Source organism: Gymnodraco acuticeps, unplaced genomic scaffold (genome assembly GCF_902827175.1).
Source record: "Gymnodraco acuticeps unplaced genomic scaffold, fGymAcu1.1, whole genome shotgun sequence".
NCBI classification, from domain to species: Eukaryota; Metazoa; Chordata; class Actinopteri; order Perciformes; family Bathydraconidae; genus Gymnodraco; species Gymnodraco acuticeps.
The window spans coordinates 481,560-553,648 of record NW_022990299.1 but is presented as its reverse complement, the minus strand read 5'-3'; the positions used below and the strand labels follow the sequence as shown (position 1 = coordinate 553,648).

The window sequence follows — 72,089 nt, the reverse complement described above, 5'->3', positions numbered from 1 at the left end:
ATGTTGAAACATTAAACACCCTCCAAACGCTGAAGGGCCAGTGAACGCAACGTTTCATTAACCAATGTTCCGACCGAGATGAACGTCTCCCGTGCTTATTCTGGACTCCCAGCCTCCTTCCAATAATAAAAATGTTTCCAACACTGTCTTCAAGATGCAATAAAAAAGACACTCGAGCCGGCGCTCTTCCTTGCACTGGGAAGGGAGACCATTAGATGTTATACTAGAATAACTTTTCATGCTCAATAGACTTCAAGCGGCTTATGAAGGGGCTGGGACAGGGGCCTTATGCTAGAGTACTTATTTTTCTGATCCCCTCTTCCAGTATCGTGTTTCTCGTTAACTAAGACCATCCCACATCCTTTTGTCTCGAGCCCAGCGCTGTGGCACTCCAGGGGGAAGGCGGCATCTAGTACATGTGGCTCCGCCGGAGGGGAGGCGAGGTGAGACGAGGCGAGGCGTGGGACGGCTCGCTAATGAGGACTGGAGGAAAGATGGCTGTCAATGGGGTGGGAGAAAAGACATGGGATGGGATGGCACGCCTGCTCAGATGACACCCAAATAGATTAAAAAAAGGGGGAGCCAAACCAGCTCTCTCACCCGTGGCCTGTCTGAACTGTACGCACCGTCGATCAGACAGCATGCAGGCACGGCGAGGGATTTGAACAATGATGGAGAGATGGCACTGTCATATTAATACAAACTTTAAAGAAATAATTTACAATGTTTACATGGAAAAAAGGGGCTGTTTTGCTAAAACATGACAGATTTAGTTGCAACACCTGGTGCCAGGTTGGTGTTTCCAGGGGAAAATGCACAGGAAGTGATGCGTTCTCCATTGCTGGCAGCGGTGGATTGATTGGACCAAACAGTGGAAGAAATGGGCAGTTTTTAGGTTCCATGAACACATAGGCAGGGAGAAGAGGCCTCTGGGGGCTGCAGCTAATAATACAAAAAAAAATGGAAAGATTTGTTGAATCAAATCAATTGTTTACTTAAAAAAATATTGAAAAAAAATGAAAACACCCAGTACATTAAGATCATGTCTTTATATTCATAGTTTTTTTTGTCACCATAAGTCTATAACCTATATTCCATTTATATGTCATTTATGATTGCATATTCAATATTCTTACCATTCTCATGTTGGAGAAACAGGATTAAAAGCATTTTGTTTAATAACTTACAGTATGTGATGAATAACATTTTAGATATCACTTTTCTGTCGATCAACTATTCAATAAATTGACCAAATAATCTCAGCAAACTACTGTAACCACATCAGTAAAAAATCGAAGTGTCAAATAATGTCAAATGTAAGAAATTCCAAACAAACATACGCACAGAAAAAGAAGAACCCCCACGTTGGAAAATGCGTTGAAAATCATTCACCTGCCTGTCATCGGGCTCATCCCCCGACCTTTGACACGGCTGCTGGTATTTGGGTGTCAGCTTTAAACGTGTGCGTGTGTTCGCTGCACAGCATCCCGGTGTCCAATACAAAGCATTCCTCTGCACTCTGCTCGCCCTCACCAAAACAAACAGCTCCATCAGGCTCCCCCAAAATGAGAACCAGATTAAGCATTGTGGCCGGCGGCCCGAAAAGCCGCCGCAGACTTTGTGAGGCCGTATCAGTGACCTTGTCAGCCAGATGATACTGTACACACACAGCTGCAAGCGCCAGACACCAAACACACTCATACACACCGGCTTTTCCTCTCAGTGGTCAGTTGCTAAAGTCTGGTAGTCCACTGTACTCTTGTATTATCAGTAGAGGGTGCAATAGCATATGAGAAACATACAGTAATAATACAACAGTATTACTACATCGAGACCTGGGGATCCTAAGCAGCAGGTTGGGGCTATCAATGGGCTCAAGGATAAATAGGAGATAACCCAAAGAGGACTGAAGATACAAATATTCTGTATTTTTTCCTACTATGTTTATATTATACATTCCTCACCTGTTCATGCCAATAAAATGTACGATGCAATAAATAAAACCACTTTTTTTGGATGATTGACAAGACTAATAAAAAGGAGGTCTCATAAATCGAAAAGATTGGACACCTCCGACTTATATAACTTCAAACATTAGACACTTTGTCACATTTGAGTGAAATTAAAAAGAATTTTCCAAATGTAGCTCTTGGAAGAAAGTAGAAATAAGGTCATTGCATACTGTAAAATAAACAGCCCACTACTCACGCCTCCTTATTACAAATGCAAGTCAAAATCCAAATTTCAGACCCAATTAGACCCAAACTCCACCACATAAATCAAAGTTCACTTTTTCCCCCTCACTGATCACACGCCTGGCTGCATTCTATTTTGTCTTTATTTGCTACATGACTAGTATGATAAGAAGCAGAAAGGAGACTCACCTGAACCAGGGTCATTTGCGAGCCGAGGGCCAGCAGGATTTTCTCCGTCTTGGTGGGGTAGGGGTTGTCTCGGTGCTTGTAGAGCCACTGCTTGAGCGGCCGCGCCATATCCTGCAGGGCCTGACGCTTGTGTCGCACTTTCCCGCCGCCGGGACGACCCCTTTGGAGGAGCAGGTAGAAAAAAAAGGTCAACCAAATACCACACTTAATAATGAGGTATATGTACATCTAGAAATATAACCTATAAGCCGTGCATATCTGAATTTTGGAAAGCATTTTGGGTTTGAAATCTAAATCTGGACACTTCTTTTTTTGTCCATGCACAATTATTATAATTTTTGTATAATGTTACTTTAATTTAATTTAGAATCTGCCAACAAATAATGCTGGATTTTGTCTTGCTTCAAGATGGAGGACTTGACATTCTGCATTTATTAGAAACATCATGTGTTCATTATATCAGATACAATGTTGGAGAAAAGCCTAGATTTGTATTTATCAATTCAAAAATGTGAGTTGTATCTGGTTTTAAGTAATATAAACAAACAGGATTATGTTTTTTTTACTATGTTGTGAAGCTTAAAGTGGAGTCCTGCATGTTAGTCATGACACATATGCGAACAACACTCTATAAAGTATGCAATTCTCTCACCCAAAGCACTGCAATTAAAGTAAGAAAGGTTGGATTACAAGTAAGAAAGACATAGCAAAAGACAGAAGGAGGCAGAAGCAGAAAGAGAGAGGTACACACAGACAATCACAGTTTATTTTTCTTTGCGTGTCCCACAAACCACCAGCACATTGCTATAAAACAAACAAAAACGTTTTGCTCCGACGCATACGTTTTTTTGCCAGATTAACATTTCACACCCAAGGAGACCAAGAACAATGTAGCCGGGTCACATTCACAGCCGGGTCACATTCACAGCCAAGCCACCAAGAAATTGAAATTATACTTCTGGTTTTCTTTTACGAAAAAAGGGCTATGACACATGTCCTGAGGATGCTATAAAAACATCACAGCAGGAATATATATGTTGGAAAAATAACTCATTTTCAGTGCAAACAGTTCTCCTATCCAAACCTTTTTTTTACTTTTAGAAATATATAAGTTCAAAATCAGTCACTCTGAGTAAAGCCAATAAAATGCACTTTAAAGAATATTGTAGTGATAGTATACAAGATTTTTAAAAAAAGATCAGTGTGAATGTCTTATTTAGCAACACTGATTGGATAATTTCTTAAAGGATATTAACATTGTTTTCGTCTTAAGCAGCCTGATGGTCCTGGTGTGTGAAGGCTCACCTTCTCCCAGGTTTTATGAACCTGTAGATGTCAGTATGGTGCTGTGCTCCGCTTCTCCCTTTATCTCACCAAAAAGCTCCACTGACTGCAGATGTAACATATTTTAGTCCAACCTCAAGTCTGCCTCATGTTCTACAAATATTTTCCTTGTAATCTAGATCAGTAAGAACATCCGTAAGGACATTTCGCTCCGTGTTCTGAACTAAACAGTAAAACACACACACACACACACACACACACACACACACACACACACACACACACACACACACACACACACACACACACACACACACACACACACACACACACACACACACACACACACACACACACACACACACACACACACACACACACACACACACACACACACACACACCTCTGTTTAATAATTTAATGTTCTTCGTTAACACTGATGCTTCCCTAGAGGTGACGTCTCACAATCACATCAGCTCATAACATTCTTTCTTATTATTGAAGGTTAGTCCTTGAGGAGGATTATGAAGCTGTCCTTCTCTCTATGACACATTGACCCAATACACATGCATATAATAGGCAACTAATAACAGAGTGACGTGATATTTTCTTACACCTGCTCCCAGTCACTATAGAGGGAAAATAAAATATATGATTTAAAGAAAAAACACTTGACTCATGTGTGATTGACTAGACCACACAGAGAGTTAAAGGGCACATTTATTTATTGGAAACAGATGTATACTATGAGACCCACTACTGAACACGGCTGACCTATTTATTCATTTCCAGATTAGCTGTGAACATCAACACCTAAATGAGGACCAGATTGGAAAAACGGTAAATATGAATTCCCTGAGCCATCAGATCCTGTTGCACTAAACCACAAATAAAAAACATCCGGACTCTATAATTAAATTGGAGTTTCAAATTTGAGATGCAGATAAATTAGTGGTTGCAGTTGTAGATCATAAAAAAGAACGTGGTATTTTATAGGCGCTAATTTGTATGCGTAAATGCGCAATTTAGAGTTATTTTATTAATCCGACATTGAATAAATAGAAACTGAAGGAGTATTATCCACAGAGCACCAATGTAATTCTTAAGACTTTTTACCAAACACGTTTTTGAGCTTGATCTTTTTTACCCGTCTTAATTATGCATAACGTTAGAACCTCACAGAACTTTTATAACGAAAATCATATGTGTACGCCACTTATGTGCTGTAACTGATACTGCTATGCTGAGTGGAATACCCGAGGTATTCTTCATCAGTAAGCCCGGACATGTCAACAAAGTCTCACATTAAACGCAGCAGAATGCTCCACATACCCGTTCCGCCTGTGTCTGATGGCCTGGTTGTCTCTGATGCCGTGGTTGCTGGAGAGGAGGTCCGGATGTTGCCCCTCGATCACTTCTAGATAATTTCTGCTGCTCATTTCCACCTCTTTCGCCTTCTCCTCAAACAGGACCTGGCTGCTCAGCTTGTTAAACACAATGGTGTTCATCTTTGGCCAGATATGTCCACGATTTCTTCAAAAATTAAAAAAGGAAAACAAAAATCTCCCCTGGTTTGTCACAGTGTCCCCGTGTCTCTCCTGTGGAACAAGAGTGGATATTTTACAAATGAAGTGTAAACCTAACAGCCGTGATGCAATCGTAAACTAAAATAGAACTTTTGCTCGCTGAAAAACAAAAAAGAAGTATATTTCTCCTGGAAAACACACATTTCTCTGATACATTCTGAGCCTTCTCTGGTGTGTGGTAAAGTTGACCTCCACTATGCGTCTGCTAATACAAACACACTGAATGAAGCAGCCTGCAGACCGTCTTAAACTGAGGCGGGCCGTGCGTAACGGCGCTGTTGTGATGCGTCATTATAAGGTCGCTCTTTGTAAACATTTGCGACTGCAAGTGCCATGCATAAAAAGCTTCTTGTAACGCATACACAATCGAAATAATTGCACGTAGTTGGGTGTGCACTAAATGTTACAAATAGATTTGAAAAAGAGCAATTCAAAAAGGGAATATAAGTGTTATCAGTGCAGACAGCTGCTCCATACATTTGGCTAATGAGTGCGAAAAATGCCTATTAAAACGCCTTTTCAATCTTCAACTCAGATTGAAACCTGAAGTAACACAATTCTATTTTGCATATTTTCAACAAACATCTTGTGAGAACATATAATTTACTTCAGTGAAACTACAGTAGCCTTCAGACTGGGTGGTTAGGCTTGTCAAATCTTGATTTGGGTTTTTAAAAAATGTGTTTTTGAACTCCAAGCATGTTGAATATTGCTGCCATGTCTCCTCTGCTCTGCGGTCGCATGTCACTACAAATCCTGCATGATTTATTTGTGGTCGGTGCTCTCACTTTTAAATGCAAAACAAACAAGTCTGCAGAAATGTGAAATTGTGTTTTCCTCTTCACTTTCAATTTGGAATTCCTCTGTGCAAGTTGAATATTGAATGTGTCACCGGGATAGATGCGGTGCCATCAATAGCAGCCAATATAGAGTGATACAAAAACATAACACTGGCAGTGACATTTTAATAAATGTTTAAATTATGTTTTAAATAGGCTTTATTTCAAACTATATGTCATAATAAAACAGCAATTCCATTCAAAGTTGGTCAAGTTTAGGTGCGCTTATCCCTCCATCATGGTTCCAAATCTTGATATATATTCCTAAAACAGTGTGTGTACGTGTATCTGTGTGAGTTACCTGTCCCGGGCCCTCCTGCGTCTCTCTGCTGTGTAGAACAATAATCCTGTTTCCAGTCGCCCATTCCCTGCTCACATGTTCCCGTCCTGAGATCCTGAGCTCAAACCACACGGACCGCCGTCTCCTGCTCTGCTTTATCCAGCGACCTGCTCCATACCACCCCGGACTCTGAATATCTCACCCTGCTCATGTTTCCTAGTACACAGCCCGAGCCTGCGAACATACTGTGGATGCTTTACGCCGATTCTGGGGCCGGGGCCAGCGCAGGGAGAGAGAGGGAGGGAGAGAGAGGGAGGCATCACGCTGCAAAAAGTAGCTGTCTAAAATCACTGCATCCCTGGTGGAGTCTGAAAGTGTCACTTTTCTTGAAGCAAATGTATCCAACTGACATGGGAAAACATCTTCTTCTCCCAATGCTAATGCAGTCTTCGGGAAAAATAAGTACATTTCCATCATCATATATTTTGTCTCCTGTTTTGGAAACACTTAATAACTAATTGCTTTATCAATGGTTAATATAACAATTAACCTCAGAATTATATGAATGTAAGAAATGCTAGCATCGAGCTAGCTTAGTTTAGCATAACAAAATCCACCAACCAGCACTTCTGCAGCTTACTTATTAACACGTTATATTTTTATTGGGAGTCTGTATACAAATAGTCAAAAAACAAAACTTCCATTTGTGTAAAAATGACAATTTAAAAGTTGTGTTACCAAGCAACCAGTAGACACCTGGATAATTTACCATAAAAAGGCAAATATCCAAATAAGTAAATGTGCAATTTATCAAATGTCAAGAAACCTATTGACATGCAGTAAATTAACTTTTGGAGCCACTTTGTGTCTTTGATTTGATTGCTTTCCCAACTTTCTTATTGAGCCTTGGGGCTGAATTGCCAAAAAATGCCATAAAGTTAAACATCATTGGAACAAATTACTATGGAATTTGGGACTCTGCATACAGAGGAAAGTCTTCAGATTTTGTAACCGAGCCACTTGGTAAAAGCGACATTTTTTACAGCCCCTACACTGTGCATGGAGTTAAACCTATTACCAACTGTCTGCTGCAGGCATACTTTACAGTGCAGTAAACCTGTTTTGGATGCTTGTAAAGACTGTATAACATTTCTCTACTGAAGATCACACCTTGGTCCTAAATGATCCCAGTGCCCAAAACGATGGGTGCAGGATCAAAGAAATATCCAGCAGTTAAAAAAGATACATTTGGCACACAAATAGCTCCAATTGGAAGGATTTAAATAGTTGAGTTCTCCCATTAGTTTTTAGAAGACCTTATGAGTAACCTTTTTTTAGAAGAATTTCTCAAAGCTTCCTTAGGCAATATCAGTGCTTTTGCTGCAACGATAATTATTCCACCAGATTCCAACAAAAACCAATCCCAGCTGCTTTTAGTAACTTTTGGCAAAAAAGAGAGATTCTTACTGTATATAGCCATGCCACTGCCGATTACTCCTGATGCACCCTCTCATTGACTTCCATTATAAAAGCTGTCACATTATGGGCCCATGACTCATGGCTTCTGAGGCCCTCAGCTGTGTGTTCCCTTGGGGTTTATCCAAAGTAGTGATTCGAAGGACGTGACTAAGCAGCAAGAGCCATATGAAGGGTTAGGGATCCATGTAATTATTGTTTATTTGTGCTTATTTTCATTTAATGGGGAAAGTTTACTTTTACTAACAGCTTGTGCAAACATGAAATGAATGACCCAGTCATGTAATCACTTTAATTAAGTCTGGGGAAAGTTTATTTTCTCAGGTTCGACACCATATGTATGTTTTTCTTGTCGCCAGAAGGGACCTTCTGTTACCTCCTGTGACCCTGTCGCTGTTTTCTAAACCTGTTGATAAGAATGACCGTCTCTTGGGATGGGGAAATATGGACTTGTCACAAGCATCTCTTTTATCTTAATTCACCATCTATGTAGCCTCTGCTTTGGCTCACTATATCTCTGTTTCAGACTCCTGTCTTTTGTCCAGTGTGGGCGTACAAAACGATTCAACAGGTAGGAGCACGACATTAATCATGATGTCCTGCTTGGGAGGGGTTGGTGGCAGGAACTCTGCAGGCGTCTCTTGTACACAGCTCTGTTTCATCTCAAGCTAGAGTTCCTGAATTACACTGGCATCTGCTTTCTTTGTCATCTAATCTTTGTCACTTTACTAGCCACTTGGATTTGACCAATAATGTTTTTGAAAGACTGGCACCAAATCCAATAGACCAATATTTGTAGTCTGAAGTTTCAGACAGCTGAAACATTGTGCAGATATTGGCTATTTGTGCTCATATGATACAGGAGCTCAGAAAAGCATTCCTGTAATGGTTAAAAATAGACTTTCATGTGAAACCTGACTGTTTCTATTACCTGTTACATGGTGCATGGAACACGTCACCCCTCTAAAGTTAAATCCATAAATATTCCATGTTATGTTGCACAATGTTTTTAACATTTATCGTAAGGAGTAGCTACAATTCAGCCTGTGAAAACAGTTACAAAATGTTGTTCGTGGCCCTGAAGGAGCTTTGTCAAGTCAATCGTGATGATGTCATATTGATGTCATTGGGTTTGTCCTGTCTTGGAATTGAATTTATAACAGAAAGCCAGTCAGTCAGCAAGTTTGAAAGCTTGGTTGCAAACAGGGAAAAGTCTATTCAAGGGACACAGTTGTCCTATCGATTCCTATCTCATTGCATTAAAACCATAACTTTTTGCGGTCTCTCTGGCTCTCTTTTCCCTCAAAGGTCAGGACTGTCAACGCCGGTTGCTATTGGTCAACATTGCCAATTTATGTTGTACTGGGGATAACTATGCGGAGGTAGAAACAATGGGTGTACAGGACAGTCGGTGGCAAGCTTGAAGCATGGCCAATCCAATGCTTACAACGCAGGTGTTTTGGATGTGTACAGGAAAATCCAGGTATGCACTCTGGAGGATCCCCAAGGTCTACATCAGTGAGGTTCTGACCTGAAATCGCCCACCAACTGCATCATGAAGAATGCAAGACTGCAGATCTTCTTTATCACCAGCAGGGTAAGTAGGTTACAACTCTATGGTTACAACCCGTTACAACATGGACTCCGGGATAACTTCTGCAGGTGTACCACTCAGAGTGACTGGCTGCATCAAGGTCTGGTTTGTGCCATAAGGCTGTACAGGGGGGGGTGAAAACATCCCAGCACATCACCAGGATGGACCTACCATCAATGGAGGACCATTACATGCAGCAATGTTGGAAGAAAGCCAAAGGGATTATCAAAGACCCCAATTACCCCGGCCACAAACTAGTCTGCCTGCTGCCGTCTGGCAGATGTTACTGCAGCAACCGGTCCTTCACAACCAAATTCAGGGATAGCTTTGACCCACATGCCATAGGACTTCTGAACTCTGAGCTCACCACTGTTGTTACTGTGCCTATAAACCTTCACATTGCCCTTGTATACTTTACACCTCTATATATATTTATTTAATAACTTCTCATTATGCAAATACATACACTATGTTTGCTCTAATTTGATGTATGCCTGAAACGTTCCACACTTTGTATAACTTTTATTAATATCTATTGACGTTAACATTTACTTTGTTTGTTCCTTGTTTATTAAGCATTGTTGGCAGTACCTAAAGTCTAAAATTGCATTGCCAACAACTGCTTCTCTTTCTCTGTTATTGTTAAACACATGAAAACAATAAAGAACTTGACATTTTAAATGCTGGTTTTGACTGGGCCATCACTTAAGTCAGGATAGTTTGGCCCATTTTTCTATCTTTTGTCATTTGCTGTCTCCCAATACAATAAATACAAAGCCATTTTCCAATATATCCATATACTGATTAATATCAGATATCTTACACTCGGTATGCCAACATATGGAGCTTTGTTTACATACAAAACAGGAACGGAATCCTGAGTTTAACGTTACCCTACCTCCTTAAACCAAAATGTCTTAATGTAAATGCTGTACGCAAGTGTATTTTTGGGGACTGGTTCTACAGTAAAGCTCCGTTCTTACATCCAACCTCTGTACATGTTTTATGTACGTATGCCATTGAGTCTTGTATTGTTTTATATCACATCTACTGGAGTTTGTTTGTATGTGGGCTTGGTCTGGCTTGCCAGAGTGTGGTTGGAGTGAAAGTTTTATTTCCTTGCACTCGTAACTTTTTGTTTTCTCCCTTAAATTCCAATTTAACTCTGATCCCTTCAGAAGACACACCGCGTACTGAGCAAATCAAATGTTCCTGCTTTTAAAAAAAACACAGTATTGTAAACAGGCATTAGAAGAGCCACATCGTACTGCCACAAATGGAAATCACTGAATGCTAAATTGAAAAGCAGACATTCATTATACATCATGGATCTAGCAGAGAACACGTGTTATTGCCTTGGGGTACTCCATCATTCAACGTGTATTAAAGGATCTGGCTATGAAAGGTGGCTATTACTTGAAATCAGCCTTAGCTCAATGTCAACACCTTACGCCATTACAATCCAAATGATTTTTTAAAACCCGTCTCTGCACCCACAATCTTCCCCTCATTTAAGACGATGTTTTCACTCCAGACTTGGACTTAATTTCGCCGTGTAAACCAAGTTGAAATTACATGCTTTAGCACACGGACTACTTGCAAAGCCACAGACATATTTGTTCCACAGTTTGCCAACTTTGGTGGAAAATGTGACCGAAGAGAAAATTAGCAGGTTGTCTAAAATGACCTAATTACTGTTTTCAGGGGGGTTTTAAAAATGTTGGACACTAATAAGCAATCTGTGCTGTCTGTCTGTCCATGTCTACTAAAAGTAATCAAGTGATAAAACCAAGTGTCATTAGAAGTCACTCAAATTACTCCCTGAAATTACAGTGCAAAATAATTACAACTTGGAACACCCAATGCTCTTTTAACCGTCCCGTCCTCTGTTGTCTCTCTAAAAATGGCTATCCAAGAATACACAAATGGCTACTATGGAGGCACATACTACTTCATAGGGAGGAGATGCCAATTCAGTATGCAGTGTGCATGAAGGCGATGGATACATCTGTCAGAAAACAAGCTTTCATCGTGGACCGGACTCTCTGATTTTGTTGCACCAGTGATCCAAGTAGAATTAAATCAGACAAAGCTTACATTTGTGTGCGCCCAAGCCTTGCCAGAACTACTCACTCTGTAGGAATAACAAAGAGTCATATTTGACTTACTTGTTTATAATGCCAGTGAGAAAACTTCAGTGAAATGTTTCTGTTATTCGACTTTCATCGGCTCTATAATTCCAGTCGTGCTATCTTTGGTTGTGTCCAGGTATTTGTCTTTGTGAGCAGACAGTTGCAAAGCTCTGAAGTATTTGGGAATGCTCGGGCAATCTGACAGACAGCAAGTGAGCTAGACTGGAACAGGGTGTTATTTATGCATCGCGCGGAGGGAAAGGACATTTATTAATGTCAGTGAGAGCAGGACTTAAAAATACATTTAGAGCTGACGAGTCTGATGGAAGAGAATGCCACATGAAAAGGAAACAACACCAAACCGAAGCAGAAAAATGCATTTTGAACATTTGCCTAATTCACCACTTTTACAAACCTAACTCTTAATTCTGTGAAGAAAATTAACCCGGCAGCGCCTAGCAGTATTGCACTGTGTGCTCATGTCTTGAAGTGCGCAATCAGTTACAGATTTTAAATAGGATGTTCTATAATGCCTCTTTGATGATTTGTTGATTTGGTGCTATTCCCCTCAGTTGCATGTCTTCCCCTCAGGTCCAGAGTTGTGATCGCTTGATGAAAAGATTGTGATGAAAACTCTGGGATAATATCATTTTTGGTTGGGTGCCATACAGAGCTCTCAGGTTGGTTCAGGATCCAGCTAGGGAAACCTGGCCCGGCTTATGGTGCACAGCTGTGCAGCTAGGAGCGTGTGCCAACTCATCACTGTCTGCTGTGCGAGGAGCTTTTTTATCTTTATAAGACATTATCCTTTGTCTGCATGAATGTGACTGCCTGTTGGCTATCAGTATCCTCTCCTTTCAAGTTTGATGTAACGGCGAGAAGTAAAAGGTCCAGAAAGGCTGCAGGTCATGCAAAAAATGCTGTGAACACAAAGCTGAAAAGTACTCGGAACGTCATCACATGTCAGAGTACAAATAAAGTTGCAGAGTGAAAAAGACAGCATACAATACAATACATGTTGTTTCTTAAAAAAAGATGCAGTAACCGTTTGAAGCCAATCAGCGTGATTTTATAAAAGCTTGAGTCAAACCTTCCAAGTTTCCTCAAATCAGCAATGGTGTCTACGATTTCACAATTTCCTCAATTTCAAGGTCAGGTACAGAAAAAAGAAAGCTATGATCTGTTAATGTGGTTGACAGGCATATCCTAAACCGCGGCCCCCCCTCCTTCCAACTTTACATTGACTGCAACAGAGAGACATGAAGTCCGGGGAGTAAAGAGTGTTTCATTAGAAATGCTTAGATGTTGGATAGCGTAGCAGTTCAGGATGAGCTGAGAGGACTAATCTGACAGAAGTCCTGCACAGTCTCCTCCAATCTACTCTGCCTCACGTATTCATGTAAATATAGTCAATGGTTTAATAAAGTTGCATGTGCTGCAATTCAAGGCTCACATTTCTTAAGGCATTGACTCTAACCATAAAGTTGCACAGCATAAGTAAGCCCCCTGTCTTGGTGTTTATGTAGAGCTAACCGCTAACATGCTAGCTGGCCAGTGCTTGTCAGTCACAATACTGAAGCTCTCCAAGCTTTTTGTTCCCAGGTTTACACGCAATTTCTATCAAATGAGAAACCTAAGGGTAGAAACTTCCTCCGAACTCGAGAAACAGCCAGCAAGCGTTGACTTGGATGTAAATTGAACAATGAGTTCTAAAAAATGTATTCCAAAATACAAATGTGTAGCATGAATCAGTGGCGTAGCCACCATAGGGCCAGGGTGGGCCCAGGCCCACCCAGTTTACTCATTGGCCCACTCTGAGAAAGCTTTGGTGTCATTTTAATTATTTTATTATTATTATAAAAAAATGTATTCACCCATTGAGAATATCCAATCATTCAAAGTGAAATTCAAGTGAACAAATATCGAGTTTAATTAATGTTGTATGTGTGTTATCCTCTGAACCAAACTCATTTACGGTAAAAAACTGATTGTTGGTTCCGGCGCGCGCCATAATAACGTGAGAGAGGCAGAGAGCTGCCTGCAAAATAAATGATGGCTCAAAGTTCACTAATGAACTTTAGTTTTTTTTTAAAAGCCAGACTCCAAGAAGAGCCCCCACTGCCCTCATCTAGCAGCGATCTATACGATCATTTTCTGATAACGATGAAATAGCCCCGCCTCCCTCTCCCCACCTCTCCTGCTGCTGGGCTGTCAGAAGAAAAACAATTTTAACGGAAACTCTGCCGCACTGTTCCCTCGTCCCTTGGAAGAGGCGGAGAGATGGGTATTTTTCATCTGTGTCTGTGAGGCCCCGCCCCCGCACGCAGATGAGAGAGAGAGATCTCTCTTTTAAAATATATTGAAAGTTAGAAACGGAGATGGTTAGATAAAATGTGAACGTGTATGTAGAATTTCTTTATTGTCGAAATTATGACATTTATAACAGGATAAAATCAAAGTGAATGCTGAATGCTGAATGCTGCTGAATGCATGGGGCAAGTGACTGGAAAAAGTTTTAAAAGTTATTACATCGTTTCAGATAATAAATAATAATCCATCCATCCATCCATCTTCTCCCGCTTATCCGTGGTCGGGTCGCGGGGGTAGCAGTTCCAGCAGAGAGCCCCAAACTTTCTTTTCCCTGGCGACATCAACCAGCTCTGACTGGGGGATCCCAAGGCGCTCCCAGGCCAGCGAAGAGATATAATCCCTCCACCTGGTCCTAGGTCTACCCCTTGGTCTCTTCCCAGCTGGACGTGCCTGGAACACCTCCCTAGGGAGGCGCCCAGGTGGCATCCTAACTAGGTGCCCGAACCACCTCAACTGGCTCCTTTCGACGCGAAGGAGGAGCGGCTCAACTCCGAGTCCCTCCCTGATGACCGAACTTCTCACCTTATCCCTAAGGGAGACACCAGCCACCCTGCGGAGAAAACCCATCTCGGCCGCTTGTATCCGCGATCTCGTTCTTTCGGTCATGACCCATCCTTCATGACCATAGGTGAGGGTAGGAACGAAAATGGCCCGGAAGACAGAGAGCTTTGCCTTCTGGCTCAGCTCCCTTTTCGTCACAACGGTGCGGTAAAGCGACTGCAGTACCGCTCCCGCTGCTCCGATTCTCCGGCCCATCTCACGCTCCATTGTTCCCTCACTCGAGAACAAGACCCCGAGATACTTGAACTCCTTCACTTGGGGTAAGGACTCATTCCCTACCTGGAGTGGACAGTCCATCGGTTTCCTGCTGAGAACCATGGCCTCAGATTTGGAGGTGCTGATCCTCATCCCAGCCGCTTCACACTCGGTTGCGAACCGATCCAGTGAGTGCTGAAGGTCGCAGACCGATGAAGCCATTAGAACCACATCATCTGCAAAAAGCAGTGGTGCAATCCTTAGTCCACCGAACTGCAGACCCCCTCCCCCATGACTACGCCTCGAAATCCGATCCATGTATATTACAAACAGGATTGGTGACAAAGCGCAGCCCTGGCGGAGGCCAACCCTCACCGGAAATGGGTCCGACTTACTGCCGAGGACCCGGACACAGCTCTCGCTTTGGGAGTACAGAGATTGGATGGCCCTGAGTAGAGACCCCCTCACCCCATACTCCCGCAGCACCTCCCACAGTAACTCCCTGGGAACTCGGTCATACGCCTTCTCCAAGTCTACAAAACACATGTAGACCGGATAAGCGTACTCCCAGGCCCCCTCCAGGATCCTTGCGAGAGTAAAAAGCTGATCCGTCGTTCCACGACCAGGACGGAATCCGCATTGTTCCTCCTCAATCTGAGGTTCGACAATCGGCCTGACCCTCCTTTCGAGTACCTTAGAGTAAACTTTCCCGGGGAGGCTGAGTAGTGTGATGCCTCTGTAATTGGCACACACCCTCTGATCCCCCTTTTTAAATAGGGGAACCACCACCCCGGTCTGCCACTCCTTCGGTACTGTTTCCGACTTCCACGCAACGTTGATGAGACGTGTCAACCATGACAGTCCCTCAACACCCAGAGCCTTCAGCATTTCCGGGCGGATCTCATCCACCCCCGGGGCTTTGCCACTGTGGAGTTGTTTGACGACCTCAGTGACCTCCCCCCGGGAGATTGGTGTTGATCCCCCGTCATACTCCAGCTCTGCCTCTAACATAGAGGGCGGAGTTGTCGGGTTCAGGAGTTCCTCAAAGTGCTCCTTCCAACGCCCTAACACTCCATCAGTTGAGGTCAACAACGTCCCATCCTTACTGTACACAGCTTGGATGGTTCCCTGCTTCCCCCTCCTGAGGTGTCGGACAGTTTTCCAGAACAACTTTGGTGCCGCCCGAAAGTCCTTCTCCATGTCTTCTCCGAACTTCTCCCACACCCGCTGCTTTGCCTCGGCCACGGATGAGGCTGCTGCCCTTCGGGCCTGTCGGTACCTTGCAACTGCCTCGGGAGTCCCCCGGGATAACAAATCCCTGAAGGCCTCCTTCTTCAGTCGGACGGCTTCCCTGACCACCGGTGTCCACCAGGAGGTTCGAGGGTTACCGCCCCTTGAGGCACCTAGGACCTTGAGACCACAGCTCCCCGCCGCGGCTTCGGCAATAGAGGCTTTGAACACCGACCACTCTGGTTCAATGTCCCCAACCTCCACAGGAATGCCCGAAAAGCTCCGCCGGAGGTGTGAGTTGAAGGCCTCCTGAACTTGGGCCTCCTCCAGACGTTCCCAGTTCACCCGAACTACACGTTTGGGCTTACCAGGTCTATCCAGAGGCTTCCCCCGCCACTCGACCCAACTCACCACCAGATGGTGATCAGTTGACAACTCCGCCCCTCTCTTTACCCGAGTGTCCAAAACATACGGCCTCAGGTCCGATGATACGATAACGAAATCGATCATGGACCTTCTGCCTAGGGTGCTCTGGTACCACGTACACTTATGAGCATCCTTATGTTCGAACATGGTGTTTGTTATGGCCAATCCATGACTAGCACAGAAGTCCAGTAACAAACCACCACTCCGGTTCAGATCAGGGGGGCCGTTCCTCCCAATCACGCCCCTCCAAGTGTCTCCATCATTGCCCACATGTGCGTTGAAGTCTCCCAGCAAGATTAAAGAGTCCCCTTCAGGAGCCCCATACAGGACTCTTTCCAGGGTCTCCAAGAAGGCCGTATACTCTGAACTGCTGTTGGGTGCATAAGCACACACAACAGTCAGAGTTTTCCCCCCCATAACCCGCAGGCGTAGGGAGGCGACCCTCTCGTCCACTGGGGTAAACTCCAACAAAGAAGCACCTAACCGGGGACTTGTGAGTATCCCCACACCCGCCCGGCGCCTCACACCTTGAGCAACTCCGGAGAAGAATAGAGTCCAACCCCTATCCAGAAGTAAGGTTCCAGAGCCGACGCTGTGCGTAGAGGTGAGCCCAACCAGATCCAACTGGTAACGCTCCACCTCCCGCACAAGCTCCGGCTCCTTCCCCCCCAGAGAGGTGACGTTCCACGTCCCCAAAGCCAGCTTCTGTCGCCCGGGTCTGGTCCGTCGAGACCCTCCGCTTTCACTGCCACCCTTCTGGCAGCGCACCCGACCCCATTGATGTTTCCCGTAGGTGGTGGGCCCGCGGGACGGAGAAGCGGAGGTGTTGCCCACGTTGCCTTTTCGGGCTGGGCCCGGCCGGGCTCCGTGGCAAGCCCGGCCACCAGACGCTCGCCGACGAGTCCTCCTTCTGGGCCTGGCTCCAGAAGGGGACCCCGGGCTTCCTCCGGGCCGGGTATCCTCACTTTTTGTATCGTCTTTCATGAGGTCTTTTGAACCAATCTTAGTCTGGCCCCTTGCCTGAGACCAATTTGCCATGGGAAACCCTACCAGGAACACAAGGTTCCAGACAACACAGCCCCCAGGTTCATCAGGGCACACAAACCTCTCTACCACGGTAAGGTGCTGGTTCTTCATAAATAATAATGATAATTCATTCTATTTAGGGGCGCCTTTCAAACCACCCAAGGACACCTTACAATTCATAACATATTCTTAGGAAAGGTTTTAAGACAGTACAAAGAATGCAGTCCGGGTGATGTTTTTTTATGTGTGGTGCAGATGAGAGAGCTGTCCAGAATGACACCAAGATGTTGTGTTTGAGTTCTTGATAATCCATTAAAACAGTAAAATACGTGTCTCCTGTTCACCAAAATATACCCATCTGTTATGGAAAAAGAAAGTATTCCAAATGTATTCTAAAAGTAATCTGCCACCGGTACCAGCGGGGATTGTTGTTAGCTTCTGATGCGCAGAAGAAAGATCTGGCCCACCCTATTTTTTACAGGCCCACCCTAAAGTACATTTCTGCCTACGCTACTGGCATGAATACTATCTTGTAGTCAAAAAGCATGCGTTCTTTGAGTACAGTACTCTGACAGAACATACAAATGGATTGCGATTGGAATTATTTGTTGCCAATATATATATATATATATTAATAAGTAGATAAAACATTAGACAAATCAATTCTGTGCTCAATACATTAATTTGTGTGTGTATGATTACACACAAAAAGCACACTAATAAACCACAGATGGGATTTGTGATCAAAAGAAATTATTTGTTGTATAATAGTTAGGATTGTGATGAAAATCTGGGATAACATAATGTAATGTTTAAAAAAGTAATTACAATCCTCATCCTTGTTATGTCCAAAGCCACATCTGACTTGACCAAACATTGGATTATTAATATATTTGAGACCTTTTTTGGAGACATTACTCTTGCACCCAGACACTGTGGTATTTGCCTACACATTTTCGCTGTTTATTTGTTGTCATTCCAGGTTGTTATTTGCACTTTACGGAAGGGAATGTCAGGATTATGGAGAAGAGACCTTGTGATGAGGATGCAGACCCAGTGGCGTGAGCATACTGTAATGATATAAAAGCTAATTTACAGATTGAGAACAGGAGCTGTGTTCACCCCCTCGTCCTCAGCTACCAGAGAGCGCTGCTCTCTGTTTGGATGGAGCTCTGAGAGGCCGCTTTGTATGTGCATGTTATTAATGGCAACATCGCAAGCAAATCCCGCTGCTGCTGCCACTGCTGTGCAACAGTTTGTGATTTTATATTAAAAAACGATCCTTAAACACTGAAGGGTAGAGAAAGCCACTTCTAATATTTGGAAAGGAATTTTACTGTTCATTAGTTTCTTTTATGAACATTTGCTGCTGGACGCTGGAGGAGATGAATCTTTAAAAAACTTCAAAAGAGCTGTTCCATTTTTAAACAATTGAGCTATAGTAGCTATAGTACTGCCTGACTGTAAAAATAAGCGATATATATATTTATGACTCTGTCCACCCAAAATGTGGACAGACTGTTTTCACCACTGCAGAACGGATTTCCACACATAAGTCTTGTGTGATGCATAATGAAAGTCCTTGACTGTGGTTGCATCCATCACTCTGACCTATGGGAAACCCCTTCAGGAGTCAGGACAGGGTGAAGAACAGGTCAACGGGGAGAACTGTTGAGGTACAGGGGTGTGGCAGATGCCAAGGCCCACCTCAAAACAAGAGCAACAACATCAGGGATATCCCTGCACTATTTCTATCCCTTCAGTGAAGCGATGAGAAGTATCAGATCTTAAACGGTGACCAGAAAGCCGGACGTAATTGCTGCCTCTGCCGAGGCGTGGAGGCATAACCTCTCATTTCTCGTGAATAATGTCCCTGTGTCGGACGTGCCAGTCAAAACAAGTGGCAGTTTCTGTTCTCAGAGGGTTTGTGGATCGGCTAATACACTCAACTGTGGCTTTATGACCGATGGGCCTGAGGGCCAGGCTCCTGAAACCAACTTCCTCTCGGCGTGTCCCCAGTGCTATGCTGGGTTTAATATCAGGTTCAGAAAGGATATTAAAGAACCGTTTCTTTAGAAAAAGTGTTGAACATTTGGCAAACCAACCATACCGAGTTCTAAGGCATGATGGGATGCCAATTTGCAGTTATTCTGCAAAAGGTTTCTTGTTTGCTTTGACATCAGGTTACTACAGAAAGCCAACAGTTACCCTATATGACTACAACACAGTAGAATTGAACGTCCAAATTATTCAACATGCAGGATTAGTGAGAGGATGAGTTTAACATTTTGTCAAATGTATTTATACGCTCTTCGTCCAAGAGAGAGATGATAAACTCAAGATCATATTTGTGTCATATCTCTGAAGCCCATTATTTTTGTTTTGTCCATATACAAAAATATATTTAAAAAAGACCAATAATTGATGTACAAATATGAGATAAATATTGTATTTTATATTATATATTATTAAATTAATCCAACTTTTGGAAGCAAAGCAGATAATCTGTTCCAAAAAATGTTGATATATTCCTTTAAACTCTTCAAGAAACTAGAAACAGGCTTAATTTCATGAGAAATTAGATAAATATACAAGCATGAAGAAAAAAAACATCTGCATGAGAAAAGGAAACTTTGTGCAGCGCTCAAAGAAGAAAACAATGTCTCCCTCTTTGTTTGTTTGAATTGACTAAATCCTTTCCCTTTAAACAGTATCACATTTGACACTGGGTATGTCGCAGAGGTTATAAAGCTAGCTGCATGGAATTAAAGAGCCATTAATCATTGTGAGTTTATTTGCTCTGAATGATTCGTAGACAGTGGCTTCCTTCAGCTCCTAGTTACGTTTTTTTCTCAGGGAAGTTGCTTCTTCAGAGTTCTCCGCCATACGCGCTCTTCCACTGACCCCTGCTTACAGCTGGTTGTGTTTAAACTTCAAAGAGTGATGAAGATTTTCAACCACATATTTTCAATGTTTTGCTAATTTTCTATCTTAGCACGTGGCTGATATTAATGATGAACGTCCCATGGGAGTTTGTGGCAGCCTCTGTGGTTGGGTGCTGAGCATCTGAGCTAACCGGGACCAGGACAATGGGATCAGAGAGACAAAGAGGCTGACAGACACGCGAGAGGGCAGCGGCGGCCAAAAGTATTTGACTGAAACCTGCTGTGCAGAACGCTGTCAAGCCTGACATGGCCTGTTTATAATAAACAAGAATAGAAGACAAAATAATCAGATGAAACCGGATCAGCTGCAATGACGTACGCACACAGACATCATTACTGTGGCATTGTCTAAATATGTGCAGTGTAGAATAGCCTTTAAAAAAGATATTTAGCAACACAAATAATTACTTTTTGGAAAAAGCACAGCAATTTTCTGCATTTTCCAAAGTAAATCCTTCATTACATAGTTGTATTGTCGATGCATGCAAGTGCTTTGCTAGCGAGATGATCACAACTGGCAAAATATATCCAACATTTTAGTTTTTACTGACAAAATAATAAGCTAGTTTAAAATAAATACCCTAAAAGAATGTCAAATTAGATTAAATAAATTGCAAGTAATGTGGAAAATCCTGATTCATTCCTCTAGTCTACATAATATATTTTGTTGAGACAGGACAGAGTTTTATATTCCTAATTGTTATAGTTGTGTTTTTACCATTTATCATTTAATTAAAGTGTTCTTATTTTGTTCATGTGGTTTTTGTACAGAACATTTGTGCAGTATTCCGAGCTGGTGAGTAACTGTGTTTTAATGTCTCACTGCAAGGACAGAAGTCTACAGACTGCATTAGATGCAGATGTGGATCTTGTTTAGATATTGAGGTCTTGTGTGGATTACTTACGGAATGTGACTGCAGAAAACGTGAGAGTTTCACGCTGAACAACGTACGGGGTATTTGGCGTGAGATCAAACATTAACAAGAAGTGTTTATTTTTATTATCACAGTCAGAGAGCGAGGTTTATACGTAATTTATATCAAATGAAATTGATAGAAATGTATTTGTTTTAGGAAGAAACATTTCTTCCTAAAATGTTTGTATGAACTCGTGATGAGGTAGTTGAAGTAAACACGGAGCTCTGGATAAAAATGTGCCCGCTAGAACGGAAGCAGGCACGCAAATAAATACACACACATCAGTCAAGACGGAACATTTTATTTGAAACCTTTGTCACATACAACATATTCAGAACACTTGTGGTAGTTGTTATACATTTTGAAGGTAAGTGTAAAATAAGGTACAACCAGACAGATTCTTAGGTAGGTTTTTGAGCAGTCCCTGTTAGATTTCCAGGGATGCTGTGATCATCGACTGTCAATTAAATAACACAGCCTTCCTATTAGCCTGGGCCAGGAGTCGGATGTTGCGCACGCAGCCAGCAGCAGCCTCCTGGAGCATATCTTCATCAGAGCCCATGATGTGGATGAGTGGCTGCAGGGGTACAAAGGACAGAGTTTACAGTTGGCAGCAGGAACAGAGGACCCGGTTGGATGTTACCAGCCTATTAAATAGGCGATGTCAGTGGGTATAGATAGATATTATGGGTTAAAGGGGCATTGTACACATACTAGCTGGTTTTATCACAAGGAAAGATGGAACAAAACAAGACAACAAAGTGTTTTTTATGACACGATAAAAGGCACAAGTCAGGTAACATGGTATACATAGCAAGATACTCAATAAAGGGTGGAGTTTGGGGTTAGTCAAAAGATGGAAAACCAAACGCAGGATTCACGCCCATGAGGCTTCTCTTGGTGTTACGTAGGACGCCAACAAAGTGTTTAACTTCATTTTACAAGTTATTTTAACCCAAACCCAAATCCTTTCGTAAATCTAGTATTTGCGTTGCCTAAACATAGATAAGTTGTTATGTTCTTTTTTGTGTTCAAAACATAACATTTCATTCAGTTTTACAACTGTGGTGCGGTTCTTTTTAATTTTAAGTTTCAATCGGCAACGGTACGTGCAGTGTGGCCCATCTGAAGCATTAGAATAGTAGTGATAAACATTGATAGCGCATATTTAAAAGGCTGATATTATTGGAAATGGATGCACCAACAATCCAAAAGAATCATCATTTTCCAACAGTGTCCTAATTCACCTTGAATCCTAAATAAAGTAGCTTTCTGCACATGTTTTGTTAGCGGACGTCCCTGCACACTACCACTAGCATATCCTTCAAAGATATGGCTGTGCAGCGACAGTGTAAAGCTGCACATGGTCCTCTTTGTGTGTGTGTGTATTCAGTGTGTGTGTGTCCAACTTTACCCTTCCAAACCATGCCTCAGCAAAGGGGTTACAGCTGCGAGCGCACATGCTTCTGTAAGTTTGTTCAGATGAAAGTCGTGCAGGGCAGGCTCGACATTAAAAACCTGAGCATGAACCACACCACTTGACAGCCTTTTCCACCGCTCTAAAGGTCAGATTATATCCGACTATTAGTGGCTTGTGTAATGATCTCGTTAGATCTTATTGCAGAACAAGGTTTGCGCTCTAAAGAAACCTCTATCTTTGGAGGTTCATTTATTGGGTCCATAAAACTGAACATTTAAAGATTTTAAAGGGTTATGCAGAAACAAGCAAAAAGAAACACACTGGATATATGGAATACCACCATGAGTTTTGGAGGTTTATTCTTGTTTTATCTGCAGCAAAATCACTATGTTATGTGTGTGGGCGGCTGTGAGGTTGAGTTAAAATATAAGTAAATGTAAGCGTAAATACTAAATGGGTGAATCTAAATTCGTTCAGTGTGTGCTTCTGGGTAAAATCACAACGGTGCGCCACTGAGGTTTCCTAAGCCACACTTGCAATTATTTTGTATGCTCTTGTTTACATCCATAATGAACCAACGGCAACATTACATCCCTCAACTAAGCACTTAAGGACTCCCCGCTCCTCAACATAATGAAGCTTTGATAAATACAGTTAGTGCTGAGATGTCGGAGGCACTTTTAAGCGCCATATATCAATGCCTTGTGGAAAGAAAAAAGGATTTAGAAGAAGATTTCTTTCACAAAGCAACAGGCTTACAAGTGGTGTTCAAACACTGTCAGGATTGTTTCCCTGGTTTCAGCGCAGCAATGCCACATCCCTGTTGATCCTGAGCAACCCCGAGCACAATATGTAGACTGTCACCATCAGAGGAACTCATCCAAGAACTAAGCCCCTTTAAAACCCTCATCCAGCCACTGATAAAATGATCCTAAAAGCTTCTGGCTAATCTCCATTTTCTCAATTTCTCTCCCTCTTAGTCAAAACTCTCCCATCCTGTCCAGCACTGGCTCCTACCTCATCTGTATCCGGCTGATCAGTGCTACAAACGTGAGAATCTATTTCCTCTCAGTTATCATTGTGTTCATGTATGCATGTCAGAGCAGAGCCGAGGCTGACCCTGACCCTTCTCCGTATTACACACAAACCTTAAACGCCTCTCGGCACATTTGTGTGGTTAGCAAACCGCCAAAGAAGAAGCCGAGTGAAGACATTCCCAGGATTTTCAGCACAAAGATAAACAGTGTAAGGAAAACAGATGAAAGCTGAGGTGAGCCAGCTTGTGTGCGTGAGCATGAAAGGGCTGTGAACCTAAAGTTTAAGTCCAGCTGAAAAACTGAGAAAAAGAATATGCTTCCTCCTGATTATCATCACATTATTTTGTGGGAAAAGGAATGCAGCATTACAAGATGTACGCTCTTCTGAAAACATTTGCTTTTGGGGTTTGATATGACTTTTAAATAGCATCCAAAACACCTCCAAAAGCAAACTTACGTCCTCTGAGTCCAGAAAACATGCAGCCCACTAAACAAGCCTCTTTTGTGGAAAGAGAGGATGCCTGAGAAGTGCCAGAGGCAGCGTTTTTGCCAACCTCATAGCATGTTATTCAGACGTCGCCAAATAAGGTCTCCCGAAGCGCGCAGCTAGGCTAGGATAAGCGTGTCTCTCTTTGCGGCCCTTTTCCTAGCTCGCTCTTTCCCCCCCAGCTGGGATCCCGAGGAATATAATACGCCACTTGTTGGATATTGCCTGACATGAACACTTGCCCGTGTTTGAAAAACTAAATCGTGAATTTTTGAGGTTTTTGCACTTCAGAGAGCTCCAGTGAGTCCTGACCTCCAAGAAGGGAGCCGCGGAACACGCTCCCCCCTCTGGCTAAAGGGAGGGGGGTGAAGTCTGGGAGGACTTGTTGCATGTGTACACGCACACCTTATCGCACAAGGAGGTGTCGCGGTGTTAAGTGCGCTGTGTTGCACCACGGCTGCCTGCAGGTTTTGTAAATTCCCATGTGCCAGGTCTGACAGCCATTATGCCCCCCCCCCCCCCACACTGTATCCCAGCATTCCCATGTTCTAGACTCCACTGAGGAGGCAAACAGCACAAACAGACAGCAGTGTTTAGCTGGGCTCAGGGGAAGTTGGTGAGGGAAGTCAAAGTAAACAACATTCCCTGCAGCCTCCAGCGAGCCAGAGACTGTTAAGTTGCTTTTTCTGTGTCTCTAAAGAGGAAGACGAAGAGGAGGGTGGGCTGCTCTCAAATCAATGACTTTAAGGGGAAACTTCAGTCTGGACTAACCTGTCATATCACATGGCAGATGAGAATTAAAATGTTATTATTCATTCAAAAATGATACATTTTATTGTCAGATCAAGTCTGAGATGTCCCTTGCATCACAGCAGCTCCGTTTGAGACAGAAACATGTGGATAGTTAAAAAGACTTTGGAGGATATTAAAAATCCTTGCAATTGTAATAAAGATTTCTCTCCAACAAACTGCCTCTTTCAAAATGGGAGGGGCGGGGTGTTTGTTTTGTAAGTGAGTGGGGATGCAATAGTATGCGATGACACCATTTTATTCATCAACTGCTTGTTGTTTTATCTCTTTCGATGTTTCTTTCATTAATTAATTTATTATTCTTTGCATTTTTTCAACGTATTTCTTTTTTATTTTGAGGGGGTGGATGAAACTTTGAAAAATGTGGAAATGCTTAATGTTAAGTATTCAAATCCCCACTCACTCAGTGAAATACACTTTTAAAAAAAGAAAGAAACATGGGGCGGACATTTAACGTTACATTACAATTATTAAAGAAGATATGTTCAAGAGCCTTTAACATACATCTGGGTGTTTAACTGATTTGATGGTAACAATTCATATTCACTGTATTTGACATGGTTTGGGTCGGAGACAGTGTTCCAGACTCAATATTATGGTGGGTTGATTCATAGTGTTTCTCAAACCTACAACCATTAGCAGATTTTCATTTTGTTTTACATTATTAATAATAGAAATCTTGTGCCTGTGAAACATAAAGAACGTGGCTCGACATTTCTGGTCCAGGCGTGAGGGAGAGATAATTTAGTTAAAGGCTCTAAAAAGTTACCCTCCGTTGATCTCAAAAACATGGTAGTCATAACAGAGCCGCCCGTGTATCATCTGCTCACCACAACCTGAAGTCATGTTACACGCAAAGCGGAGGGTAGGAAACCGTAGAAGTAAACCTGTGATGCTCTGCTTGCTTTTTTATTCCTTCCCTTACATTTGATGTCATTTTCGGCCCCCCCACAGCCTCACTGTGCACTTTCACTCCTGAAGTCACACGGTGTGGGAGAGAAAAAATAAATAAAACAAACACTAACCGCGCCGGGGCAGAAGTGTGCTCATGGCAACAAAAGTGCAAAACGTTTTTCTCACTTACATTAGCAAAAGCCTCAAATACATGCCACGACTTGGCAAACGCCGCGCACTGGAATACCTTCAGTTGAAAATTACCAATAATTACCATCCGCGTTTTGTAATTTTCATCAATTTACTTCAGAAAATCTTTTTCTCATGAAAGAGCCTCTTTAATACAAATAGCTGGCTGAAGCTGTCTACAAGGATTGATGGTTTCAGCAAAAGTCCTTGTGGAAGTGCTGTAAAGCGCAGGGGGACGGCATGTTGATTTTGTACATGAATAAAACTGTGAGATACCAAGAGTGGATGTCAAATCCAACGGGGAGGGTAATTCATCTCTCAGCTGAAAAATTCTCTTTTCCCTGTTATGTATTTCCTGTGAGAACGAGCACCTGAATCCCTTTTCTCTAACAAAATCCGATCTGAGAGGATATTGACAGAAAAGTTTAGGAAACAAAGAACCTGTTTGGTGGTGTCCAAAACAAATGAAAGTGAGGTTCAAACTCAGAATGAATTGATTCTGGACCAAATTGGAAGGCTCTGGAAGGAGACGACCACTGATGTGTTTTCCAGTGTGAAATACTTTCTTTTCAATGCATGATTTCCTCTGTGGATCTTAAGGGAGCAGGCTATACACCATTAAGTGTGCTAGACAGGAAAGTAACTTTCTAAACCAACGTTGGAGTAAGCGAGACCTTCGCCCGTTTGGAAACCGTATACTACACGTGGGTGAACATGTTTTGAAAGCTTCTCAGTGGCAACGAAAAAGCTCTTTGAAATATGGTTGCAATAATAAAAGAGGCAGTCACACAGGGCTGTAAATTAGACACGGGGCGCTTTATCAATCCTCGATAAACCTATTCAGAACCACTGGAGATATTGTTTTAACACATTCTGTCTACGAGTCGCCTGTATATCATGAAGCAGAGCATTACAGTATGGAGAAGATTGACATGCTCTCACACTGTAATGTTTCCTCCGGGGTCAGGCAGGTATCAGACTGAACAATGAGGCTGCCTGTGTTTCAATGTCTGAGATTAAGAACAAATGCAATGCTGCTGCACTTACGTGGCCTTTGGTAATTAAGCTCTTTAAAAGTCCAAAAATAAATTATGAAGTGGTGTTGCAACTCCTAACTGGTACATAAACTCGGAGAACGATTAAAGAGGGTGGTAATACTCGCATTTGCACACACTCACGCCCATACAAATACTAGAGTTTCGAAAATAGACACACACTGGGAGCAAAAAAGGAAGGCATGTCCAGTTTTTGTCGTGGCTCGAACTACAAAAAGCATTCAGCTTAACGACTTTTGCAAATTGGACATAACTGTTTTGGAACACCCAATGTTCAGTCCAGCTACCAATTATAGCTGGTGTTGAACCACATTCACGATAACAGCAGATGAAGCTAAAGCACACCATTTAATGAACATGGGAAAAATAATTCTGGCTGCAATGGCATAACCACTTCATAATATATATCGCAGTTGTTAACTGGGGGGAGCACGGTGGCCACAAAGAGATTTCTCATGTGAACGTTTTTTTATGTGAAACATGATTGAATTATAGAATAAGATAGCAATGTTTTCCCAAAATGCTGAAATATGGGAAAATTATCATCTGCGACAAGACATCAGTTACAGAGAAATCTTAACATAAAATCTCCACATCACTGTCAGAGGCAAACATAAACAGTCTCTGGAGCGGAGCATGGAAACAGCCTGACAGGCTTGTACGTTAGACAAAACAATACTTGTTTCTCTTTTGGAAGAACTTGACACAACTGGAGTGAAGAAGAAAGCTGACGGATGTAGCTTTTAGAGTCGGAAAAAAAACATTGTTCCCTTGTAGCCTTGAACAGCTCCGACCCCACTCTTTGGCGTGAACCATATCGCTGCTGCATTCTACCCTGATGTCCAGGAACAGCCCTTAGCAACAGTTACCCCAAGCTACAGCCCTTTGACTTGTGTTGTAATGGCATCTAGGGTCTACCGGAGAAATGGCACTGCGCACACACTGAGCTGTTTGCTTTTCTGAATTCCCATGACGGCTAGAAAGTGGAGTCATGTTTCCGCCGCCGAATAAAACCCCACTTTGTTTCTGCTCCGTCGGTCAAAGGCTCTGAAAATAGTCGCAGCCTTTCAAAGTTTATTACTCAGTGTTTTTCACACATCGCTAAAACAAGGGTGACGGTACGCCAAAGCACATTTTCCTCAATGTAATTATGCCAGATATAGTCTTGAAATCACCAAACAAAGTAGAAATAAGTACTCTGAAAATAAGCTACCAAAAAAGCTGAAGTAATGAGTCGTGAATCCATCTACCACTGACCTTGACCACCCCTTTCTCGTGCATGGTGATGCAATTGTTGGGGTCCTTGGACAGCTGGTAAAGGGCCATAGCTGTGCTCTGGTGGACTTTCTTGTCTTTTGACTTGAGGTAACGCACCAGGGGGGCCACGGCGCCAGCATCACCGAAAGACGCCCTGTTGCTGCCCCACATGCAGCAGTGACCAATGGCCTCAGCAAGGTGGCGACGGAGCCTGTCATCAGTCTGCGAACAGGAGAACAGGATGCTATTGGCCCCCGGAGACCAGTCTTTACAATGTACAGAATAACAAGCTCTACTACAGCTCTGCAAGAGGCTCCTGGCAGAATCCAACTATGTTTTTCTCATTAGCGGGGTATTTGTTTATTGACAGTAAGTGCAGTGTTGTTGAATAGTAAAACCTTGTTGTTTGTCTCCAGCAGTGGGGTGCACTTACCGTGTTAGTCTGCTTGGCGAGCAGCGGGACGACCCCGTGATCCGTAAGGACGGCCAGGTTCTCCTTGTCTTTGGCAATTTTGGCGATGGCGGCGCAGATGCTTGCCAGGACCTCGTTGTTTGTTGACTTCAGCAAATTAACAATCAGTTCCAATCCACCGACGAGGGAGCGCACCATTTCCCCTGCATCCTATAGTCAGAGAGTCTGTTATTAGCCTAGGCTCTGTCAAAATGAGCAACAGGGATGACGAGGAGGGAGGAAGTGTAATGAATGGGGGAAGAGGAGAGGCATGCCAGGGGTATTTGAAAAAAGGCATAAAAAACAAAGAACACTGAATAAGTACAAGCAAAGTATTTACATAAGGGAACACTCAAAGTGCCATTAGTGCTAAATAGCAAGTATACCTATCTTTATATATGTAAAAACAACAACAACCGCTCTTACAGCACAACTGTGTTGTGGATTTGGGCGAAAAAGCAACACGTTTCACATCTTTGTTAACCTCTACTTGTCATAACGAACATGACACATAGAATTTAGAGCTTAGAAGTGACATTTGAAACGCTCGCCTCAGACAGACACACACAAGGCCTCATGGTTTGAGTTCATGGCACCAGATGGTACCACTGGACTCTCAGCCACTTTTGAGGCAATGCCTACCAAACCAACAGGCTGGTGGGGCGTGCTGAGGGAACCACAGCGGAAGAGCTGGAGGAGGCACTGGCTGCAGTATGGCTTGGCACATCAGGCCGCTGTTTAAAATCAGAAATCACCAAATCGCCAACCATTGGAGAATACATGACCGTGGCCGAGTCTGTGATGTTCAGCTTTGAAAATAGAACTGAAATGTTCCCAGAAGCATACAATTATGGATGCAAATCATAAAGCAGGCGTATTTTTAGTCCATTTCAACATCAATCAGCATGATGTATGGCCGAGCATTTGTTACATGCAATGTTCTTCATTCTATAAAGTAAGGGATTTCTTCAAATTCAGCACGGACAAGAAGCAGTGCATGATTTACAGTTTCAGTGTAGAGGTACTTTTGGAGACCTGGGTGCACAGACAGAGAGCTCACAGCCGAGAGCTGGGCCAGGGTCATCACAGGGCCCTGTGATGGCGTGCCAGAGGGTGAGCCATGTGTGCAGTGCAGGGTAGAGAGAGGGGTGCCGGGGCCAAGAGCTGACCCCCAGACTCACAGGAAGTCTTTCCTCAGGAATACTGATGACGGCTGGCCGGGAGTCCCTGCGACAGAGGAAGCTCTCTCAAGCCACCAGCTGCGATAGACTAGCCAGAATCTCTTTCATGGCCTGGAAGGGCCCCCAGATCTGAAAACCGCAACATTATGAGGCTGCACACGGAAAGGCCTTTCTCACTATCCTCTCACTCTCTCCTCCTCCTCTTACCCAAGGATGAAATGAAATAGAAAACACATATCTGCTGTGCGTGATCTCATGCTAAGCCAAGCTCAGAATGGCAGACGCGTGCCCTGACCTTTTCTCTGAAGCAATCAGGCTTCTATAACATACATGGCTATAATGTCAAGGAAAAATAAATCAAGCACCTAAATGCACCTCTGCGTCCTGGCAAATTAATTATACACCCCATTACATACGATTGGGATGGTTCTACTTCCTTGATTGGAGAATAAAGATAATTGAATGATTCACTACTCTTGACAGTATACTTATGGTGTGTGAGTTTAGGTTGTGGACCTGTGGGCATCAGGAAGAGCATCTATCTGTGGAGGCAGTACAGTATGGAGCATCCAGCAGATGCATTTATACCACGGCTCTCTCATAAATCCACTATGGAACTGCTAACACAAACCACATGGGGTTTTTATCTAAATAGCGGCTGCACCGAAGCAGCTGTATCAGGTTCCTCAACTCCACGGGCCGAGAGCACTATTTAGCCTTTGTCATTGCCCCCGTCCCAGAAAAATCACCCAAAAAGCATGTTCATGAATTTCCCCTCAAAATTGGCAAACTGACATCCAGACAAACATTGTCAAACTTTGTTAGCGCTCAATGGTGGACCCGCAGACCCACCATATGGTTGCCATGCATCATTTTTGCTATACTTCTAGGCCAGAGTAAAAACCCAGACCCCCATAGACACCTGCCTGGGCCCAACTGTTTAAATTAACCCAGATTGTCCCACTGACATGCTGTTTACCTTAATCACTGCGATAATCTATTAGAACAACATTACGTTTGTAGTTGGGAGTGCTCAGGGGATCAAAGACCTGCTAATGTGTAACATAAATTAGAGTTGACGGACTAGGGTAAAGGACTCTAATTTTCATATTGCTCGTGTGTAGGAACAGTTCCCCACTGATTTAGCATTGAACTCCTGCAAACATGCTGATTCAAGATGGTCCGTTTAAAGTCCGGATTTTGAGGGGAGACAGGAGGATTGCGGTTGACTGTCCGCAGCTCTCCTATCTGACCCTGTCAATATGGCATCTCCGGTGTAATGAATAATGTATTGTGTATGTAATGTCCTGTGTATGTCACAATCAGCTGTCTTAGGAAGTCATCCTTGCATCCCCCCCGTTATGTTTTGTTTAGTTGTTTGTTGTTACATGTTTTGTTGTATGTTCTGTTATCTGGAGCAATGTCTGTTTATTTTATAACTGAAAAATTAAAATATTAAAAAGAATTAAAAAAAGATGGTCCGTTTAAAAAAAAAGTATCTAAATCGATGCATATGAGTCCGAGATGTCGTCTTTCTCATTTAACGTCCTCTCTTTCCTATCGAAATTACCCATAATGCAACTTGACAACAAAACATTTCAAGTGTGTCACGGAGTCGTTTTTCTTATTTAAGTCTATATGTGTAGTAAGTATTATTGTCCATGTTGTGGGTTTTGTATTTATTTATTTATGAAAAAACATGTTTTAGAAAAGCGCTTTCACTGAACTTGTCTCGTACCCTATGCTGTGTGTCGATTGTGAATCTCTGTAACTGGTAGCATGTTGAGGCAAGATTTTCAGCGGGGAAATCAGAAGCCACGCCACAGGATATTACTGAGCCTTTCTCCTTGCCTGCTTCCCAATTCACAGATCTCAGTGTGCCAAGGAGGCTTCTCTGCTTCATATTAGCCCGAAGTTCATGTAAGCCCCCTCTGACACAGCTCTGCCCCCGCTAACCTCCCAGCAGCAGCAGCAGCAGGTTGGAGGGAGAGCTTAGGAGAGCAGCATGGTGATATAAGCGGGCTTCAGTGTTGTGAGTAGGATAATTCTGAAATGACACAAACCCTGCAGACCTCTTTGATTTAGAGGCTATAATCCATCTGCCTTAGGTGTGCTTCACTCGCAGAGAGAGGACAGGGGCTGAAAACAAATGTACTTCACTGTACTGTACCTTTGCATTGTTAATGCATGGACAAAGGGCCCATGCAGCGCTGGATTGCACTTCTGCACTGGGGTTTTTCAATAGGGACCACACCAGGCGGACTCCATCAAGCTGGTCGATGATTCTGTTGGATGAAAGAGACAGGAAGTAGTGTGAGAAGGGAGGAAGAAATCCCCCAAAAATGTTGCTTTTTGGTTGTAATTTTCTGCTTGAATGATTGTGTGATCATCCTGATCATGTTTGTTTCTCAGAGCTTTGGCTGTTTTAGCCTGGCCTCCAGCAGGCTCAACTCAACTTCAGCCAAGTAGGATCAAAACATCGATCAATTTCAGAGTTGGCTTTTCATCACGACTTGCCTTCAGCCCTCCTCCCTCCTCAGTTCCTCTCCAGGACTGAAACCCACCCACTGTCTGCTCGCTCAAATCCCTCTCCGTGGAAAAGCTCAATGGGCCAGGGGTTAACGCACATACATCTGCACATATAGTGCTTCATACATAGATATAAATAGTAGCCGAGACAAACTTACACTTTATGTTGGTGGCTTGTTTTTCAACCAAAACCAAAAAGAGGACCTCCTTCCAAATCAAACAGAGCCACAGACAGGTCGCTCTATATTTCATGAGGTCTGAGTGAAGTTTACTTAGGCATGAACTGTATTTCATGTCGTATACATGACTGTAGTCAAAACTGCAGTCAGGGTCTGGGAACCCAAATAATTACAACACAGTGCACCCGTTGTCTGGTATAAATAACATGTAACGTGTTCCCCATGTGTGCGTCCACCAACAAGGCGGACATTGAATGCTGTCATAATTACTTAAACACTCCCTAATCACTGTATCTCCGTGACTGGCAACGAGCGAACACTCATCATCAGGGACGTCCCTTGCGCCATCTGTCTTCCGTTTGCACATAAATCAGTCTGCAGGGATCATAACATCAGATTCCAGTCTGCAGGGCCTCCTAAATCCGGGCCGAAAACAAAAGTGAAGCGTCACATCATCGTCCAAAACAGCTCCGTCCAAAACAGCTCCGTCTTCCCATGAAGCAGGTATGAAACAGATTAGCAATGAAGTCGCAGCTGACAGTGATGGATTTAGAGGAGGAGACCACAAACCCAGGAGGCATAAAACAATGTGTGTTCACTCTTGTAGCTACACAGGATTCACCGAAGGAAGTGCTCTGTCATTAACCACACACTGCCTACTGCTTGAGAATGAAAACAAACACATGCGTGTTTCATGGGAAACATGAAAGTGACCGTTGTTTGTTTTGGGCTTTCGGTAGTTATGGATGAGTTTCATCAGAACCATGATGAGAGAATGATTGTGCTGATCAACAGGAGGTATTAGAGAATAGAGCTTCTTTTGGTAAAAATGAAGTCATGTTAACAGACAAGAATATTGTAGCTTACTTTGTGGTGTCATGCATCATCATATTTGTTAGCTAGCCAAATACCGTCTAATCACTGTGAATCTGGAAAACAGTGTTTGGTGGGAGGCGAGCAGGAAGCAATCAAAAATGAGTTATGTTAATTGCTCAGCAAACTACTGTACACATACATGTCTCAAAATAAGCCATCGCCACAAAACATACACTACATGCAAGCAGGCGTTGAAATAAGAACGTTCTGTTTACAGCGGAGTGTGAAGGCTGAAAAATGACAAGGTCTGGCTTAAATATACATAACGTGAGAAAACACGGAGAACATGATGAACCACCGTAAAACACTTCTCGCCTTGTGTGAAGTTTACCACAGTTGGTTTCTGTATTTGACATGATTCTCTTTTTATTGAGCCCCTTGGTTTTTTTCATCCAAACAAATGTAATAGGCTCATATGGTAGCATTAACAGCTAGCTTACAATGTAAACTCCAACATTAGGTCGTATGTGTGTCCAGTTCTAATTAAGAAGTGTTGTGTAGTGCATAACAGCCTTGTAAAAGCAATGAGACACAGATGGAAGGTCCACAATGTTCTGAAGTAGTGAGGGCGAGGTTAAATTAAGTTGGCTCTGGACTGTGGTTCGCTGTGTTTTCCCAGCCATGAACTCTTGGACAGGGAAGGGCGTTAGGTATGTTTGTGTGACCAGCTCAAGTCCCGACATAGACCACAAAGCTATAGTAAAACACCACAACCATATTTAACTTAGCAGGTACAATAAACAAAGCTTCTAAAAGATGTCATTAAGCTGGGGATAGAAGACAAAAGTACCTGCATGATTACAAATTAAAAGAACATAGATTTCTTTAAGCATGAGCCCATGACAGGTTAATTATACCGTGTTTGGATCAAGTAATTGGTGTCATTCCCTTGTCAAAACATTTGACATAAATATGCGGCCAAGAATAGGGATTTGGAGGTAATTCAGTAATGACAGTGAGCAAGCCACTAATGATATTTGAAGAGACACCTCACATGGGGCTGTTTGCCTTGTGTAAAGTGTAATAAATGGAAAATAGCTAGTTGGATGTAAGGTGACACTTACGCCATGTTATCCATATCCGTAGCACAGGCACCCACTGCGTTGGTTACATTCACAAGCAGCGCCTAGAAAAAAGACAAATAAAAAGTACATCAATCAATATAATATGGTTAAAAGATAAAATGGCCATTATGCAATCATTCAACATGCCTGATTAGTTCCAGTGAGCAGATTCACAAGCGATTTGATGCCTCCACACTTGCGGATGATGGCCTTGTTAGCAGGTATCCGGGCGAATTCTCCCACAGCTCCCACTACATTTACCAGAACTTCTTCAGGCTGATCTGTCAGCAGGCCAACCAGGGTCTCCATGGCTTTGTACTCCTGAAACCTGTCAAGAGTGGAACAAAGGGGAATTAACCAATCAATTCACATTGATTTGTTAGGTGTATTACAATAACTGATAGATGTTAACGAATAAGAAAGAAGAAGAAGAGTCCGCAGCGATGTTAGTGTTTGAGGCTGTGCTATGAACTAAATGTTGACATTAGCATGGTATAGCTTACTTTTTCTACTACTTTGTACAATGCTAACATGCTGATGTTAACTAATAGACAATGTACAAGGAGCAGGTCACAATTTCAAAACAAACCTAGACAGGGTGAGCAAGACCCTGACGCAAAGGACCATGTCGACCTTTTAGCATAATCTGTTAGCATGCTAGCATTGGCTAATTAGCAATAAACACAGTACAGCACGCACTTTTTTTTTAATACGGTGTTTAAAAATAAAGAAGTGGACAAAAAAATACCTGGAGCTAGAGAAAAAGTGGTTTAATGCATGTGAGCAATATAATGGCAATCAAATCAATAGTTAAACAGACATTTCACTCAAAACCCCAAATGGCAACCATAGTTGCATACATGCCAACCTTTCCAAATCGAAAAGAGGTAGGTTTGCGCGCGGCAAATGTGCACGCCCAAATTAGGTAATCAGAAGAAATGGAACCCCAGTAATTACATGTATAAACCATGTATTTAACATATATTGCATCATTTTATGCATTTTTCAGAAAAGTGGTAGTTTGGTAAACAGTGACATCAACGACATGTTTGGTCTGTAAAATGCCCGAAAAGTAAAATAATGGGAGATAAATATCCCAAAGTCTCCACATTTTATTATATTTGTAATGTGTTTCTGGTCCTCTTTCAGTTGAGACAGTGTAGATGAAGGATGCTTCAGGAAAAGACCAAACACTGGATGTCTTTCAGTCGCCAACATGTGTTTTCGAGACACTGATATTAACGGGGAAATCCTGCAGGACCCAAATGCCTCGTCTCTGTTCATTTGGGAGTGATTACCCGTCAGACCCATGGATGTATAATAGGTCAGACCCGGGGGTGCAGAGGAAAGACAGCGTTAGCCCCGGTCTGCACGTTGTTTCTCTTTCAGAAACACAGAGGACTGTTTGTATGATGCGATCACAGACACGCTGCAAACGGTGTCCGCCAAAAGTCGAGTCCAGTTTTCTATGTAGTGTCATTTTTATTTGTTATAGTTTGGGAAGATTGAAAATCGGTAGGGAAAGCCAGCTAAGTCGGTAGGCAGTAGAAACATGTCAAAAGCGGTAGACTACCGCCCAAATCGGTAGGGTTGGCAGGTATGTAGTTGGCACTCAATAAAATGCCCAAAGGAAAAATGCTGCTAGATAAAAAAAGTCAGGGGATTGTCGCGATCCATCCTCCAGGGAACACAAATGTCTGGTAAACCTCTATGTCATTCTATACAATAACTGTTGAGATATTTAAGTGTAGATTCAAAGTGGTGGACTGATTGGCCAATTGACTGACTAAGGACAATATTGTGGCTAAACACGCAATAGTTGTCTAAAGCTAATAGCTTAGCTTGACTTGGTTTGAGTTGGTGCGTCAGCAGCGTGGCAGGGATTCAGAGGGCAGACTGAAGGTGTGTTTGTTGTCTTCATCTAACGTCTCACTAGAGCTGTTTATGCTTGTACTTTCCTCCCTACTCCCTACTTTAAAGTGATAAGTAGTGGCTACAGTGCCCTGAGCCACATGGACATAGATATCTTACTGTAACCCAGCAGTACAGGCAGTTTTCCCACGACTGCTCACAGTTGTCCCTTGTCCGTACCATAGCTTTGATGCGGCTTGGAAACTCTCCCTCCCTATTTAGCTGTGATTCTTCCTTGTTTGCCAATGCTATAGAGTGGTAAACTACAGTAAACATTTAAAAGGGATATAATGCGGTCGCACAAAAACCTCAACAAACCTCTGATGTACAGTTAAGCCCTACGACTGTTTTTATTCACAGTTACGGTTGCTGGCATCATGGTCCTTAAACTGTTGTGGATGGCCAAGGTCATTTGGGTTTGGTCAGGGGCCGACATCACACAGCCTATTCTTGCAAGTGAAAACACTGCTAATGAACATCGGAGGTGCCAAAGTTCACTTCAGTGAAATTCACCAAAAAGAAAAACAATGGTTTGCCAATGGCATCACTGAAGTGTCATCTGCAGTCGACTGCATTACAATTATCTCGTAATCACAGACATAACTTTTGATGAATGAACAGTAAGACACGACTATTTTTGTGAAGCCAATCCCGGTCGGGGTAATTACGTTATGGCAAGAGTAACATCACACAAGACAACCTGAGTTTGCTTCTTCTGCAAACACTGGGGACGTTTATTAATGCCTGTCAGAAGACACAGGAACCGCATTGGCGCTTATGTGTAGAAGATTTTAAGATTGATTGTCTGTCTTTGTCTTTTTCAAAGTGCTGAAAACCTAAATGCTGCCTTTTATGCAAACTAGTGTTTTAAGGTAAAGTGAAACTAAGACATTTTAAGGACCCAGAGAATTACTATGAAGAGAAAATAACTGGCTCCTTTAACCTGAAATTGAGCAGATAGATTGATCTATCTCGTTTAAAAAGAAAAAAAGGCAAAGCAATGACGGGTGAGCACAGAACTTTTGTGAGGTAAGGAGAAGTATCATTTGGAAGGGCAATTATGGGCGGCTCATCATAGCGTTGGAACAGAGGTAAGATGGCGGAGTAGTCATTCATTGGAAGCGAACCCCACAATCTTGACCCTCAACATTACTGTGCTGGCAAATACAGACTGAGACTTGGCAGTGGTGACTTTCCATTACAGGGTATTCACTCACTCTTTTGTTAAGGGCTTTTTACAGCATGTTTGTGTGTCCATAACACTTCAGTATACAGGCTCAAGGGACTTCATATCGATGCGTTCATATATCCAAACAAAATATCTTTCCAAGAAGTGCTTTTACAAAGATATTTCCATAGTAAATATAAGCTTGGACAAGGTACAGCCGTCTCAAAAAAACACACAGTAATGTGGTCTTTAAATAAACACTTAAGTTATGAATGTCATTACATTTCTGGGGCATCAATCATCTCTCATTTTGATGCATCATTAATCAGGGAAATGGCTTACACGAGCTACTTGTCTTAAGTGGAGGTCCCCGGACCTTTATGCTGTCCAGACCGCGCAAATCACCAGTCACATAAAAGAAATGTTGTTTGCAATGGGCCAAAGGGTCTGTTTCATTTGACCATGTACTTATATGTAAATAAAAGAGAGAGAAAACCCTGCCTGTCAATATTGCTGTAGCAAAAATGTATTTCAAAATGATTTTCATTTCTGTACACCACTCAGCCCATGATTGATTCTGAAATGAGCGCATGCCCCTGAAACCCCGTTACATTAGCAGCCTTTCCTTTTTGACAGTAATGACTCGGTCACTGTATTCCAAGCTTTGGCCTGACCCAGACTTTTTTAAGTGATTCAAATAAGCCTGGGAGAGTATGAAAAAACAGATCCACTTACACATTCAAGTGTGCATTTAAAACATTGGCTGTGCATCACGCTGCTTTCTTGCTGAGGAGGTGGCCACATTTCACCTTCATTCACACCCAAGAGCCCACAGCGTCCACAACAAAATAAAACATAACACACATGGGGAAGAAACCACAAAATGATGGCACTCTGTTTGTTAAATGTAGAGAGGGCACTCAAAGTCTAAATGAAGTGTCACTAAATGTGGTTTACGTGTGATTAATGGTCTTATCATAATTATTTCTATTATTGTTATTATCAGTAGTAATATAAGTATTTAACATGGCAACAGTGTGACAGGTAATTACATATGGCAGAGGGCCTGTACTGGCAGTGAGTTTATTAAAGCTAACACATTACTCATGGTCTGTGTAGTTCACACAAGCGCCAGGCTTTCCAAACTATGTCCATTTTTCTATTGTTTTAAGATATTTGTTTGTTAAATGAACAAAGCAAAAATAAGGTCACTATCTTTATTTAAATCAAATAAATTCCCCAAAGGTTTGTTTGTTCATGGCGTGTGTTAAAGAGACAGTGATCCGTCCATCTTGCTTCAGAGGAATGTTATTGTCATGCCTCCACTCCTGTAAAGAAATCTTCACTTAACTCGATGTGGCAGCAGACACTCAGTTCCAGTTGGGAGGATTTCACTCAAACTTTAAATGTAGGATATCATTCTGTCAGATATGATATATGAAGTGAAGATAGATCTTTGTGAGTGCTACTGGTCCCTTTTCTTGTTATTTTTAGAGGTCCACTGCAATTTGAACTACTTCTGGGTCGGAAGAAAAAGCCTTTTTTACACCATCTCACCTCAGCGAAAAGCCTTACAATTCAATAATACTCTTTATCGTAGAATCGTCAATTACCAGTTGCTTGACTACAATGGAGAGCATGTGTTTTGAATGAATTAAAACATTACAAAGGTATTACATATATGCAATGGGGTTATATATTATGTAGCCAGCCTAACACAGAATAAGAAAATAAATACATTAAATGATTCTTTCAAGGGAGCATTAGTGGGAATGTATAGGGCCAAGATGCGGTCTCAAGGAATTATTTATTTTAGAGGGAAAATGAGGGATTTAAAAATCATCTGACACTTAAATACAAGTCAAAAACCATTCCACAAATGTCACTGCTGAAGGAACCAGGCTGAATGACACTTAAATAAACCCCAGCCTGACATGACAAATGATTAAAGGCTCTGTCAGCCTTCTGACATTAGAAACTCCCCATCTCAAGGCCGATTCCTTTAATATTCACAGGCTTAGAATAACACATCACCGAAGTCTATCAAATCAACACATCGGCTTGAGCCTTCGTTAACGATGGGAAAGACTGAATTCTAGCAGCAAACACTCACATAAAAGATCAGAGCAAATAGAATCCGTAGAGAAACTTTACATTTACGCAAGTAATCACTTCAACCAGATGCAATTGTAAAGGAAATGGAGATATGATAAAAGCATCAGAGTGGAAAAAGTGATACAGCTAGTCGTGAATGAATAACAGCACCGCCGTAAAAGTAACATGTGCTGATGGCATGGCGACGAGTAATGCACGCAAGTTGGTTGATACCCTATTGGTGTTCTGTTTTCACATACTGTAACCACATCATCTCAGGAAACATATTTTCCAGAAGTTATGAGCACACATGCGTGAAATGACCAATTGCTATTAATCCCCTTTAAAATGAGGCTCATTAGATTGTTGCTCCTATGATTGATTTATCAAAATCATACTAATCTGTTACAACTAATTACAAACACATCCCAAAATATATAGCCACAATGTGTTTCTGTATCTCTGGTATGTTAAATGCGTGTGTTAATGGGCGTGTGAGTCGGTGTGTGTTAATGAGAGTTAATAAGGTAAGACCCAGAGTCCCTGCGTACTTAGCCACATTCTCCATGCTGATGGAACACTTCCAGATGGCTCCGGTGGCGGCGGCCAGCAGCTGCTTGTTGGACGCCTTGCTCAGCAGAGAGGCCAGCGGCTGCAGACCTTTGTACTCACGCACCAGGTCACGAGTTTGTTTGCACTCTGCACACTGCATAGAGTAAAAGAGATGGTCAAGATCTTCAGGAAGTATAGGGAAAATTTAGGGGCCATTTTCTCACATGTTTTATGTGTACTAATGAGGAAGTTACCTTGAAGATTGCACTGGCACAATGCATTTGGAGCTCATCATTGTCACTGCTTAGGTTTTTAACCAAATCCTTGATCATGCCTTCAGTCTGAATGGCAATCCTGTAGCTTTCCTGTAGTGACATGAACAACATTGGCTTATCTATAGGTATTTTACATATTTACTGGTATTATGTTTCTTTATGTTTATAATATTGTTTCTTAGTTTCACATGACAAGTCCAGTATAGCGTTTTTCATTTCTACCCTAAAATTCTATATTCATATGTTAAACATGTGTTTTTTACATCCTGACACACCCTGCTGAAATCACATAGCGTAAAGTGTAAAGGTAAAGCTTGCACTATCCTATCACTTTTGGTATTGTCTACAAATGTCAGGCTTGTCAAGTTAGTTGGCCTCAAAACACATTGCCCCTTCTAAAGAAACAAATCCTTCACTGAGTATGCAGAAGTTCACTCTGAAGTTCACTCTGCATACTCAAACTGTAATAAAAAGTGTATTTGGAGCTAATTTCGGCCAAATAACAATAAACAATTTGGTGTTCTGGTGAGTGTTTCCATTGTAATTAAGGTGCATTTGACCAAGTGTGGCTCATTGATGTGTTTTGAATAGGTTTATTCATCTCTGTGGGAAATAGGAAGAAAGAGTACTTGGTGTTACTTTAGGCCTTTCATTGGATCCTTTGATAGAAGTAAAACATTATTTACAGTATTTTAAATGTCTTATAGAATGAGACTCTTAGGTTTTATTGCACAGACCATGAATTGACAATTTATGCCACATTTGACGATAAAGGGCATATTGTCCCCTCTCACCTCTGAGGCACACTCCTGCAGGGTGCCCACCACAGGAATGAGCATGTTCTCGTGTGGAGACTTGAGCAGGCGTCCCAGCAGAGGGATGCCCCCGGCCTTCCGGATGGCCTCCTTGTTCTTGGTGCTCTTGCTGCAGCTCCACAGTGCCAGAGCACCGCAGCGAGCCACCTCCACATCCTTCTCCTGGTTTGCACTCAGGCTGGCTAAATTCGGAACACAGTCCAGCAGCTTCACCTGAGCGGAGAGAAGAGGGAGGATAAACACAAACATAAAAATGTGTGCGAACAAACATCCAGACCGCACGTCTCAAAGCAAAAACAACTCCAGACACACACATTTACACAAACTCTGTGAACTTGTCATAAATTCAAGGACTCTGAGAAGTTTTGTTGCATGGTTGGAGTGATAATGGATGGGTCCAGATGAGAATAGCAAGTTGTTGGCTGTGATTAAGGGTGTAATTAAAATTCTATTACTACTGGGTCTGCAAAGATGAAAAAGCCAGACATGTTAGGAGTGGAAAACTGTCAGGATTGATGTTGATGTTAGGCCTGAAAAGCCCAGTGTGACGGTTTATGGCCATCATTCAGTGTTCTAATCCATAGTTCCTGGCCAGTGAGACAGAGCAGGCAAAGCTATTACACACAGCGCAGTTCAAAGGTGGTCTCATAGCATAGCGTGAAATTAATCTGCCTTCGTGAGTGACTTGCACATGAGAACATCCGATTTGGGGCTGGGGAAAATATACAAGGCATGGAGGCTTTAATCACAGGTCCCTCTGTCAACAAACATGAATGCAGGTCAGAGGATGTAGGGGACATTCTATCTGTTGTACCACAGCACCGCTCTGCTGGTTTTAAAAGCCTGGGTGGGTGCATACAGTGTGAAATGGGCATAAATTGAGGATTAATCTGCTTTGATTTAAAACATAGTTTCGGCAGGACTGATTCCATAGATTTGATCTGATCGTAAAGAGGAACCATTTCCGAACCGCATAGAAATACTAAATCTCAGAAGTGCTTTTACAACCATGTAATCTGCCTTTATGCAAGTAAACTAGTGGGAAGGTGTTTTTTTTGTATTTACTTCACCTAAGTATTTTGGAATGACAGCAAATAAGTTTGAAATGGCCCTGAAGACCCAAGTTTTTGAGTGACAATATAATATTGGTTTTATTAGATCACAGAGGGAACAGAGTGCCCTTAGTGTGGAAAGCCCTAAACAAAACCATTCAAAAATATCAAGGAGCCAGACCCCACACCCTGCGGAACACCCTCTGATTAACTCATGGGACTAGTGACATCCGGCTAAAAATGAATTGGGAAAGGAACATGACCACAAGTACAAAAAAATGGGGCACTGCCACTTTGTTAAGCCACGTCTGGATTCGTTTATTACGCCTAAAACTAATTATAAACGGTAATATGCGGATTACATCGCAATTATGCACCATACAATTGTTCCAATGGGTCCATAGTGGCCGTGGTACAAATAATGTTGGTATAAGTTACAAAGTAGTTGAAATAGACAAAGTGTTTTATTGGAAAATCTTATATTCATTATCCAATACCAGGCTCTGATATTCAGCCTGCTTTTTACATTGCCATTACAAAGATTGGTTATACTATTTACACCAACTTGAATGAACGTTGCTTCTTGTTCATACTCACCAGTTTTTTGATACCGCCATACTGCCTGACGGTTCTCCTTGCTCGTCGGAATCTGGCCACGTTAGAGATGGTCTCGGCTGCTAAGGCCTTGAGGTCCTTCACTGGGGAGTCCAGAATCCTCACGATGCTCTGTAGGCCTCCCATGTCTACAATGGCTCGACGGATTTGCACGTTGTGACTTATCTTCTTCAGGATTTTAAGGGAGCCAATCTAAAAACACACAATAAAACCAACCCAAAAAGATATTTTATGGAAAATAAATGGTTGTGTCTATGCTAATGTAGGGCCTCCATGTGTGCTAAAAGAACATAAAGCTACTAGCAACACAAATTAGAATAGTCATGACAAAAGACGTAATAAAATCAGGTCAAAAGCACACACAAGTCATTAGGCAAACTGGAGAATAATTGCTACCCCGTGTCTTTAAAGGCATGCTCTCTACCCAGCACTCGGTTTTTGTTACTAAAACACAGGCTGGCACACACGGCCGGCTCGGTTTTTGCCCGCAGGCCATCCAGGTCCAGCTCTGGCAGAGCTACTTACTTTGCATTTGACTTCATCTGTATCCAGCAAGTTAATGAGGACTTCAAGGCCACCTACGTCCCGGATGGCCAGTTGGCACGTCTCCTGCATCAAATTAAAGTCCATCATGGCGCACAGAGTGAGCACAGTGGCCGTCTGGTCGCCTCCCTGAAATAATAATGCCCAACACGAGTCAATGAAAGAAAAAAGAAGACATAATGAAAGAGAGGAGGAGGGAATTAAACATTAAGCAGACATTTGGAAAAGGGAGGAGGACACTAATCTCCCTACTTTCCCCCACGCTCACTCTCCCTCTGTTGTTTCCTCTGATAATACCACTCCTGCTGGGGTTGTTTTGTTTATACCACAGCCTGGTAAGTGTTAAGCTTTGTGGCGATAAACACTGTAGGAGAGGAATGATCTGCTAACAGAGCGCTAAGCTACGACAACAGTGCCAAGCTCAGAAAACATTAGACATTGCCCCGAGGATGAAAAATTACACTATTAGCGCTAAAACTTGTGAGTTACCATATCAAGAGTAGAAAATGTTTTGACAGTTGCTATACACACACATATCATTTTAGACCTGCGCCACAGCGATTAGTAACTTGGTAGCTACAACACTACTGAGTCAACAAGTGCCTCGAGGTGGGCAAATCTGCTCTTTGATTTAAATTCAAGCCCCTAAACACACATGGGGGCCAAACACTGATTACGTTTGATAGGAACTTAGCTAAAATATTTTCACAAAAAATGAATACAGATTCAAAAATGTGCATGTGTGGCTGGTCAAATCCTCAACTGTGGCAGAGTCTTTCTTATTTGACTGTTTTCTACTAAATTTAGTGACCAAATTCTATTCTTTCGGCTCCAAATGGATAAATCAACATAGTGTCCTAGATGGGCCGATGTTGATGGCACTTAAACCCCCAGTCGGTTCTATGAGATGTTTTTTTCTTGCCATATTTAGTCTGCATCATAAGGAGTTGCGTAACAATTTTGTTGACATGCAATGGTTTGAATCATGAAACAGGGGTAAAAATCGGTAGTCAGATAAAACAGAAGCTTGTGGCACGCAAATGCAACAGTTAGCTGCTGTAACACTAGACCTGCAACATGGCTTTGATATGTGACACTGAGATCTAGTCCAAAATCTGCTGGCGAGTGAACAATCAAATATTATTCCATTTTTCGCTGTGGTTTGAATGTGATACACATAAAGTTCTCATCTACTGGATTCAAGGCCGCCTCTACCGTTCCAAGTTTGAAGGTCCTTTATTAGTTGCACACTTTGCGAACAATTTAAGACGTCAGGACCGTCCTACATAGATCATTTCAACTGAACATAAGAATGTAACATGTCCTGCTATCAGCTATGAGTAGAAAATAGCCCGTCACTATATAGAATGCACGAGCAGTAATGTGTTTCATGCAGCTTTTGGAGGGGCGGGCTCATCACTATAGGCATATACCAGAGAATCAAGTGGTGTTTGATCATATCTCCCTCACAAAGCGGTGCTCTGACACAGCAGGATAACGGCCACATGTGTTCTCCATATCATGATGCGAGCCTAAATGTGAACCATTTGCCCATTAACAGCAGTGGATCTACGGCTTCCTTTGTCTCCTGCATTCTCACTCTTCAAAGGATTTAGAAGGCAAGGTTCATACCTTGTAAAAACAACAAGAAGGCTATGTTTAGGAGTGATAGCAGGGAGAACAGAAAACAGATCATGTGCTTTCATTTTCGTTAGCTTTGGTCTTGAAGTATTGTCGACATTCTTTAAAACACTGACAACATCTGACAATCTTTTATGATGAAAGATCTTTGACTCTATGAGCATGACGAGCAGATGCTCAAAGTGGAACCAATTCAACCACTATTCCACCTTTGAACAATACATTCAAAAAGCAGTTAAATAGCTGTGCTTTGCATCGATACTGTGAGCCATAACCTACAGGCTTGGCATTGCCATAATCAATACTCATACCGAGTTAAAAACCTCTATAGGGTATAAGGAAACATAACCTGCGATGTATTTTAAATAGTCCTTGAAAACTTAACAGGCCTTCTCTTTAAACCCAGGTTAGCTTCCACCTTTTGAGATTCCACAACCTTGCTAGCAGCTATGTTAGCTTGTACTTAGGCATAGCTTTGCATTAAGCTAAATGCTATTATCATGTTAATATCCACTTGTTTAGCAAGTCATTCTTACAAGGTTCTCCATTTTCAATGTTGGCTGCACTGAACACAAGTACAGCTAAGGCTAACGGGAATGTGGTTAGTTTAGCAGGAATCATTGAAAAAACGACATAGTCAAGGACAAGTGGACATTGGCTTGGTCATGGAGTTAGAATAGTAGTCTAGGGATTACCAAAGTCAGCAGGATTCATCCTCTGGGGAACATTATTACCGCATTTGATAGCAATCCATTCAAAAGTACATTTGTGATATTTCACTCAGCCTCTTGGTGGCTCTTCAGGAACAGTAAATCACTAAAGTCATATTGATCCTCTGGAAACCATGAATCACTGTACAACATTTTGTGTCTACCATCCAGTAGATGTCAAGCTTTTCCCCGACAAAGTGGAAATATTGACCTGTAGTGGCGCTAGAGGAAGAGTCAGGAAATCACCAAAGTCATTCAAATGTACCTTCTAGGAACCTTGAATATCTGCATCAAATGTCACAGCAATCCATCCAATACTTGTCAAGACGTTCAGCGCAGATGTCCACTTCATTGTGGTGAACTAAGAATCGTCAGGGGAGCACCACAATCTGCTCGGGGGACTATGAATTTCTGAACAACCTTTCATGGCAATCTATCGAATATTAATAGAGTCAGGACAGACAGATCAGATAAATTGAGCTGGCCTTCCATAGAGACTTGCAGCACGTGTGATGTATAACACTTAAGTAAGTAGAAGGGACAAAATAAGTGTTTCTTATCAGCTGAATGGATATTTAAATGATGATAGATGGCAGATTTAACCCAGAGTAGTGATACTACAGTACACTCAGCTCAACCATTACACATCCCATTGAGAACATGTATAGGACTACTACTGTGGAATTTGAAGCATAATAGTTAGGATATCTTTAATATTCATTAATCAGCAGTTTAATGGCAACTCATCTAGTAATGATTAAGGAGATAGTTGTATAAATGATCTATTGCCTTGTCTCTTTGAATTGCATAACAAGGAGTTTAGACATAAAGCAGTAAGAGGGATCAGATTCCATTCATGAGGTGAACCCAATATCAACCACTTAAAGATGCTTTATGCATTGTATCTCTTCCTTCACTGCAGGTGGCTACTAAAATAGCTAATGCCTCCCCACTGCTGAATGGAGGTCTTATTCTTGTCTGGGGCAGCAGACTGGACTCAACAGACACAGACTGGCCCGCCCGAGCCTATAAATCACCGCAGTGAGCATGTTGGAGCAGGAAGGGGCTTAATAGGGCTGTCAATGATACCCTATTGACCTCAGAACTTTTCCTTATTGCCGTTTTGTTGTGTATATTTTACGAATGAGTGAGTGTTTGGCTTCCTGTCAGCAGGGATAAAAGTGCATATTGAGGTTAGTGCTCAGATACGTATGTCTGCAATGCTGGACCGGTGACAGGTGAACTCGGGCCACTGCCAGCGCTTCATAGAGCTCATAAGATAGAAGTAGCTGAAAGTAGCGGGTCTTGGCAGAGGGCGAGCCGTAGAGGATGCATGAGGTTTCAAACTTCACTGCACTAATGGCAAGACCAAACTCAAATCCCCTGCTGTATTATGGGGAAAGGTACCGTAAGGATAGAATTAATGATCATTGCTTGTTTCTTGCGTCATATTTGACATGGGATCTACTATAACATAAAACATAATCATATAATAGGCCTCTCTGTCATAAAATATGCACACTGAGCAAACGTCTAGTCTTTGAATTGCAAAGTCGCCTCGCTCATGAGAGTGAAATGATTACTGTTCTTGAGAGTAAATTGTGTTGTAAACAGGCAGTAAAAATGTAATGTTTTAATTGTGTTATTAAAAAAGAATCAAAAATGCTTAAGTGCTTAGAACATAATTAGCTGCATGTTCCTCTCTGCTGATAAAATGAGCTGATCCTGGCTCTTGTACACTGGAGGCAGGATTAGTTTTAGTGTGGCAATTAGTAATATGGTTCTCATGAGAGAAGAGCAGCGCGGTAGTACCATGACTGGCCAGCAGAGGGGGAGCAACTTTAATGAGGGCTGAACACAATACCATGTGTGTCAGGGTCCAGGATCAGCTTGTTAATCTGCAGAATTTGTACATTTATAGTGAGAGTTACACACAATGTCAAAGCAATGGGGAAAGTCTGCACTAATAGTGACACTGTTTAAGAGAAGTCTGGTGAATTATTTCATTGGGACTGCTCAAAAAGCCATATGCTCAGTAAAACAAAGAGGAAGAAATTATGATTATTGTACAAATTAAATTACAAAAATGTTTACAACACTCAATGTTGGAATTACCAGGTAACAAGTAACACATTGTGTAAAGGACTCAATATTTACATCTGTCAGAACATGAAAATTGATTTATTTTTAAGCCACAGGGGAACCTAACTGATAGCAGCTGGAGAATGTTGTATTTATCTAAACTGAAACAAAATACTCAAATGACATGTTGTGCCTTAATTGCTTGAATAACAATATTCAGTCCTGACTCGCGAAAAAACATCTTGTTCTTTTAAACGAAGTTGTTATTTAGCTTGGTCTACTGAAGGCCACACTGGATGTTCTTCGTACAACTACAGTACAGAAAACAGTGTTTAAAATGTAATTTTTTTTAATATAAAGTCTTTTTTATAAATGGTTGTTTGTAAACTTGAATAAGAAGGTGAAGAAGTATGTTACATACCCGTAAAAAACACAAATATAATCCCCCAGAGACACAAATCTGCATGCAGGGTTTGGTGAGAGACCATGTAACCGTTTTACAGGCACAGATCTCCAGTCATACAAGTATAAAAACAAACACATCGGATCCCGGGGCAAATATTCCTACATAAATATCATTAAAACACAAAACAGAACATGCATGTGTCGTTTTATGAAAGTGTTAAACTTCCTAGAGTACAAACGGCTGTCTATAGTGCGAGGGAGAGGGGGGGGGAAAGAACTCCTCCTAAAATAAAACAGATATTTAACTTGGCTCATGGCAAGTTTCAGCGTCTGATGGTAATGATATTATAAAATGACTACTGGACAAACCCCATAAATAACTGTGCTGTGTGGTTTCCAGACAGATAGAAAGCTGGGACATGTTGGTTATTGCAGTGGTGCATGTTGTTGAAGAGTAAGAAAAGTAAGAAATATGCAAACCAGTGAGGTTTTTATATATCTGAGTTTCTCTCTTTCATATTATTTACATCTTTTTTTTTCCTCTCTGGAATGGAGTGGGAATTTCCTTTATATCCTATTTTGCTAAGCTAAAAATATCAAGCAGTGTTTTCTATAAAAGTGAACGATCTTATTCAAGCCGCAGAACACAAATCTGTTAGTCATATCAAGAAATTCTATACTGAATAAAAATATGTGATGTAGACTATTATTACACATTGAAATAACACTAACTGATTTGAAAGAGCATTTAAGGTCTTTTTACTGTTAAATAGAAGCAAAGGATTCCTGTCAAAATAAAGTCAGCACAGTCTGTTTTAATATAATCTGTCTGAATGATAATGTCCAGGTAAATAGATAATGGGGGAGAGCTACGGTAAAATGTGAACTGGCTCAGTGGCGTTTCTATCCTCTTTTCTTTCCATGTTTTGACACTTTAATATTCACCATATGCCCTGTCAGACCTATCACAGGCGCGCTTCATTCTTATGCTTCTGCGGTGTGGGCAAACAGTGCGTACAGCTGCTGCCGTCAGACAGCTCTTTCCCCCCGTGCATCGACTCACATGTGCAATCAAATGGGCCTGTGTCAGAAACCACGAATCCATGAGATGAGCCAATCACTTCAAGAAGCATCTTCCTTCAAAAGTGCTGCTTCAAATATATATATTTCATCTGACATCCTATATTTTTTTGATATGAGTAAGGCAAAACAGACAGGTGGGATTGGAAAATTACCTTTTTGTGATACTAAGTTTTCCCTGCACTTCCACGATTTAATGTCATTTTCCATGCGGTTTTTGACATTTGAATACCGACTCAGGACAGCATCAAAATTCTTGAACAGATGACAGGAAAGGAGCATGGACTTTATTATGTCTTGCTAGTTAAAGCCGGCCTTAGCCTGCAGGAGTACAGCTCTCTGTACAAATCGCTATTTTAGGAGTTGAAATCCCTCGGAGTGAGGAAACGGTAGTGTGCCAGGTAACATACCTTGAGGTACTTCACCAGTTTCTGGATCTGCCAATATTCAGAAGGCAGGTCTGTGTTACTCTCCTGACGGCGCTGCTCCTCCTCCTCCTCACTCTCAGATGAACTCTCACTGAAAGCGTCCAATGACATTGATCCTGCTGAGGTCTTACTGAACAAAGAAAAAAAACGTACACATTCAGATAACAACGTACAAAAGTGCGGGATAGTGTAACCAGACAATACAATAGCCAGACAAAGGGATGGAATATCTCTTTTCCGGCTTCATCAATTGATAAAACAGCACGGTCATCCCACACAAGGAGACACATTAAGGAATTTGAAATACAAGTGTCAAGTTTGAACTTCCTCAGAATCTAAGCAGCAGGAGAATAAGGATTGGATTAATGTCACGGGAGGACTGGAGTCGTCATCATCATCATATACAGAGGGAAGACTCCTGCAAGGCTATTGATGCAAACAGAAATGCAGATGGCTTTTTAAAGTTGCTCCGGTCACTTGGATAACTTTATCATGAAAATGTGGTACATATTGAAATGGAGGGACGGTTCCCATGTATATACAAATGGCATTTCCAGGGGAGCAGATATGAGGGAGTGTTTTCCAGGAAGCAACATGATAAACAGCGAACCTTCAAGAAGCTGCCACGCCTACGCACGCCCCCGGTGCGTGCACATTCAGGAATGATTGAATGCACCCTGGGGAGATCATAGCATGTACAGTACACTACCTGATGAGCAATAATGCTATCAGTGAACAGTGGCGAGTGACAATTTATGATGCTAGCAGTCTATATGCATTGGCAGAGCTGAGGAGGTCTAGCTGCCAAGAAACAGAGGAAGAAAAAGCCTTGACATACATTTGATACTTCAGATTCAGTTCAGACTTTATTTTCCATTTCATTTGCATAAAAAGGAAATGTTTCAGTGCACCGGCATGAAATACAACAATCACATACAATACACAAAACCTGCAATGTGCATTTTAAAGTCGAAAACTGACTAAAAGGTGGCAGTCATAATAAAAGTGCTAAGCGGATTATTCTTCAACTGGCACCGACTTAAAGGGGCAATACTAAATTGTGTAAATACTCTGGAACAAATAAAAGTCCTGCATTAAAAATTCTAAAGTACAAATGTATCGACATCAACATATACTTAAGTACCAAAAGTAAAAGTACTTGTTATGAGTAATGACCCTTTTCAGAATCATACGTATTCAATAATTGATTATGATTGTTGATGCATTTACTGTATGTGTCAATCGCAGTGGAGATAACTGGACATTGTAACCTAAATGTCATTGTTTATTTATTAGTTCATTTATATTTTGCATCTGTAAAGTAACTTAAGCTGTCAGATATATGTAGTGGAGTAAAAAGTATAATATTTGCTTTCAAAATGTAGTGGAGTAGAAGCAAATAGTGGCATAAATGGATTGTTTAGTAACGCAGAAATGTGCTCAAAGTCAACTTTATGGTCAATCTTCCAGTTTGTGTACAGACAGAGAGATCGAAATACTGTTTCTCACAATCCCGAATATAAAAACAAATGAATATAGAATATCAAAATATGAAAATAAAAATATGTGTGCAAATATGTATGTATACACAGTCACAGACGCATTTGTACACCTAAATAAAAACACAACAATCAATATATACAAAATAACAGTCACTTCAATATTTTGAGAATGTACATTAGTGCAGATTGTCCATCGAACGTGCATTATTGCAATATTGTCCATAGCAGCGTAAAAAGTGTCTGGTGCCGGATTTGAGTGTCTGAGTGTGTGGGGGAGTTATAGTCCAGTGGGGTAGGGAGGAGAGGGGGGAGGGAGGGGAGTAAATGTACATTATTACATTCCCCTAATGGATGTATCTTCTACAAATGTCCCCACAAAAAGGATTTAGCTTTCAGTTTCCCAAACCTTGTATACAGTAGGTTACTCCTCCTACAGAAAAATAGGTATTTCCTATGGATTGTATAAATACCTGTTTTTGGACACTTACATTTTCTGGGATGACAGGCGCCCAGGTAAAGAGGACGCAGAGAATTCTGCTTTCATCTTTCCTTTGGCTCCTGCTCCCCGCTTTCTCTTCTGTATTCCATCAGACTTCTCCTCTCCAGAGCTCTTACTGCCTTTCTTTTCCTCCGCTTCACTGTAATGATGTGAAATAAGAGTCATTACGCCTGCTTCTATTTTGAAAATGGTTATTTTTCTAACATAATCATTATTTAACAATTCGAGACAAGGGTTCAGCGGGCATTTCTTTTTTTGAGATGCTTTTATCTTTGGCCAGTTTCTCCTCAAGTGGGTATAGTTATCACAAGGTACAGCTGCAACAGCTCAGCCCTCACGAGATCTATTTATCAATCAAAGACCATATGTGACAGATCTTTGGGGGATTTGCTTTTCCCAACATTTCTGCCTGTAATTGGGCAGAAAGGGTTTCCACGCTGTGAACGTATCCATTAACTCAGATCTTTGTGTAATCAGGAATATTTTCAGTTGCCTTCAAAATATAAAACAGCATATAACCGTGCTGGCAGAAAAACGTGACGAGGTTTGGCATCGCTGTCATGTAAAGCTCCAACAGGAGAGATCCCTGCTACACAGTGTGTGTTTTAGGATACATCTTCATGAGGAATTATTACGTACCCACATGGAGACGTGAGGCCGAGATTCCTCCATCTCGGACATGGTTCATATTTCTTTTCGCCGCCTGTCTTGTACAGCGATTGCCTCGCGTTCTCATTCACATTATTTTCCCGTTGCTCGTAAGAACACTGGGGTTGGCCTTGTTCCTCCGTGTCAACCGGTTCCACATGCTGGACCTTTTGAGTTGATGGAGGTTCTTGCACTGCAAAATCCTGTTGGTGAGGGGAAAAAAGACAAAGACAGGAGAGTGAGGTAAAGACGGCTTTTAATATGTGGCCAAATTGGAGAAATGTACTGAAACATATTTTCCATTTGACACGATGCCTCTCTCTTCATTATTTGAGACACGTTACATAACACTGTCTGACAAAGTGTTCCCAGAAAAGTCATGTTAAACTACAGAACAGTATCAGTGACACGTGAAAAACATAAAATTACCATAAACCCGCTCTCGACAGAATAACAATTCAGTCTTTATTGAGGCATGGGGTAGAATAACACGTTCCCCATGCTTTACACAGAAGAGGTCCCCCCTCTGTTAATTGGCTGAACAATATCAAAAAGTTTATTGTTTCTGTACATTCCTCCACCTAAAGCCTTGCAGCTTGGCACAGACAGAGTAACGCCTTTGTGTCACTGTTATTCAGTTATGACTTTTTTTCTTTTGAAGGCCTTTATACCAAACTTTTACAACCTATACACGAATGCCAATGAGACACATATGAATGGTTTGCAGGCAGGAGAATGTTTTAATCACAGACACCTGCTCTGCAGAAACAGCTCAGACTGTCATTGGTTGTTAGGGGCTCAACATGTTTTAAAGGCATGGGGGAAATAATTAAGATGTATTCTGAGGGATTGTGTTCGAGCTGGAGCCAATCGCTTTTCCAAAGACTTGTTTTTCATAAAACACAAAGTGACCCGCTATTGGAAACATACAAGTCAATTCAGCCAACCACAGAGCCACAGTCTGACTTTATTAGGCGAACCAACCTTCCTTAATTCTATTATATGTGAAATGGAGAAAGACCATGCGCTTACACAGAGGGAAACACTCCACATTTCTTGACATGTCACAGTAAAAAAGGTCCCATTACAGGTGCCTTTATTCATCTGAGAACACTAGAAGTCTGGAGACTAATGCTGTGTTAAGCAGCCCTGACGCCTGCAAACATTTTTATACTAGGTGACATTCAATCATTAGCAGTTTTTTTGTATCCCTTCATTTCACTACTAAAGCGTCCAACTATTTACATGTGTTTGGCGGAGAGTTGCGTCTAATCACTTGATCCATACGGATGGAAAATCAGCGGGGCAGCAAATCTGAAGCCATCGGCCATATAACATCTGTCCCATTCTCTACTGACTCATTGTGACAGTGTTAATTAATTTCAGGATGTTAAAAATGAATAACAAATCTTACAAACCAGGGAGGTTTTGCTCTTCAGCGAGCGTCGTGTGCATGCAAATACATCGCATGTCCAATTTCCAATCACTGTGATGTCAAAATGAATCCACAACAGGGAGCAGAGGGGGCGGGCCAGCTTCCTCCCCGTGTTGCAGTCTCCTTTGGCTGCCTCTGCTCTTTTGATTGAGGCTGTCTGATCTAATAGAACTACTCAAAAAGACCTGCTTCCTCACTTTAGAAAGATGTGTTTGGAGATTAGGTGTTGTTATCTTTGGCGTTCGCCTTCCAAGTGTGTTGCAATCAGGGAAGCGAGACGGAGATATGAGAGATCGTGTTTCTGACAGACTGCCGTAGCTCTATCAAATAAAAACTGGAAGATATCATGACTGCAATTACTTAATTTCTGACATGGGATGCATATTGCGCCATTGGATTGCTGTCGTCGGCAATCAATCGAAGGACTTTCAAAGCAGTTTTCAAGTTGACCCCATCACATGATTGGCTCAAGTTGAGGTAAAGAAAAAGATATTGTGAAACAAAAGTAACCGGACAATGCGAGGTTGATATCAAAGGAGGTAAAGAATCCAGAAGAGAGAAACCCTGACGATGATTTGTGCCTCCACAAACTGGTTCACAGCAAAGTTTACTGCGGCTGTCCATCACTTTTAGATGGTTCAGACTCAAAGCATCACTCTTCACACAGGACTCGTAAAACATAAAAGCCTGAATGTCTTTTTTTACACGCCTCGGCCTGGCACTACACATTGGTTTATTAAAGCCTCTACTAACCCCATTCCAGCTCGCAATATGGACGGTCCAATATCTACTCCACGTATATATATAATGAAAACTTTGTAAACTATGGAATATAATCTCAGAATATCTTTCATTTAACTAGGCTGTGTCCAAAATGATTCCCTCCATCATTTATTAATTTACTTCCTATTTTCTAGTCACTCAATTGTGAGCGGTTAAATTGCGGTTTCAGACATTTTTGAATCTTCACCTTTTGCCTCTTCAATGTACTAGTCTCTCACAATGGTTATGTTCTAATCAATAGAATAAGGAGCATAGCATTGTGGAACTGTTAGCAAAAAGTAGTAGTACATGCCATGTAGGTTATACTACTTCTCCTTTCCAAATGGTGGATACATTTCACACTCAAATAACAAATACAAATAAAATGGTGCAGAGTAAACATAATCTAATCTATAGTCAAATGTAACAGACACCGCATAATGGTGTACAACCACGAAGCAGTGTTTAAAGCTTACTGTTGATGTTAGCAGTTTAACATTCTGTTATCAATGTAGAGGTGATGTTGATGTGAATGCTACCAAAGTCATGACGCTCTATCTTGTTGGGACAATGAATGCATGGCAATCCATGCAAAAGCTGTGCGTATTTTTCATTGGTCTTGACCAATGTGGTAGACCAGAGACAAGCAGTATGCTAGCATGGCTGATTGTAAACATTTCACATTAATGGTTGTTTAAAGACTTACCTCCCACTTTATTTGACTGGGATGACATAAGAGCAAACAATACAATTATTTATTATTTAACCCTAAAGATACGAGATCAATACAAAGTCTGCTGTGAGCAGTAGATGGTCTGTAGATGATGCCATATTTTCCAACAAACATCAGTGTGAGATATTTTTAAATGATTAACAGATTTTTGGACGCAGCTGGGATCTATTATTGAGGCGATTTGTTATGTCGTCAAATTACCAAAGCAGGAAATAGCACTACTGAATAAATCACGCGTATTTCTATGTCTGGAAATGAGAATGTGTGTGTGTGTGTGTGTGTGTGTGTGTGTGTGTGTGTGTGTGTGTGTGTGTGCGTGTGTGTGTGTGCACGTGCGTGTGTGTGTGAGATGGGGCTGTGCTGTTTGGATGTTGGAGGATTTTAGAAAGGTTTCAACACAGTGACAACCAGACACTAGCTCACTAGTTGTTGAGCAGCACAGACACTGATTACACAATGCTAACTGTGTTTATGCATGTGAGTCACACAGTATCAGGGATCAAATCAGAGGTTAGAAAAAAGGACCTTGTTATGGGACAAAGAGCCATTTCATCACCCACACATCCACACTTTGTGAGATAAAATCCAAGGTTAGAAAGAGGAGGTCCTACTGTGTGGATGAATGATAATTGCATCTGCTATATCCCACTGTACCTGCGTGTTTATGTTCTCAGCAAAATGTGGAGATCTGCTCTTCAGAAGAGTGCGCAGGTCTCTGTGCACATCACTTGTTCGCTCGTAGCCACTTTCCTCCCCCTCCTGTTTTACGCCCTGTGAAAACAAAGTGTAAAAACAGCTTCATTAATTCTAAAAACCACAATTATAATGTGACCCACATGTCAGCCTGAATAGCCGGTGTTAGAAAGCTCAGAGTATCTCCAGGCAGCCTCAAAGAGGAAGTGTAAAACCATGTAAAACCGCTAAATTAGGTTTCAGACACTAGTGCTCTTTGAGGTTTCATTTGCATCAATGTCGACCGTTGGGTGTTTTAAGATTGTAGTTTTTCACCTTGGTCGAACCGTTTCCAGGTGAAGAAACAGACGCAGGAAACCGAGGGCTTGTCAGCAATGTGAGTGGAAGAGTGAAAGGTGCTGCAGCATGCAAAATCTTCTCTTAGGATTAATGGCAAACACATTCAGAGTATCCTGGACTTGAAAGTATTTTGAGCTCTCTATGTAATCTTACACTGAGGGGGGGGGCACTGAAAAGCCAGGGTTTGACCTCGATTTTAGGTTTATTTATGAACATCGTTGAAATCAAAAGAGATATTGTAGTTATTTTGTTGTTGTAGCAATGTAAACAAACCTTTTTCTTCAGACTGTATTGGATATTGGAGATCTGCTATTAATGAGTGCACATGCCCTAAAGCTGTTGGATGCAGTATACCAGTATGTGCTTTTATTGCTGGGCGTGGTTATTTTGTAGACCACTGATCTTTGTTTAAATACCCCTTCCAGCTGGAACAATGTACAGAGGGACTTACAAATGTCAGAAGTGATTATTCTTGGTAACTCAAGTCAGATTTAATGGATCTGGAAAATAAAACTCTTGGTCCAAGCCTTCAGTAGTGAAGGTATTGTTTTTCATTTTATTGATCTGGTTCTGTAAACTCAGAACTGTTTATGTATCTAAAAACGCATCTTGTCTGTACTCCTCTGCAGGATCGAACAGTTGACTCTTTTTATGTTGTAGATTTATTGCTATAGAACCATCTTTTTATTACTATTATTCAGACCTGAAAACATGGGCAGTTTGAGTAATAATGTCAACTGTTACAAATTCAGTTTTTTGGATTTTTAGGTGGACTTTTTCCCATTTTGGATCACAGATCATAGATTGGATGTTTCTTGTAAAGAATATGCCACACTTTTACAGTTGTGTGGATCCTTCTGCCCTCTCCTATAGGTTATATTAGGGCTGCTCAATTAATCGTATTTTAATCGCAATTACGATTATGGCTTGCAACGATTACGAAAACAACGTAATCAAAATAAAACGATTATTTTTTACTATTATTATTAAAAAAAAAAAATGTCTTCAACAAATGGATGTTTTCAAAGTAAATGGATAATCGTTTTTAATAATCGTGATATCAATTATTGACCCAAATAATCGAGATTATGATTTTTGCCATAATCGAGCAGCCCTAGGTTATACTGTATGTCCCATTGGTTTCCTTTGAATATATGCTGGAAATATGTAAGTGGTATGGTAGTGGTTGGAAAGCAACTAAGTACATTTAAAGTATTTTACATGAGTACTTCATTCAATGCTACAATTCTTATACTTCACCACATTTAAAAGGGAAATAATGTAATTTGACTACACTACATTCATTAAACATCTTTCTTCCACCTCTGGGTATATGCATTTATATCTGTAATATATTGTTGAGATGTTTCGACTTTACTACCAACTGATTGATCTGTGATGTTGCTTTAAGATTGCTATTGTAACAGTTGCTGAGGAGGAGGATAAACAAAGTAACACAATGTGGTTATTTGATTCAAGAGCACGACTAAAGGAACTTGGAATCAATCTTTACCAAATCACTGGAACACTTGCTGAGGTGAATTTACTGCCACTTTCAATGATAAATTGGCACTATCAAAAAGTATTTTCCAGTCTGCTCCTTTAACATTTCCTCACACAGAAAAAGGAAACAACATTGCATTGACCTTCAGCAGCACTTCCTAGTCTTACCCCATTAAGAAAAACTCCCGCAGTGCTGCAGGTGACGCAGAGGGTCTCAGTGTCACACGGCTCGATCACTAGGTAACACATCTCGCCATGAACCTGTCTCCAAGGAGGGGCACGGCAGCCATTTGAAAATATATAATCTGAAGAGAAAAGGGGAGGAACGTTGCATAAATCTTGCCAGAAACGTATTATATTAACAGTATACAGGAAAACTGCAGAGGTCCTAGACATGAGCCCTGGGTAACTCTATCCTTTCAATTGCAATATAAATCATCCACTAAAAGGAGGCACTTAGTGACGCTAGTATATTTTAAGGCCGTTTGCAGTATTTCTTTATACAGTGTCAATCCAACATGAGAAATGAGTACTGCTTTAACCGCTTGGTGTGCACTTGCTTTATAAGGCCATGATAAGTGCACTACATTGACTAACGACTTGGTCAACTGGAATCTGACAGATATAATAGCTTCCATGTCTGTTGTGGCGGCAAATGCAGACTTTTTTTATGCGTTGGAATATCCAGCTTTAGTGTTAATAGCAATTGCTCTCCTTGCAAGTCAGTGAAATGTGGAGATAATTCAAACCTGATGTGTATCGAATGGACTTCAACACCCTCTTTTCCCCTTCAATGCTTGACTGTTTCAGTGAATCCACTTCATTCTTCACTGCGGTGGGGTCAAGCCTGATTTTTCTGTAATGAAAATGTAGAAAAACAAAACAAACATCTAATTCCTCTCATTCATTCATGGTTCCCTTTTCTAAACCTGCTGCCTATTCCAATCATAAACAACAGCATGTCGCAGTAGGACTGGTTAGGCCGGAGTGAAAGAGGATAGGCGTGGAGGATGGAGAGATAATCAGAGAGATTTCTGAGACAGCTGGAGATAAAAGACGCACATACCCGGCTATCTCTTCGAGGCACTTGCTGAGGAGCTTGTTATCCAGATTTCGGAGCAACAGGAACAGCTTGACCTTGACCTCTGAGTCCTTGCCCTGATCTTTCACTTTGTCTACCAGACTTAGCACGTCAGTATTGGTGTCTTCTCCCTGCAGGATGCTGGCAACACTGGAACCAAGAATCTTAACCACGGGGTATCTATTTTCTGGAGAAAAAAAAAGATATTAACTTATACACATCTTTAGATTCAGTGGCATGGACGATATGAGTTGGAATCCTTTGGATCCAACAATGAGGCAGCCCTTGTATGTACTTTTCTATTAGGGCACCCGGACTGTGGTGCAAACGACGATATTGGGCTTGAGAAATCAGTTTCATCTTTTAAATGCATACTTTGATGAAAACCATGATGGTTATGTTTTATTGTGCTTTTATTGAGTCCATTCTGTCTTTTTCTAACTCTCTCAGTCAGTTTATCAAGTGGTCTAACAGACTGATTGGTGAGTCACAGCGAAACCTCGAGACCCTGTACCTCAGAAAGTTACAGCAGTTATCCAGCTTTATGTTAAATGATGACTCCCACCCTCTACACACGGAGGTTAGTAGTCCAAATGTGTAAAACTAAACGGTATAAAATAACCTAAACCAGACTTTTATGTGAATCCCTCTGTATGCACTTTTAAATTTTGTAAAATCTTTATCTCTTCTTAAATTGTATCTGTATTCATTGCTGTGGTTAGTTGTATCTGTTTTTAACTCCTGTTTCAACTTTTGTATTGTTACTGCCTTGGGTTTTAATGTAGCGCACTTAATTACCAAGCATTATTAGATGATCTTAGACAAAAAACAATTAAGTGTGTAAGTTATGAAGCTATGCTGGTGCCTGGACTCCTTAAGATGCTAATTAGATTCAAATATCACCCTGTGGTCATCATGCTTACCTTCTAGACATGCTTGAACCTCTTCCACCTTCTTATCTTCTGTCAGATGAATGAGTTTAGAGAGCTGGCTGAAGCTGCGTACAGAAACAGTAGGAGGGGAGAGCTGCAACAATGGAAGCCCTTCACTGTCTCTCTCATTGGACTGTACATCTGAGTCACTGCAGAGAAAATAAACCAAAAACAGTACTTCAGTTGTATCCCTATTATGACTTTTCTTGTATTAGATTATAAAAGCCAACACACTTAAGGAAGATCAGAGTCTGTATTTTTGTTTCTCTACTTCTCCACTTCCAAGATACAAAGCTAAACACACGCTGGACCAGAACTTCTAAAGAAATAAAAGGGAATGTACTCAGTCTAACTGAAGCTGAATAACAAATTAATTATAGCCTACTGCTTTGATTAAAGCCAAGGTAAAATACATTTGGACACCATGGTGACAGCATATCCTGCACAGACACGTAATACTGAAAACACTGGCCAACCAGCTGCCTGCCTCATGATTAGACCAACCTGATGTCATAGTCTGTTTTGAAATCAGATGCCACTAAAGTGGTACTCCACTGGAGAGGTTCTTGAAACACATGCAAGGCCTCCTGTGGGTGTTGGGAGCCGAACTGCTCAGCAAAGCTCAGGATTTCCTTCAACAAGGACTCATTCATTGGCGTGGACTCAAGTTTGCCAGTACCAGAGCTGGCCGGGGTCCACTGGGCTGCTCTCGTCAGTGATAGCCCCATAGCAGCGGCTGGGATATTCTGAAACCGAAAAAATAAAAACAACACTATTTTAAACAGTGTGTCACTTTACTCAAACTCATTATTTGTCATCTGTTGGCTTTGGGACTCGTGAGGAAAAATTGAGAGGTCATGCTTTATTATACTTTGATATTAGATTGTTTGATTTTTTAAGTGTAATGATTAGCTATTTCTTCTTTGCTTTATATAATAGTTAATTGAATAAAGAGTTTGGATTCTTAACTGACCATGTTAGTTTAGGCTTAATCGTTTCAAACTATTTTCCAACAGTTCATAGCCGTAATGATTCATTTAAAAAAAATTCAGATTAAATGATAGTGAAAGTAATTGTTCATACGTTTTTTTGCTGTTCATTCAAAGCGTGAAAATACATTGAAAAGCTAACTAACATTTCAGCTAACGTTCTAAAAAAGGCACGTTGAGTTTATGGTGTTAAATAACGTCTACAATTATGTTTTTCTGAATATTATTTACCTTTATGAAATATATTTAAGCAGTAGGGAATTAGAATACTTGCTCACGTGCTTACATGGTAGTTGTCAAGCTCTTCCTTTTTACAACAATGTCGAGGTTTAAGTACCAACGTTTAATATGCTAACTTAGTTTAAGCGTTAGTGTAGTGCCGTTAGCAAAGCTAATACAGAACCTTTAGCTTACACTCGACTAACTACAACTACTTTGCACTTTTCCTTGTCAATAAAAAACACATATTACAAGTTTTAACCATGACTTGCTACTTCTACTCATGTAAACTTACCGTGTACTTCTAGGTTTTTGCCTATTTCTAAACTTCTACCGTAAGTTTGGTATCAACCGTGTCCATGGAAACCACACGCGCCCTCTCCCAGCATATCCGACCCTTTTGGTTGCTATGATACGACCAAATACAACGGAAAGCGAGTTGGTTCAAAATGACTAAACTGAAACTTTTAATAATCTCTTTTAGTGTAATGAAACATTACCATTACTATATTGTTCTATGTTGTTTGGAATAAAAAAATAAGATTAAGGAAAATATATATAAAGTATACAAATAAAACTGAAATATAATTATTTATGTGTACAGAGCAGATGCAAACTATGTGTGAACTGTAGAAATGCAAGTGTTGTGACTTGCATGGTCAGAGTCTGCGAAATGTCAAGGAAAATGCTGTCATAATAATAATATCCCTGTATGCTTTCCCTTTTGAGTGTCCACATGACCGCATATTTGAGAGCCTATTTCCCCTCTCACTACTGGTTTGGCAGTGTCCTGTAGACAAACATTGGCAAGTGAAAACAGTCTATTTGGGTGGATACTCTCTGTTTAGACTCGGCAAACAGGTTCACTCAGTTTAATGTAGATACACCAATCCAAATGAGTATGGTAAGCCTTATTTTGGACATGCAAATGTTCAAATTGAAGTGGAAAAGCTACTGATAAAGACATTGTACTTTTGGATGTGTAAAAGCAACACTAATTGTAGCATATGTTTTTGCAGAATAGTAATTAAAGTGGATGAGGACAGTCACTGAACATGGTGGCTTGAAAAGAAAATTATTTGCAAATACGGCAAATGAACAAATCCTACTGTATACTCTTTTTTCTGTTCAAACTCACTCAAAAGTGATAGGGACAGAAACATACAAATGTCTTCAGGCCCCACACCATGGTAGGAAACATTCTTCTTATAAATGCAGACGTCTTTTAATGTAATGTGATTAAACCCCTTTACTCTAAAAGCACAAACGTATGCCACCTTGTCTGTCACACTGTCTGCCAGCAGCAGCACAGACCTTTCTCTTTTAGCCTGGCGCACAGCAGGTGGAACTACTTTTTTATTAAACAGTTTTGGGTAATTTGGAGTGAGCCTGCATGTAAATCAATCACCAAGAATCCCGCAGGGGGAAGTAGTAGTATCAAGAGAGATCTGTATGGATGTTGTTCTTAAAAGATTAGATTTATGTTTGGCTCCCCCTCCAGGTATTTGATTTGGAACTAACTGTCTGTATTAAGTGCTGGAGTGGGGGGGCTATGGAGCTCAGACAGTGCTGACGTAAAGTGTGTGCGTTTGAGCTTTCCTTCTAGTAAAAAACAATGCAAAGACGGATGGAAGAGGAGAAAAAAAGGGAAGGAAAGCAGGAGAAACAGAGTCTTAATACATCTAACCCTGGGCCTCATTAGCGAGCCTAATTGCTGTTCGTTTAAGGATTAAATGAAACGCTCTCCCCAGCCCGGGCCCTTTACAAAGTAAAACAAATATGCTGTGAGCCCAGAAGCACCTGCTCCCTCTTAGATGTTCTTCCACTAAAACTTAATACAGCATAATAAACACGAGTGCTTTTTCACCTATGCCTGAGTTCAGTCCATACACATGGACATCATGATTGCTTCCGCTCGCAGTGTGTACAACTTCCACACTACTCAATTAACACTCACATTTAACATACACAAAAGCTGTGCGTGAGTAACAAGAGTGATGATGAGGAGGTGCGCTGGCTACTGTTCCTGGTCCTGGTTTAAAGGGAGCTTGTGAGCGTATCTCCTGTATTTTTCCCCCCATGCATTCACATCCTCCAGGGATGTTTATTCAGGCTTCGTGTCAAAACCAGTTCAGTGTGGCTCATGGCTGCGCGGTTAAAAGCAGTAAAGGACATTTTGTGACACTGGTCATTGTAATGAGCACCGGTGAGATGTGTCGCCCTAATCCACCGGGTTCTAAAATAGAAACAGTTAAAGGGACTCTAACAAGAGGCCGTGACCACATCGTCCCGTTGTAAAAAGCTCCACAATCCCGCCTGTCATTTCCCATAATCCCCTGTGTTTTTAGGCACGCAAAAGAAGTGCTTTTAAATGAGATTCAGCATATGAGTCGTGATGGACAAGAAGCTTGAGGGGCTGTCGTGTAAATTTCTTCCAAGGAAAAGTTTATGACTCACTTTTGTTACTTTCGTGTAGTTGACTCTGGGTAACTGCTAAAAAAAAGATCTTTTGATGAGATCATTCGCCAGTTATATGTAATTGCCTGGTTCATTGACTGTTTAAACAGGCACTAGCACGAGAGACACATTGAAACACAAGAGTGATAATGGAACCAAAGAAAACTAATCATAATTATTTCTTATACACACACAGCCGGGATAATATCTACATATTAACCCATCATTGAGGCATGTCACTCATCTAAATAAAAGGTACAAGGATAGGTTATAGCAACAAACAAAACAAGGATAATGATTGCAATGGTTCAAGTTGTCTTCAAAGTTTGGATGCAACATGACATGTTATCAAAATCTTTTCTAAATGAGTCCCAGCAAACAAAACCTGATACCGTTTGGAATATGATTTTGCAACAATATCACTGCTGGAGCTTCTTGGACATAAACCTGCAATTGTGGTTTTTAAATACTGTGCACAGTATGTATTTCAAGTGGCGATCGCTTAGTGCCAGTGCTTTCTTTGGAGTGGATGGACTCTTGTCAAAAATAGAAATAATTCAAGATTCATGTCCATAGGGCTTCTGGGCAAAACCAATGACAACATCTACATGACTTAAAACACACTTTGTTTATGTTGGTTGCACATCTGAAAGCCGACACTTGGCTCCTCTTTGGAAATCATTGAGGCGCTTTACAAGCGCTTTTAAGGATTTCCATAAAAGCAGAATGAGCACATGTGCCCGCAAAACATATCTTAGAGAAAGTCAGCATAAACTTGAATATTCTCAGCACCCCTGACTGGCATATGCTCAATACAGTGCAGCTAGAGCCAACCTGAAGAGAGGCATCAGGGAGGCCAAAGTAGCCTACAAGAGGAAGATTGAGGACCACTTCACCAACAACGATCCACGGCGGGTGTGGCAAGGTATACAGCACATCACCAACTACAAGAACAATAACAGCACAACGGTTGACGGGGACGCCTCACTGGCAGAGGAACTTAATTGTTTCTTTGCTCGTTTTGAGGTCAATGCAGTAGAGACAGACACAACAACCTCACCAGCATCCAACAGTCACACCCTCACTGTGCAGGAGCATGATGTGAGGCGTGTGCTCAGAGCGGTGAACCCGAGGAAAGCTGCAGGCCCTGATGGCGTGACGGGAAGGGTGTTGAAGGAGTGTGCAGACCAACTTACGGAGGTCTTCACAAAGATCTTCAACCTGTCACTCTCCAAATCCATCATCCCTTCGTGCCTGAAATCTGCCACAATCATCCCTCTGCCGGAAAAAAACATCATCTCCAGCCTCAACGACTACCGTCCGGTAGCACTCACACCGCTCATCATGAAGTGTTTCGAGAGGCTGGTCCTGCAGCACATCAAAACCATTCTCCCACCCACCTTCGACCCAAATCAGTTTGCGTATAGAGCAAATAGGTCTACAGAGGATGCCATCGCCACTATTCTTCACGGTGCACTGTCCCACCTTGAACACCAGGGGAGCTATGTGAGGATGCTCTTTGTTGATTACAGTTCTGCCTTTAATACAGTCATCCCAGGAAGATTGGTTTCCAAGCTATCTGACCTAGGATTTTCCCCAAACATCTGCCAATGGATTAAGGACTTCCTAACTAACCGCCCCCAGACAGTGAGAATAGGCCCTCACCTCTCCTCCACCCTCACACTCAGCACCGGTTCACCACAAGGCTGTGTGCTGAGCCCCATGCTCTACTCCCTGTACACCTATGACTGTGCCCCCACTCACCCCACCAACACCATCGTCAAGTTCGCGGATGACACAACCGTGGTTGGACTGATCACAAGAGGAGATGAGTCAGCCTACAGGGATGAAATCCAGAGACTGGCAGTGTGGTGTTCAGATAATAACCTTGTTCTGAACTCCATAAAAACAAAATAACTCATAGACTTCAGGAAAAACAGCACAACACCAGATCCACTGTACATCAACGGCAACTGTGTGGAAAGGGTTCCCGCCTTCAGGTTCCTCGGCACACACATTGCTGAAGATCTATCCTGGTCTATCAACACCACAACATCTGTGAAAAAGGCCCAACAGCGACTCCACTTCCTGAGGATCCTCAGGAAAAACAACCTGGAGGAGAAGCTTCTGGTGTCTTTCTACCGCTATACCATAGAGAGTGTGCTGGCATATTGCCTAACCACATGATGTGCCAGCTTCTCAGAAAAGGACAGGAAAACCCTTCAGAGGGTCATCAACACAGCCCAGAAGGTCATCGGCTGCTCACTGCCTTCTCTGGAGGAACTCTTCAGCCAACGTTGCCTCAACAGAGCAGGCAAAAATAATTGCAGACTCTTCACACCCTGGACACTTCCTGTTTGCTCTTCTGCCCTCCGGTAGACGCTACAGGTCAATTCAATCAAGGACAAACCGACTGAAAAACAGTTTCTACCCCAGAGCCATACAAGAACTGAACACCGTCAAACGCTGAACTGAACAGTTACAACTTGCAACTGCACTACTTTTTAATAGTTGTATTAACTTATTAACTGATCGACATCAGAGATGCAAAATATCATCCCTGTGTTTTTTATATTGTAAACTGTATTTAAATAATGTGCGGGCATGTATGCATGTTGGAATGGATGTGTGAGCATATGTTTATGTGTGTATACGTTTATATAGATATTTATTCGTTTTATGTGGAAATGCACTGCGAGGATTGCTTTTTTAAATTTCGTTGTACCTGGTGCGATGACAATAAAGGAATTCGATTCTATATAGCCTACAGTGTTTTCTTTAAAACTGCAGGTTATCATTTAACGTCAAAATAAATAATTGAAAAGCAGATGTAATACAGTATATTGAAGCTGTGTGTGGCTTCAATATAGACCAGATCTTGAACAGGGGTTTTTCCAACCCAGTCTCTTAAAAAAACGTGTAATAACTACGTTGGTCCACAACGTAGGACGTAGTATTTCTACAAAAACGCCTCTGAAATTGTAAGATCCCTACGTTTTTTTCACCATTCATTCCAATGGCTGGCGTCTATGTCACGTGATCTTCACATTTCTCCCTGCAGAAAAAAAAAACATGGCCGAACTTCGTTTAATCCCGGTGTAAAATGCCTATTTTAAAGTTAGTTTGGCCATTAAAATGCGTTTTGATGTCATTTGATGCGAGAAATATGAGTTTTATTCAGATTATGTGTGCAGTGGATGTACATGATCTTTAGTTTGCTAGTTATTACGAAGATTACTTCAGGAAATTGTGTCGATACAACGTTTTCATTGTTACCAAGGTGGTTGCTAGTGACGCTGCTATCGATATTATTTCTGTTATGTTGTGTAACTGTTTAATGGTGTAATCTTTATTGCTATCCCCTTCCCCGTCAATGTATAGTGTTGGTCCACAGCGCAAACGTATTAGTTTAACAAAATCCGCATCTAAAATTGTGGCATAGATGTTATTTTCCCCTGTGCAATTCCAGTCTCACATCTCACAGCACATCGTTATAAACAAATACCGGAAACAGACCGAAAACACTTTATTCCGAGTGTGCTTGCTTTTCTCTTTGAAAGTCATCACATAACGGCATTGTAATACACGGTTCGGCTGCATTAAATATTACATATATGCCGTAGTTCTCTATTTATAGAGCCCTGATGAGAAGACTTCTAGACAAACATGAGGAACTGCCGCCAACACTGAAAACGTGACATGGATCATAAATATATCAGCCATTAAACAACATCTTACATTTATTTTCACACAATACGTCTCCTTGCAGTATCAACACTAATTCGGCTGACTTTTATATTTGATCCAATTGGTAGATAGGCTGTACTTACACCATAAAGGTGTACAGTTGATATAAAGGGACACCTAGTGGTTAAAGCAGGTTATTGAATTTCATTATTTTTATTATTAGATATTAATAGGATCCCTAAAGTATATTCATTACTCGTTATTCTCTACTAATAGTTAATTAAAGACTGTATATAATGACTATTTTGCACATCCCTTTCAAGATTTCAAGATTTTCTAAGGTTTATTGACATATCATATACACAAATGGTGTAGTTATGCAATGAATGAAAAACTTTGTGCATACCTCCAACAATGTTAACTATGTTGAAGCACTTATTTTAACTGATAGTATACATATGTATTATACTCTTATATAAGATGTATGTAGATAGTATAAGAAATGTGCAGAATACGACAGTTTAATGGTGGAGGTATACACACATATTGATAGTCTTGTAATGCACTGTTGAGGAACCTGCGACCAAAGTTTTTCATCTCCGACCTTGTCAGGTATTGAACAATCAATAAATAAAGAACACAGAATTATTAAATATAAAACACAGAATTTGTGTGATTATACTAAATGATTTACAAATAAACACCACTGCATATTTACAACAATATTTACAATATGTACAACACATGCTGATGTAACGCAAATGTTTCCAACTTGGGATCAATAAAGTATATCTTATTTTAAGATGATCGATGGCTATACTGCCATATTTGCAAAATGTGCCTCTGAACCTTGACAAGTGCATGTTTCAGGCATTATCAATTAACAACAGGAGGGGTCACTAACATAAGACCCGCTGTTAAATAAAGCTCTTCTGACCTTAGCTGGCATGTGGGTAATGCTACCCATTATGGGCACAAGCAATTTTCACCCATTTATTAATTATATGTTTTACATTTGAGTGTTTCCTATCCCCTAAACCTCCAGGGATGTACACAGTTTAATACTGGCAACTTCTTATTATGGGAAATAGGAAAACGTCTTTTAAAACTACAACTCCCAGTAGAGACGTGCCATAGAACATGTTGCGAAACACAATAGCCAGCATGTGTAGACTAGTTCTGGGGGCGGGGTGGGGGAGGGGGGGACGGGGTGGACCCGTTCAAATCCAGTTTTGGACAGTCTGCCGTGGTTCCATCCCATTTCACATGCCGTTCGACGCTCGGCACACTCTCCAATCACAGAGCTTGAGGACTATCACGGGGTTTGTCAAGCGAAGCGGAGAGAATACTTACTTCCGGGTGTAATATTCTGTAAAGCAAATGAGCTGCTCCGACCCTCGGTCCTGACGGACTCCAACTTGTGTTTATTAATCAAACAAATAAATAAACACAAGGATAATTATGTGTTATTGTTGAGTAAATGGAGAAAATAACGTATCTATGCCACAATTTTAGATGCGGATTTTGTTAAACTAATACGTTTGCGCTGTGGACCAACACTATACTTTGACGGGGAAGGGGTTGCAATAAAGATAACACCATTAAACAGTTACACAACATAACAGAAATAATATCGATAGCAGCGTCCCTAGTAACCACCTTGGTGACAATGAAAACGTTGTATCGACACAATTTCCTGAAGTAATCTTCGTAATAACTAGCAAACTAAAGATCATGTACATCCACTGCACACATAATCTGAAATAACAACTCATATTTCTCGCATCAAATGACATCAAAAGGCATTTTAATGGCCAAACTAACGTTAAAATAGGCATTTTACACCGAGAATAAAACGAAGTTCGGCCATGTTTTTTTTTTCTGCAGGGAGAAATTTGAAGATCACGTGACATAGACGCCAGCCATTGGAATGAATGGTGAAAAAAAACGTAGGGATCTTACAATTTCAGAGGCGTTTTTGTAGAAATACTACGTCCTACGTTGTGGACCAACGTAGTTATTACACGTTTTTTTATGAGACTGGGTTGGTTTTTCTAGAAAAATATAGTGTGAGGGCAATACTGTGGCGCTGATTTATAAGAAGTATCAATTCTCCCGAGAACATGACGCCTGTATACAAGATGGTGCCGCGAACGTCAACATCAACGTGACGTCCGAGTTCCGTAAAAACAAAGCTGTCTATGCCGTCTGTCGGCCTATTTGACACGGTTTTCATACTTTTGGAGTTATAATACAGTTTTTGACGAACAGAAATATTGATTTCTGCCATCACTTTCAAATACGGGGAAATACGGGGGAAATCGGCATTTTGGTCGCATGCCGAAAGTAAGAGGGTGTTTAGACAAAACCCTGTTGTATTTGTTTGTATTATTGTTATAGTACGTGTGGATAGAAAGATCACAAGCATATACAATGGAGTCGACCTTAGCTTCATTGTCTAAGCAACTCAACTGGTGGACTGAACTGGACCGTCACATGGTTATGACATCACCAACAGATATTTAAGGCCACAACATTAGGAGGCCTTTCAGCTGATATCTCACTAAAGCAGTGCAAATGTACTGGGAACATTTTAATGAAATCAACGTATATGCTCAGGTCATTGGGTTCAGGGTAGGTTCCCACTTGGTTGGTTAGTAAGCCTGCTTTAGTTCTGCTGGCGTTGGGGGGGATAGACGCTCACAATGTTCTGAAAGACTTGTAAAAGCTGTCTTTTGTCTGGTTCATGTGAGGATATGTTGGCCCCACCTTGACCTGTTTACTAGATAAAAGCCTCTAAATACCCTTCAGCTGGCATGATCTGTTCTGCTAGACGGGTCGCGTTGCCCGGGCTCCTTCTTCTCTTTGCCTGGAGATAGCAGCTGGTTCTACTCTTTGGAGACATTCAGCACGCTTAAAACAACAAAAGAGATATTCCCTCTCTCCTGCCTTCACCTCCTTTATCCTCTGTCTCCCTCGCTTCATCTCTGCTGTAATTATTTCTGTGAGAGTGTGTTCTAAGAGGACGTCTGAGTTTGGCACTGCCTCTTTTGCTAATGTTCGGAAAGCTCTAATTCAATTTGACTTTTGTTTTAGAACTTCTCCAGGAAGACATCAGGGGCCCTTTGTTCCTACATTCCCCTGTCTCAGGATGAAGGTAGCAGCTGAAAACAGGAGAGGAGAGCTTGGGCAAGGTAATAAAGAGCAAGGAAGGACAGGGGAGGAGGGAGTTCTAGGCCTGTTTTTGGAAAGGGGGGTGAAGAAGAACACGTGGATTGAGATGGAGATGGACGTTGAGTGGAAGATTGGAATGGAAAAGCTGTGAGACGGGCAGAGAGAGTGAGAACAGACAAAGAGGGCGACTTGTTAAGTGTAGTGAGAGAAGAGGCTGGTTCCCTGTCCTCCCATCATTAGGGAGGGGGTGCTGAATGAAACTCTTAACTTGGTGTGCTTCCAGCGTTTGGGCGCTGCCAATCCAATCAGAAAAAGCATGAGAGAGTAATATTGCTCTTTGGAAATAATGAGACATCCTTGTGAAAGGCACGAAAAAGAGAAAGAGACAGACAAATGCAATTAGGAGATGACTTTTCCCCCGAAACATCTCTGTTGTTCATCACTTTAACAAAGACCAGCACACCTCTGTCACTGCTATATTTAGTCTTGGTTATCCTGTTATTCTTAAGCAATCCAATTGAAGTAAGTTCAAACTGTTTCTCTCATGTTATCCTTTAGTTTGAATTAGTATTTGTATTGAAGTGGTACAATAGATCTGATCGTACTTTAACTGCAATAGCATCATTTTTGTCCTAATAAAGTATAATTAATTATCCCTATGCAAAGATGTTTACTTAACGTTTGTCACAGGTTCTATTTCTAATGAATGTGAGCGGGTCGGTTAAAGTGTAAACTGGGGAAAAAAACGTAAAAGTAATTTTGCAACATTTTGGGGATTATTCATGTTTAAATTGAATAGTTGAGGACTAGATGAGACGTTAAATGTGAAGCTAGAGCTAGGGGACAATGAGCTTAGTTTAGCATAAAAACAGGTTGGGAAATGGTTAGCCTGGCTTTGCCAAAGTTAAAAAAAATCTGTCTACTAAAACCTCTATAACTATAATTCACTATAAATATAGTATATCATAATATATTATGTTGAAGGGTAACAGTAGCTCAGTCTTCAATCCTTCCATGTTGTATCTTGCTACAGTAGTTTGGAATGTCAAAATGACACATTGTAGTTTTGCTTGGAGTGGCACGCTAGCTGTCTAGGCTAGGCTAGGCTGTCTGCCTGCTTTGGCTGTGTATTTAAAACAGATAAGAGAATGGTATCACCCAATATCACTTTTGCAATATATATACAATCATATTAATAACAAATGTTGCAGTACTTTTGAAATGTTATGTAGCAGAATTGTGTTTACTTCTACTTCTAGAAGAGCAAAACATTTCAATGTTAAACATACTCTTTTTGCCATCCACTTCTTGGTCAGCACAGAGCTGATGTAGAGTTTATTGTTTTACATGGGGGAAGAAAACATCATTTTTACATTTGAGTCAAATATGAA

At 41.4% G+C, this 72,089-nt stretch overlaps 2 protein-coding genes across 5 annotated transcripts in view; both read right to left on the bottom strand.

The window, feature by feature from the left end:
* Window positions 1-6,494, bottom strand: part of mkxa (mohawk homeobox a) — a 24,560-nt gene extending 18,066 nt beyond the window's left edge. For all 3 annotated transcript variants that reach the window (XR_004569595.1, XM_034222627.1, XM_034222628.1), the window contains exons 1-3: window positions 6,395-6,494; window positions 5,001-5,266; window positions 2,385-2,544 (exon numbers count right to left, since the gene is read on the bottom strand). Coding sequence is in view for 2 of the 3 variants with exons in the window: in XM_034222627.1 (XP_034078518.1) it covers window positions 2,385-2,544; window positions 5,001-5,176 (336 nt within the window). In the remaining variant the exon portion in view is untranslated. The remainder of the gene's footprint in view (window positions 1-2,384; window positions 2,545-5,000; window positions 5,267-6,394) is intronic.
* A 15,036-nt stretch (window positions 6,495-21,530) lies between these two features.
* On the bottom strand, window positions 21,531-61,778 carry armc4 (armadillo repeat containing 4). Of its 2 annotated transcripts, none has more exons than XM_034222626.1 (21): window positions 61,676-61,778; window positions 60,677-60,918; window positions 60,164-60,321; window positions 59,226-59,427; window positions 58,909-59,015; window positions 58,328-58,464; window positions 56,279-56,395; window positions 52,686-52,897; window positions 52,036-52,185; window positions 50,028-50,175; window positions 43,682-43,828; window positions 43,139-43,348; window positions 41,469-41,702; window positions 40,654-40,764; window positions 40,399-40,553; window positions 34,822-35,002; window positions 34,675-34,736; window positions 32,197-32,311; window positions 28,828-29,016; window positions 28,395-28,616; window positions 21,531-21,822 (listed from the first exon to the last, which is right to left on the bottom strand). In XM_034222626.1, exons 2-21 carry the CDS (start codon window positions 60,898-60,900, stop codon window positions 21,706-21,708), a joined length of 3,198 nt encoding a protein of 1,065 aa, XP_034078517.1. In that variant the 5' UTR covers window positions 60,901-60,918; window positions 61,676-61,778; the 3' UTR covers window positions 21,531-21,705. The 2 variants fall into 2 exon arrangements, with proteins under 2 accessions (XP_034078517.1, XP_034078516.1); XM_034222625.1 differs by lacking the exon at window positions 61,676-61,778 and adding an exon at window positions 61,256-61,325.
* Window positions 61,779-72,089: the final 10,311 nt, after the last annotated feature.

Excerpts from the sequence above, each read along its gene's own strand:
- armc4 (XM_034222625.1), bottom strand. The coding sequence starts at position 61,309 with ATGTTAGTTAGCTTTTCAATGTATTTTCACGCTTTGAATGAACAGCAA. Across the intron at positions 40,554-40,653 it reads GTGCCAGTGCAATCTTCAAG|TGTGCAGAGTGCAAACAAAC; the intron begins GTAACTTCCTCA and ends TACTCTATGCAG. Across the intron at positions 34,737-34,821 it reads TGCTCACTGGAACTAATCAG|GCGCTGCTTGTGAATGTAAC; the intron begins GCATGTTGAATG and ends TCTTTTTTCTAG.